At 45.0% G+C, this 70,501-nt stretch overlaps 3 protein-coding genes across 5 annotated transcripts in view; 1 reads left to right on the top strand and 2 right to left on the bottom strand.

The window, feature by feature from the left end:
* The first annotated feature begins 13,626 nt into the window (after positions 1-13,626).
* Positions 13,627-27,611, top strand: GNPNAT1 (glucosamine-phosphate N-acetyltransferase 1). Of its 3 annotated transcripts, none has more exons than XM_083621138.1 (6): positions 13,627-13,759; positions 19,631-19,827; positions 20,406-20,468; positions 21,530-21,657; positions 21,751-21,812; positions 26,418-27,611. In XM_083621138.1, the coding sequence occupies exons 2-6, from the start codon at positions 19,656-19,658 to the stop codon at positions 26,563-26,565; spliced, it is 573 nt and encodes a 190-aa protein (XP_083477264.1). In that variant the 5' UTR covers positions 13,627-13,759; positions 19,631-19,655; the 3' UTR covers positions 26,566-27,611. The 3 variants fall into 3 exon arrangements, with proteins under 3 accessions (XP_083477264.1, XP_083477265.1, XP_083477266.1); XM_083621139.1 differs by having other exon boundaries at positions 13,709-14,019; XM_083621140.1 differs by lacking the exon at positions 13,627-13,759 and adding an exon at positions 14,038-14,059.
* Positions 27,612-28,365: 754 nt separating this feature from the next.
* On the bottom strand, positions 28,366-49,015 carry STYX (serine/threonine/tyrosine interacting protein). The gene is made up of 11 exons (XM_083620767.1): positions 48,608-49,015; positions 43,340-43,372; positions 40,711-40,764; positions 37,951-38,048; positions 35,901-35,961; positions 33,582-33,618; positions 32,682-32,721; positions 32,541-32,591; positions 30,841-30,913; positions 29,981-30,065; positions 28,366-28,887 (listed from the first exon to the last, which is right to left on the bottom strand). Exons 1-11 carry the CDS (start codon positions 48,662-48,664, stop codon positions 28,817-28,819), a joined length of 660 nt encoding a protein of 219 aa, XP_083476893.1. The 5' UTR covers positions 48,665-49,015; the 3' UTR covers positions 28,366-28,816.
* A 6,442-nt stretch (positions 49,016-55,457) lies between these two features.
* PSMC6 (proteasome 26S subunit, ATPase 6) overlaps positions 55,458-70,501 on the bottom strand; it is an 18,506-nt gene continuing 3,462 nt past the window's right edge. The window contains exons 2-14 of the mRNA XM_083618485.1: positions 69,363-69,442; positions 69,062-69,101; positions 68,693-68,745; positions 68,158-68,225; positions 66,297-66,411; positions 64,515-64,602; positions 63,237-63,298; positions 63,014-63,137; positions 61,156-61,217; positions 58,916-59,036; positions 58,741-58,821; positions 56,631-56,702; positions 55,458-55,954 (exon numbers count right to left, since the gene is read on the bottom strand). Coding sequence (XP_083474611.1) covers positions 55,836-55,954; positions 56,631-56,702; positions 58,741-58,821; positions 58,916-59,036; positions 61,156-61,217; positions 63,014-63,137; positions 63,237-63,298; positions 64,515-64,602; positions 66,297-66,411; positions 68,158-68,225; positions 68,693-68,745; positions 69,062-69,101; positions 69,363-69,442 — 1,085 coding nt within the window. The 3' untranslated portion in view covers positions 55,458-55,835. The remainder of the gene's footprint in view (positions 55,955-56,630; positions 56,703-58,740; positions 58,822-58,915; positions 59,037-61,155; positions 61,218-63,013; positions 63,138-63,236; positions 63,299-64,514; positions 64,603-66,296; positions 66,412-68,157; positions 68,226-68,692; positions 68,746-69,061; positions 69,102-69,362; positions 69,443-70,501) is intronic.

Raw genomic sequence — 70,501 nt, 5'->3', positions numbered from 1 at the left:
TGTGAAATTAAGTGCTACAGCTTTGAATTTTATTGTGCTATCATCTTCCTTTTTTAAAAAAATCGCTTTTATTTGATTTTACAGATATAAAGTTATAACAATACCAAGTACAGTGGTACCTCGGGTTACATACGCTTCAGGTTACAGACTCCGTTAACCCAGAAATGGTGCTTCAGGTTAAGAACTTTGCTTCAGGATGAGAACAGAAATCGTGCTCTGGCGGCACAGTGGCAGCAGGAGGCCCCATTAGCTAAAGTGGTGCTTCAGGTTAAGAACAGTTTCAGGTTAAGTACAGACCTCCGGAACGAATTAAGTACTTAACCCGAGGTACCACTGTACATATCTATATATAGAGATTTATCTGAATTTTGAGACTTCCCACAATTCCCTCCATGGGTCCTATTGTAAACATTTTCAGCTGCATATTATTTTATAATCTATATTTTGTATCTGTCCATATTGTCCATATTATTTCTTATGTTACAAGTGTTATTAAAACCCTGCTAATGTTTTCATCTGCTTACAGTGGTCTCCTAAATAAATTATAATTTCCCCCATTCTTTCTTGAAGTTTTTGTTGTCTTGGTTCCTGAGCTTTCCGGTCAATTTTGCCATTTTGGCTTAATCCAATATCTTGGTTTGCCATTACAGGTAGGTAGCCGTGCTGGTCTGCTGTAGTCGAAACAAAATTAAAAAATTCCTTCCAGTAGCACCTTAGAGGCCAACTAAGTTTGTTATTGGTATGTGTGCATGCACACGAAAGCTCATACCGATAACAAATTTAGTTGGTCCCTAAGGTGCTACTGAAAGGAATTTTTTAACTTTATCTTGGTTTGCCATTCCTCTCTGGTAGGGACTTCTTCTTCTTCTTTCCAAATAATAATAATAATAATAATAATAATAATAATAATAATAATAATTTATTATTTATACCCCGCCCATCTGGCTGGGCTTCCCCAGCCACTCTGGGCAGCTTCCAACATAATATTAAAATACAGTAATGCATCAAACATTAAAAGCTTCCCTAAACAGGGCTGCCTTCAGATGACTTCTAAAAGTCTGGTAGTTATTTTTCTCTTTGACATCTGGTGGGAGGGCGTTCCACAGGGCGGGCACCACTACTGAGAAGGCTCTCTGCCTGCTTCCCTGTAACTTGGCTTCTCGCAGTGAGGGAACCTCCAGAAGGCCCTCGGTACTGGACCTCATCCGTGCTGCTGTTGTCGCATACATAAAAAGTCTTTTCTGCTCCTTTGGGATGTTGGTACCTACAATTCCTAATAAAAAAGTTTCTGGGTTGTTCTTGTTTTTACAAAAATTATTTTCAACATTTTTTCCATTTCGTTGTATATCATCTCCCAGAAAGCTTTTATTACCTTGCACGGCCACCACATATGATAAAAGGTACCTTCTTTCTTTTTACATTTCCAGCAGGTATTTGTACTTGTTTTGTTGATGAGAGCACATGTTTTATATTCATTTTATATGTGCTATCATCTTCCTTCGTGAGCCATGTATACTGCTATTCTGAATAATTCTCCCTCTCTGCAGGCAGATGCGATGCATGCAAAGGGGAGAATCTAATGCATGCTTCCCCAACCTGGTGCCCTCCAGATCTTTTGGACTACAACTCCCAGCAGCCTCGGCATCATGCGGCTGTGCTGCCCGGGGCTTATGGGAGTTGCAGGCCAAGACTTCCGGAGAGCCCAAGGTTGGGGAAGGCTGAGTTCACCACAGTGCCTTGGGTCCAGACTGAGCCTCGCTCTGAAGTCTAAGGAATATATTTCTTTATCTCCTGGGAGGATACTGTTGCCATAACTCATCACGGAATGCGTATTACTGCACAATAATAAATAACAGGAAACATCCCACAACAACCCAAGTTAAACCGCTGCTGGTTCCATGGCAATGGTGGATTTGTGGAACTAACAACTAAATAACAAATAAGCATTAGGAGCTGAGTGGCAGGCAGTCGTATGTCCTTCTGCTCCCCCTTCTGCTGATTTTCTGTCAGGCATAGAATCACAGATTCATAGAATTGTAGAGGTGGGAGGGATCTTCAAGGGTCAACTTGTTGTTGTTGTTGTTGCTGCTTAGTTGTTTAGTCGTGTCCGACTCTTCGTGAACCCTTGGACCAGAGCACGCCAGGCACTCCTGTCTTCCACTGCCTCCCGCAGTTTGGTCAGACTCATGTTCGTAGCTTCCAGAACACTGTCCCACCATCTCGTCCTCTGTCGTCCCCTTCTCCTTGCGCCCTCCATCTTTCCCAACATTAGGGTCTTTTCCAGGGAGTCTTCTCTTCTCATGAGGTGGCCAAAGTATTGGAGTCTCAGCTTCAGGATCTGTCCTTCCAGTGAGCACTCAGGGCTGATTTCCTTCAGAATGGATACTTTTGATCTTCTTGCAGTCCATGGGACTCTCAAGAATCTCCTCCAGCACCACAATTCAAAAGCATCAATTCTTCGGCGATCAGCCTTCTTGATGGTCCAGCTCTCACTTCCATACATCACTACTGGGAAAACCATAGCTTTTACTGTACGGACCTTTGTTGGCAAGGTGATGTCTCTGCTTTTTAAGCTGCTGTCTAGGTTTGTCATTGCTTTTCTCCCAAGAAGCAGGCGTCTTTTAATTTTGTGGCTGCTGTCACCATCTGCAGTGATCATGGAGCCCAAGAAAGTAAAATCTCTCACTGCCTCCATTTCTTCCCCTTCTATTTGCCAGGAGGTGATGGGCCCAGTGGCCATGATCTTCGTTTTTTTGATGTTGAGCTTCAGACCATATTTTGTGCTCTCCTCTTTCACCCTCATTAAAAGGTTCTATAATTCCTCCTCACTTTCTGAAGGATCACCTAGTTCAACCTAATAATAACAATAGCAATAATAGTTTGTTTGTTTGTTTGTTTGTTTGTTTGTTTGTTTATAATCTGCCCATCTGGCTGGGTTTCCCCAGCCACTCTGGGTGGCTCTCAACAGAATATTAAAAACACAATAAAACACCAAACATAAAAAACCTCCCTAAACAGGGCTGCCTTCAGATGTTTTCTAAAAGTCAGATAGTTGTTTATTTCCTTGACATCTCATGCAGGAATCACAGCTAAAGAGATCCTTGACAGGCCATCCAATCTCTGCTTTAAAACCTCCAAGAACGGAGAGCCCACTACCTTCTGAAAGAGACTGTCTTCATGCTAATAAAGGAAGGAAGGAATAGGAGCCCCAAGGAATAGTCAGCTTCCCATCACTTCTCAAATGGAGTATGCATAACAGTATTATAACTCTGTTGGACAAGATGGACTGTTTCAAGAAGTGGCAGAGAGACATTTCTAGATTTGTCTGGCAGGGCAAGAAGCCCAGAATAAAAGTTAAAATATTAACTGATGCAAAGGAAAGAGGCGGATTTGCCCTGCCAGACCTTAAACTTTACTATGAATCAGCAGTATTCTGCTGGTTGAAAGACTGGCTGCTTCTTGAGAACATGGACATTTTGGACCTAGAAGGTTTTAACAATGTTTTTGGGTGGCATGCATATTTGTGGTACGACAAGGTTAAAGCACATAAAGCATTTAAAAACCATATTGTCAGGAAAGCATTGTTCAATGTCTGGATAAGATACAAAGACTTACTGGAAAATAAAACCCCAAGGTGGTTGTCACCAATGGAAGCGAAGGCTCAGAAAAAGCTCAATATGGAGGCCAAATGGCTGAAATATTGGGAAATATTGGAACAAGAAGGAGATAAATTGAAATTGCAGAGTTTTGAGAAATTAAAAGATAAAGTGCGAGACTGGCTTCATTATTATCAAATAAGAGAGGCCTATAATTTGGACAAAAAAATTGGCTTCCAGGTGGAAAAATCAAAATTGGAAACAGAATTGTTAGATCCCAAAACTAAGATACTTTCAAGAATGTATAACTTGCTGTTAAAATGGAATACGCAGGATGAAACGGTTAAATCTGCTATGATTAAATGGGCACAAGATATTGGTCATAACATTATGTTTGCTGACTGGGAACAGTTGTGGACCACCGGTATGAAATTTACGGCATGTAATGCCTTAAGAGAGAATATTATGAAAATGATATACAGGTGGTACATGACACCAGTCAAGCTTGCAAAAATATATCATTTGCCCGATAACAAATGTTGGAAATGTAAAGAAAATGAATGTACATTCTTTCACCTTTGGTGGACGTGCCCAAAGATTAAGGCTTTCTGGGAGATGATCTATAATGAAATGAAAAAGGTATTTAAATATACCTTTCTGAAGAAACCAGAGGCCTTTCTCCTGGGCATAGTCGGCCAATTGGTGCCAAAGAAGGATAGAACTTTCTTCATGTATGCAACAACAGCAGCAAGAATACTTATTGCAAAGTATTGGAAGACACAAGATTTACCCACCCTGGAAGAGTGGCAGATGAAGGTGATGGACTATATGGAATTGGCGGAAATGACTGCCAGAATCCGAGACCTGGGAGAAGAGTTGGTGGAAGAAGATTGGAAGAAATTTAAAGACTATCTGCAGAAACACTGTAAAATTAATGAATGTTAAAATGATGTTGGATTGAAAATAAGTGGCATTAGCAACAAAGTTAATAAGAATATGCAAAAATGAATTGATAATGGATGAAAATATAGTTATAATATGTTAACATATAGAGTTAAGATAAACGAAAGAGGGTAAGGATTTGCTGATTTGATTATTTAAATGGGAATACAAAAAGGGGAGGTGTGAGGAGGTCAAGGAAACAAGCTAATGAGTTTAAAATTACAAAAAATGGATTTGTTTTTAATTCTTTTTTATCTATCCGTTTTTTGTATTTTGTATTTTTCTTTTTCTTTTTTCTTTTTTATGTATTTTTGTATGTTTTCTTTTTTTATCTTTTTCTTTTCATATGTCTTTTTTGTATTCTGTAAACCTATGTTTTTGTAAAATCTCAACAAATATTTTATATATAAAAAAAATATAACTCTGGTGAGCGCACAACTTGCACTGCATTGCCTCTCCATATATATCCAGTTGGTGCAATGTGCCATGTAGCAATATTCTGTCCTCCAGGTGCTGTTTGGGCACATATCAGGAGGCCTTGGACTGTCCCCTCTCCAGGAAACGTTTCCTGGCTCAACTGTCACAACATTTCCCCTGCCAGATGACACACTGGAAGTAGCTTCCAGGGGTCTGGAGGGATCCCTGTGGCTGCAAAGCTATTCCCAACATGTGGATAGTCTTCTTGCCTTCCCAGTTGCACTGAAACAACAAAAAGGGATGAACCGAAAAGCAAACAAACTAATCCCCCTATCCCTCTAGTAAAAAACTTTTCAGACAAACTGCCCTGATGAAATTCATTGAAAAACACACCTCTTTATCCTTAGCAAAGAACAATACAGTCATACCTCGGGTTACAGATGCTTCAGGTTGTGTTTTTTCAGTTTACAGGCCTGCCAAAACCTGGAAGTACTGGAATGGGTTACTTCCGGGGTTTCGGGGGGTCGCACATGCGCAGAAGTGCTAAATTACTCTTTGCTCATGCGCAGAAGTGCCAAATTGCAACCCGCGCATGCGCAGACGTGCCACTGCAGGTTGCGAACGCTGCGGATTGCGAACATGCATCCCGCACGGATCATGTTCGCAACCCGAGCGTCCACTGTACAGAGGTTTCTTCCTATATACATAAAACGTAAGGGTGTCGTCAAGCTGCTGTTTGCATGGTTGCCAGCAAGCAGCCATGCCAACTCCAGGGGGATGACAGAAAAGCAGGCAAGCAGGTGAGCGAACGCACAAGGCAAGTGGCAGTTGGTCGCAGAATTGTACATTTGGAAGGGATCCCAAGGGTGCCATCATCATCATCATCATCTAAATGAGCTGGACTAAAAGAGCCATTGGCTTGACCCAGCAAGCTCTTGGTATGTTCTTATGAAATGTCTGAAGGGCACCAGGTTAACAAAGTCTGCACTAATGGATCTGCTATTGAATCTATTCATTCGGGGAATTCTTCCTGGTTTAGAGGGTTGGGTGTGGTTCTTTTCTTTTCCTTGTTGCTGCTGACATTGCATTTACTTGCCACTTGTGCCAAAGCAAGTCCCGAGAGCATTTTGCATGACAATATCACTAGAGTGTAAACAGCACCACCTAGAGATGGGCTGATCTCCATGTCACCAAGCCAGTTCTGAGAAAGGAGCTGGAGGCACAGATTGTAGACGTGGATAGCGAATGACAGCATGAGCTGGGCTGTGACCCGGGGGGGTAAAGCTAAAGAGGCTCCTGACCATTAGGTCCACTCGTGGCCGACTCTGGGGTTGCGGCGCTCATCTCGCTTTATGGGCTGAGGGAGCCAGCATACAGCTTCCGGGTCATGTGACCAGCATGACTAAGCCGCTTCTGGCAAACCAGAGCAGCGCACGGAAACGCCGTTTACCTTTCCGCCGGAGCGGTACCTACTTATCTACTTGCACTGGCGTGCTTTCGAACTGCTAGGTTGGCAGGAACTGGGACCGAGCAACGGGAGCTCACCCCGACGCGGGGATTCGAACTGCCGACCTTCTGATCGGCAAGTCCTAGGCTCTGTGGTTTAACCCACAGCGCCACCCATGTCCCGTGACCCAGGGAGACCCAGGTTCAAATCCTTGTTCGCCCATGAAGCTACTCTGCAGGGCTGCTGTCAAGACGTTGTGGGATTTCCCCCAGAGGTCCTTGGAAAGACAAGTGCAAAGGCGTTCTTCTCACCGTTTGAGGGAGCTTCTCAAGGAGCTTAGTCTTGAAACGCAAAGGATGGTCAATGCAGCCTGACATCAAAGGCCATTTCCTGCAATCCGGAAGAGGCAGAAAGTTGCAAGAGACGCATTTGGGCTGATGTGGTTTGAGTTAATGTAAACTTCCTTCCCTACAGAATCTCATGGTATTTCCTGATTCCTACACAGACCCACACTCACCCCACCCCACCCTGGTGTGATTCCCACAGTTTATTTTTCCCTAAGGGAATTTTGCTTTATGGAAAATCCTGGCACGTCAAATTCCATCCTGGATTTTTGCACGATTGTTATCTTTTAAATACTTGCTGTTGCTTTATGAATCTCACCACTTCCTCTCAGAAATAGTATCTTAGGCTTTTTTCCTTCCAACGCTCCCCCCCCCAAAAATAAAAATGGTAACCTAGGATGAGGAATGAACGAGGTAGTTTTGTTGGAATCGAGCAGTTTTATTTATTTGTATTTCACCACATTTATATACTGCTTGACTGAAATAAAACATCTACGTGCTTAACAAAAAATAAAACATCAAAACATCAAAAATATCAATAAAAGATGGTTAAAACATATTTTAAAATATTAAATATATACAGGTGAAACTCGGAAAATTAGAACATCGTGGAAAAGTTAATTTATTTCAGTAATTCAACTTAAAAGATGAAACTAATATATGAGATAGACTCATGACGTGCAAAGCGAGATAGATCAAGCCTTTATTTGTTATAATTGTGATATTATGGCGTACAGCTGATGAAAACCCCAAATTAACAATCTCAAAAAATTAGAATATTAAATGAAATCAGCAAAACAAGGACTGCAAATAGAGCAATACTGGACCTCTGAGAAGTAGACGCATGCCCAAACCAAGTACTGAGTACATATGCATTTTCTGAGATTGTTAATTTGGGGTCTTCATCAGCTGTATGCCATGATCATCACAATTATAACAAATAAAGGCTTGACATATCTCATAGAATCATAGAATCCTAGAGTTGGAAGAGACCACAAGGGCCATCGAGTCCAACCCCCTGCCAAGCAGGAAACACCATCAGAGCACTCCTGACATATGGTTGTCAAGCCTCTGCTTAAAGACCTCCAAAGAAGGAGACTCCACCACACTCCTTGGCAGCAAATTCCACTGTCGAACAGCTCTTACTGTCAGGAAGTTCTTCCTAATGTTTAGGTGGAATCTTCTTTCTTGTAGTTTGGATCCATTGCTCCGTGTCCGCTTCTCTGGAGCAGCAGAAAACAACCTTTCTCCCTCCTCTATGTGACATCCTTTTATATATTTGAACATGGCTATCATATCACCCCTTAACCTCCTCTTCTCCAGGCTAAACATGCCCAGCTCCCTTAGCCGTTCCTCATAAGGCAGCGTTTCCAGGCCTTTGACCATTTTGGTTGCCCTCCTCTGGACACGTTCCCGTTTGTCAGTGTCCTTCTTGAACTGTGGTGCCCAGAACTGGACACAGTACTCCAGGTGAGGTCTGACCAGAGCAGAATACAGTGGCACTATTACTTCCCTTGATCTAGATGCTATACTCCTATTGATGCAGCCCAGAAGTGCATTGGCTTTTTTAGCTGCCGCATCACACTGTTGGCTCATGTCAAGTTTGTGGTCAACCAAGACTCCTAGATCCTTTTCACATGTAATGAAAAGCTTTGCACGTCATGAGTCTATCTCATATATTAGTTCCACCTTTTAAGTTGAATTACTGAAATAAATGAACTTTTCCACGATATTCTAATTTTCCGAGTTTCACCTATATATTTTTTAAATGAAGCAGTACAAGGAGTCATCCAACCGCCGCAGGGACTCCGCTCCAGATTTGTGTAGGGTTTACTCCAGAGCTTTTTCTTCTCCCGAAAATATCCCACAAGGTAGCAGAGGTTTCGGATCAGTGCGTTCCTTCTCCTAGATGGGCTCCCTTCTCAGGTGGACAAGCCCCATCTGCCCCTCGTTTCCTTCTACAGCATTAAAAGATAGATTTATTAGAAGTTTGGAACGGGTCTTATGTGGCACCTCTAGCTGTGCCACTTCTGCAGATCAAAGTGGCCACGTGGTGCCACGTGGGGTCAGGTGATCTGCAAGCAAACCGGTCCCAAGATGCTAGGGGTTTTATATACGAAGAGCATCATCAGGGATGATGGGAGCAGGCTTGATCCAGCAGCCTCTTTTTACATCCTGCGTTCTTCAGATTTCCCCCGAGGCTCGCAGAAGTCTTTTGCATTCAAGGAAATCAGTTGCAGGGGGGAAATATGTGACAGATGAAGTTAGACAAAGCCGCAAAGTATCCGAACTCCAGATGCCCGTCTCCAAAACAGAACACAAACAGAGCTGATGGGAGTGACATTTCCGCCAAAACCAAACTTGCGAAATTGGGTGTGTTTCGTACGTCCAAAAGACTGGTTTCCAGAACATCCAAGAGTCATTCCTCCGCTTCTGCTTCTGGTGACTATCCTGGCTGGTGCTAAAGACTCTGACTCAGAAGGGAGCATTGCGATGGGTGGGGTACCAGCGACTAGCCTGTCTCTGTTGTAAACAAAATCTGCCCTTCTTCCCTTATGGGGTATCCAAGAGCCCATATAGAGTCCTTACGTAGGTTCCCTATTGGTAGGAGAAAATAACAGAGGCCAACCAGAGAATATTGAGAAGCAAAGCAGCTAGTAAGCCTGATCTCTATTGATCTGCTGCAACAGGGTGCTCCCCTCACCTGCAGGAGAGGAGGAGGAACCCAGAATAATGGTGCACAAGGCCTTATTTAGACATTTTAAATTCCCTGCCCTGGAGCTCAAGACCACCCCTCCATACATCATACATACATCACAGAAAAGGCTGTCTACAGCAGAAATCTGAGTGCGTTGTTTATCTCGTCTGACAGGTTACCTGTTAATGCTCACTTGATTGGATACCCTGGGGAGCCTGGCCAGTCTTTTGTAATGATCTGTTCTGGAGCCCCGTTCGCATCCTGAAGCGAACGCATCCTGCGTCTTTGGGTCTGCGTGTGTGCGGGTCGCGATCCGCCGCTTCTGCGCAGGCGCGTGGCGTCATTTGAGAGTCTGCGCATGTGCAAGCAGCGAAACCCGGAAGTAACGGAATCCGTTACTTCCGGGTCCCCGTGGAGCGCAACTCGAAAACGCTCAGCCTGAAGCAACTTCAACCTGAGGTATGACTGTATAGCATATAAGGTAAAGGGACCTCTGACCATTAAGGCCAGTTGTGGCCGACTCTGGGGTTGCGGCGCTCATCTAGCTTTACTGGCCGAGGGAGCCGGCGTACAGCTTCCAGGTCATGTGGCCAGCATGACTAAGCCGCTTCTGGCGAACCAGAGCAGCGCACGGAAACGCCATTTACCTTCCCGCCGGAGTGGTACCTATTTATCTGCTTGCACTTTGACGTGCTTTTGAACTGCTAGGTTGGCAGGAGCAGGGAACGAGCAACGGGAGCTCACCCCGTCGCGGGGATTTGAACCACCAACCTTCTGATTGGCAAGCCCTTGGCTCTGTGGTTTAACCCACGGTGCCACCTGTGTCCCTGAATAGCAGGGTATAAATGCCCTAAATCAGTGGCTTTCAACCAGTGGGCTGTGGCACCTGGGGTGCCTTGAAGGATGGCCGGGGGTTATGCAGCCTTTGTCCCTCTTTCCCTCCCTACTCGGATTCCCTCCTGGGCTACAGGTTTCTGGAACGTCTTGAGAACTCCATATATGAATTCTTCCCGCTTGCCGAGGGGGAAGCGGAGGAGGGAGCTGTGGTGACGCTGGCCATGAAAGTGATTCCCTGGGTGTGTCCCTTATAGGCAAATGTGTGTCTGGGGGTTCCCCATGCCAGAAGCTGAGTCACCAAAGCACTGGAAGATGACTCACCAAAACGGAGGAATAATGAGGGTGAAAAACACCAAAATGACACGCTGGGGCTCAAGAAGGGGGAAAGTGTTTTCATTTTGAGTTTAGCGATGGCTCTTCTCCCACAAACAAGAAAGATGCCAATATTGGAGAAGGGAAATACTTTTAGCAGTTTTTAAACTGTAACAGACAGATGGGCGGGGTATAAATAAATTATTATTGTTGTTGTTGTTTAGTCGTTTAGTCGTGTCCGACTTTTCGTGACCCCCTGGACCAGAGCACGCCAGGCACTCCTGTCTTCCACTGCCTCCCGCAGTTTGGTCAGACTCATGTTTGTAGCTTCGAGAACACTGTCCCACCATCTCGTCCTCTGTCGTCCCCTTCTCCTTGTGCCCTCCATCTTTCCCAGCATCAGGGTCTTTTCCAGGGAGTCTTCTCTTCTCATGAGGTGGCCAAAGTCTTGGAGCCTCAGCTTCAGGATCTGTCCTTCCAGTGAGCACTCAGGGCTGATTTCCTTCAGAAGGGAGAGGTTGGATCTTCTTGCAGTTCATGGGACTCTCAAGAGTCTCCTCCAGCACCATAATTCAAAAGCATCAATTCTTCGGCGATCAGCCTTCTTTATGGTCCAGCTCTCACTTCCATACATCACTACTGGGAAAACCATGGCTTTAACTAGACGGACCTTTGTTTGCAAGGTGATGTCTCTGCTTTTTAAGCTGCTGTCTAGGTTCGTCATTGCTTTTCTCCCAAGAAGCAGGCGTCTTTTAATTTCGTGGCTGCTGTCACCATTTGCAGTGATCATGGAGCCCAAGAAAGTAAAATCTCTCACTGCCTCCATTTCTTCCCCTTCTATTTGCCAGGAGGTGATGGGCCCAGTGGCCATGATCTTCGTTTTTTTTTGATGTTGAGCTTCAGACCATATTTTGCACTCTCCTCTTTCACCCTCATTAAAAGGTTCTTTAATTCCTCCTCACTTTCTGCCATCAAGGTTGTGTCATCTGCATATCTGAGGTTGTTGATATTTCTTCCGGCGATCTTAATTCCGGCTTGGGATTCATCCAGCCCAGCCTTTCGCATGATGAATTCTGCATATAAGTTAAATAAGCAGGGAGACAATATACAGCCTTGCCGTACTCCTTTCCCAATTTTGAACCAATCCGTTGTTCCATATCCAGTTCTAACTGTAGCTTCTTGTCCCACATAGAGATTTCTCAGGAGACAGATGAGGTGATCAGGCACTCCCATTTCTTTAAGAACTTGCCATAGTTTGCTGTGGTCGACACAGTCAAAGGCTTTTGCATAGTCAATGAAGCAGAAGTAGATGGCTTTCTGGAACTCTCTAGCTTTCCACATACTGCTTAAGCCTGCCTTGTAGAATTTTAAGCATAATTAAGCTTTATTATTATTATTTCTTCGGGGCAGATCTACTTGATTTTGGTTCCTCTGTAAAGCATCAGACACGATCATATTCATTACTATGACTTATTATTTTTAGTAGTAGTGGTAGTAGTTGTAGTAATAATAATAATAATAATAATAATAATAATAATAATAATAATTTATTATTTATACCCCGCCCATCTGGCTGAGTTTCCCCAGCCACTCTGGGCGGCTCCCAATCGAGTGTTAAAAACAATACAGCACGAAATATTAAAAACTTCCCTAAACAGGGCTGCCTTCAGATGTCTTTTAAAGATAGGATAGCTGCTGCTAATAATAATGATGATGATGATGTATAATAATATAATATTTATTTATTCAAAAAAATGTGTATACCGCTTGATTGAAAAAAAAAAAGCTCAAAGCACTTTACAAAAAGAGCAATACAATTATTAGTAAAAACAATTAAAACATTTCAGAAAATTAAAATTTATTATCCAATTATCCAATTATGCAAGCAGTATGAGATTTCAGGGGTTCCAGGCTCTGTGTCCTTGGAATGAGACAGAGCTGAGACTGCGGTGTCTGAGGATCTACGCTATATTTACACATATGCCTCAACGTCCCAGGAGGTCTTGCTTCTCCCATAGCCTTGGATCCCAGGAGAAATCAAGCATGGCTCCTCTCCCTCTTTGGTGTCATGGACGCTTTGGCCAAGAAGATTCCTGCATTGCAGGGGGTTGGACTAGATGACCCTAGAGGTCCCTTCCAATTCTATGATTTCTATAAAACTAAAACGCACGCCAGCTTTCTAGGTATCTGGGTAGGCTCGGTTATCAAGAGGCAGGGAGTTCCAAAGCATAGGTAGCAGCGCACTAAAAGATATATAGTAAAACACAAACAATACTTGGTTTTGCTTAAAATTAATCTCACAGATATAATGGGGAAAACTGATTTTAATAAATGAATACAGAATATTTGTCACTCAAGAGAAGCGTTGAAGCTGCAAAGAGACAGAGGGAAGTCAACTAATATAGCAGGGATTCAAACTAGTTTTCCTGAACAGAAAGTGACTTTAAAGAAAGAAAGAAAAGAAGGATTACAAATGTCATTTATTTCTGAGAACCTGGCTTATGGAATATTCAAACTACTGTTTGTATCCTTTGAACAATTTTGTGCACTTGACTAATTCTTTTTCATTTTTCATTCTTTTTCTTTTCCCCCTTTATTTCCTTTTTATATTTTTACCTTTATTGTGTTTTTTTCTTTAACTTTTTAAATATTTGGATGTCATGTTTAATTCACGCTTTCTCTCTAATCCAATAAAGATAATAAAAAATAAATAAATAAATAAATAAGAGATACATAGTCACGATAATAATAACGATAACGATAACAGCGATAACGACGATAACGAGAACGACGTTTAAATATAACGCGCTTTTGAACACGCCGAAGCATGGGAAAGCAGTACGCATGCGCGCCCCGGGGCGTTCGGCATTCCGTCTTCCCCGCCCCGCTTGCCTTCCTTAAGAGGCAGAGCGCATGCGCACTGGCCAGCCTGGCATGGAGCGAGCGAGCGAGGACGGAGGCGGGGCTAGGCAAGGAGCGCCCTTTCCCGATTGGCTCCTCTTCGGGCCCCGCCCCTCCGGGCGAGCCGCCACGTCAGTCACAGCTACGCCCGCCGCCGGGATCCTGCGCATGCGCGCTGGGAGGCGCCCCATCGCCGCTTCTCCCCTCAGCCGGCGTCTCGCGAGGGGGGGAGAAGGCGGGAGAGCGCGGCGCGTGCACGCGGAGGGTAAGTGCGGGGGTGACGTGGGCGCGCGGGGGTGAGGGGGGAGTCAATCAACTCGGGGGGGGGGGAGGAGACGGGAAGAGCCCTATGGAACCTACAGGGTGACAAGAGTGCCTCTGAGCATGGGCAGAGCGCCGGCCGAGTAGCCGCTCCGTCAGGTGGAAGGGGGCTTCCGGGCGAGCCCAGTTCCTCAAGACTTCTTCCCTTTTGGGCGGCGGATAAAATATTGCCAGTTGCCTCAAGGATTGCAAGGACCCTGCCAGGTTGGCCCCCCCCCGTTGCAGGTGTGGCGGCGCCTCCCAGGTAAGCTCTTGGAGGAGGGGGGGGGTTGTAGCATGGCAGGTGCCATAGCTGTCAACCTTCCCTTTTTTTTGCGGAAAATTCCCTTATTCCAGCGACGTTTCCCGCTGCTATCCCGTAGACTGTCCCCGGCACAGGTGAGGCTGCAGATCCCTTATTTTCGAGGCTCCCCAGGACAGGTGAGGCTGCAGATCCCTTATTTTTGAGGCTCCCCAGGACAGGTGAAGCTGCAGATCCCTTATTTTCGAGGCTCCCCAGGACAGGTGAAGCTGCAGATCCCTTATTTTTGAGGCTCCCCAGGACAGGTGAGGCTGCTGACCCCTTATTTTCGAGGCTCCCCGGGACAGGTGAGGCTGCTGACCCCTTATTTTCGAGGCTCCCCAGGACAGGTGAGGCTGCTGACCCCTTATTTTCGAGGCTCCCCGGGACAGGTGAGGCTGCTGACCCCTTATTTTCGAGGCTCCCCGGGACAGGTGAGGCTGCTGACCCCTTATTTTCGAGGCTCCCCGGGACAGGTGAGGCTGCTGACCCCTTATTTTCGAGGCTCCCCAGGACAGGTGAAGCTGCAGATCCCTTACTTTCGAGGCTCCCCGGGACAGGTGAGGCTGCTGACCCCTTCTTTTTGAGGCTCCCCAGGACAGGTGAGGCTGCAGATCCCTTATTTTCAAATCTGAAAGTTGACAGCTATGGCAGGTGCCAGTCTGGGATTGCAGCCCCGGGGCGGCAGGGCTACGTAGGCACTTGCCTCTTATTTGCACGTTTTCTTTGCAAGATGCTCCTCTCAACCTTCCTTTTTGCTACACCCGAGTGATCTGTGGCAGAAATGCATATGGGGCGCATAAACTGATTCAGGTACGATCTGCTGTGGAGCTGGATTAGCTGATGTCCAGGGTGAGAAACAGCCCAAGGTCCAGGTTCCATGGCTAGAAGACTCTCCCAAAATAAATTTAAAAATTGCCCAGTAGCACCTTAAGAGACCAACTAAGTTTATTCTGAGTATATTCATTTGCATGCACACTTCCTATAGAAAGACTCTCCAAGTTTCTATATATCGATATATCTATGTGGCTAAGAATTTCGGACTCGGACATGGGAGACCAGGGTGCGAATCCTCCCTTGGCCATGAAGCTCTCCCTGGGCCATTCCCTGCCTCTCAGCCTAACCTACCTCACAGGGTTGTTGTGGGGATCGAAGAAAGCGTCTGTCTGGCCTCCCGGTTGTCAGAGCTGGCAGCTGACTTGGAGATACCTGGGGCACTCCTGTCGTTGTGAGATGTTGAGAAGCATCGCTGAGGGATCCCAGGGGCTGGGCACTGCCAGCAGGGAAAGAAGCCCCCTCCTGCTTGTGCGCTTTCCAGTGGGGCATCTGCCTTGCAGAGGGCCTTCTCGGTGGTGGCACCCTCCCTGTGGAACGCCCTCCCGCCAGATGTCAAAGAGAAAAATAACTACCAAACTTTTAGAAGACATCTGAAGCCAGCCCTGTTTAGGGAAGCTTTTAATGTTTAATAGGTTATGTATTTTAGTGTTTTGTTGGAAGCTGCCCAGAGTGGCTGGGGAAGCCCAGCCAGCTGGGTGGGGTATAAATAATAAATTATTACTATTATTCTTATTACCCGTGAGAACGAGATGCTGGACTAGGCAGATCTTTGGCCTGATAGAAGGCGGCTTTTCTTACGTTTGTCCTTATGGGTTATTCATAGAATCGTAGAGTTGGAAGGGACCCAGGGGTCATCTAGTCCAGCCCCCTGCGATGCAGGAATCCCGCCCTTAGCCGTCCTTGGGAGGACTCGAACCACCAACTTTTGGGTTAAGAGCCAGAGACCAGAATGCCATGGTGAGACTCCTTACGGGGTCCTTGCCGTGGGATCACATTCACCCGGTGCCATACCAGCTGCACTGGCTCCCTCCCGATGGAGTACAGGATCAGGTTTAAGGTGCTGGTTTTAACCTTTAAAGCCCTCTGCGGCCTAGGACCCTCGTACTGGAATGTCCCATGGAGGACCTTACGGTCTTCAAACAAAAATATCTTGGAGATCCCAGGCCACAGGGAGGTTAGGCTGGCCTCAACCAGAGCCAGGGCCTTTTCGGTCATGGCCCCAATCTGGTGGAACGCTCTGTCACAAGAGACTAGAGCCCTACGGGACTTGACATCTTTCTGCAAGGCCTGCAAGACGGAGCTGTTCCCCCAGGCCTTTGGCCAAGGCACAGTCTGACCCCCTCCTTCTGTAATCCTCATAGAACTCTTGCCCAATGGTTGCCATCAATTTGATTTTGAATTGATTTTATAATGAATTGATTTTAGAATGCATTTCAATTAATTGATTGTGATTTTATGTAAACTGTGTTACTTTTACTGTTGTTAGCCGCTCTGAGACCGGCTTCGGCTGGGGAGGGCGGGATATAAACAAAATTTTATTATTTTTATTTATTATTAGATTTATATCCCACCTTTCCTTCAAGGAGCACAAGGTGACGCACACAATTCTGTTTAACCGTCACACCCACCCTGCAAAGTAGGCTAAAGTTAAACTAAGAGACAGCAACTGGCCCAGGGTCATGCAGCGAGCTTCATGGCAGAGTAGGGATTTGAACTCTTGATCTCCCACACCAATGTTCCAGCGCTCTTTAAGCATTTTGCCCCAATGGGTTAGAAGGGAAGATGCCGGCAGCTAGTGAGAGCTGTGGAACATCTACGTCTCTGAAATAAATATCCAGTAAAATGTACTGGTAATTCTGTCAGCCAAAGAGAGTTGAGCTCAAATGACAGGATGGGTTTGCTTCTTTGGGCATGGTGTGCCGAGTCAGACGAGAAGGATTACTGTGAATTCACACCCAGTTTTCTACAAAAGTACACGGATGCAAAGTGTAGCCAGCTATTTCCTTGTTTGCTTTCTTCACATTATAGCAAACGTTTCCTTCATTTCATTCTTTACCCTTAGCGGTTGACTCAACTGCAGAACTGTATGTTCCCTGTATGTTGAACAGGGATCCGTACACCTTGCAACATAGGTGTTGCCGTCAAGGAAAGAGGTCTGGCATCGAGAGCTGCTTTAGGTCTGGATTCTGCCAATGGAATTCTCGACTCTTCCTATGAACAGCAGACACCCCCTTCCAGTGACACACCACACAGATTAACTTATTTTGTCATACTGTGTACTGCCTTAATAACTCCAGGCTGTGAATCAGTTTATAAATTGGTGTTGTTTATTTTTAAAAAGTATTTTTTTTAAAGTGCTCCTGGTTCCACCAGTGGCTTGTTATATGTTATACGAGCTGCACTGGCTCACAGTGGAGTACAGGGTCAGGTTTAAGGTGCTGGTTTTGACCTTTAAAGACCTATGCGGCCTAGAACCTCGTACCTACAGGACCGCCTCTCTTGGTATGTCCCACGGAGGACCTTAAGGTCCACAAATGACAACATTTTAGAGATCCCAAGTCGCAATGTTGTTAGATTGGTCTCAACTAGGGCCAGGGCCTTTTCAGTACTGGCCCCGACTTGGTGGAACGCTCTGTCCCAAGAGACCAGGGCCCTGTGGGACTTGACATCTTTCCGCAGGGCCTGCAAGCCAGAGCTGTTCCGCCTGGCCTTTGGTTTGGGCTCAGTCTGACCCTTATGTTTCCCTCCCCTTATGGTTTTGATCTATGGGTACTTTTAAAATGAGGCTGCATTTTAAATTGTATTTTAACTCGTATTTTAATAAACTGGTTTTTGTTTGTTTGTTTGTTTTCCCCTATTATGTTTTATTATAATTTTATTGGTGTTAGGCCGGGGAGGGCAGGGGGTGTGTGGGTGTGTATGTATGTGTGTGTGTGTGTGTGTATATATATATATATATATAATAAATTTATTATTATTATTATTAATATGGGGGAAGCTGTGATCAAGGTGCCTTTGGACTCCAGCTCCCATCCCTTTCACTGTCCATTCTGGCTGGGGCTGATGGGAGTTGGAGTCAACAACACTTGGAGGACCACAGTTTCCCTACTTCTGCTATACTGCCTGGGAAAGGGACCTTTGAATCCTCGCCTTCACACTTTGCATCCTGTAGATCCCCAACCTGCTGCCCTCCAGATATTTTGAACTGCAGGTCCCACCAGCCCCAGCCAGCGTGGTCAGCAATGATGGAAGTTTTAGTCTGGATCACCTTATAGATCACATGTTCAGGGTGGCCAAGAATTGGTGCAGTGAGTTCCACTGGCGCTCATTTTGGCTTATGAACATTAGCATGGCGAAATAATCGTTGGTGTGTACAAGACCCTTCCCTCTTGCCTGCTGATACGCAAAAGGGGAAAGATGAAATTGGCTGCCTACTTTCAGTCTTTGCAGAGATGACTAGCTTTAGGCAGACTATAAGAGAAAGCTCACTCTCTTGGCTGGAATAATGCTAATTCCTTGTAATTTTGTGGTATGCACAAATTACAGTATGAATGATAGTAGCTCTTGCTCTGTAAAATGTTTTATAAGTTTGTTCCCCTGAGAAAAGAAAGCCCTCCAAACACAAACATTGTTATCTAAAAGTTCATATTCTGTGCTTGGGGTGTTTGTTTAACCCCAGATCCTGGTGTATTTTTTAGTTCAAAGAACCTGTCTGATGAAAAAATAAATATTGCTTTAATGTTAACCTTTTGTTGCGTCAGAGACATCAAGGTAATAGCCTGCTATGCAATCATGTTCTTATTTATCTTACATTTCAGATGGGTGGCATTGATATGGAATGTATATTTTAACTTCTGAAAGTTTCGGTACAAGTGTCAAATATTTTTAGATGGTATCTTTGAATCACATGCATTATTACGATTTTATGTTTTAGCTGTGAGTTAAAGTAAGGAACATGGCTAGTTTAAAAGATATTTGGAAGAGGAGCAACAGCAGCCCCTTGTCAAATTCTTATCTCTCTTGGCACCTGAAAGGAATAGTTTAAATTATTCCTGTGTTCTAGATTCCATTTTTCTAGCATTTCTTAACCTGGGGAAAATCTGTGTATTTGCACTGGCGCTGTGGGTTAAACCACAGAGCGTGGGACTTGCCGATCAGAAGGTCGGCGGTTCGAATCCCCACGACGGGGTGAGCTCCCGTTGCTCGGTCCCTGCTCCTGCCAACCTAGCAGTTCAAAAGCACCTCAAAGTGCAAGTAGATAAATAGGTACTGCTCCGGCGGGAAGGTAAACAGCGTTTCCGTGCGCTGCTCTGGTTCGCCAGAAGCGGCTTAGTCATGCTGGCCACACAACCCAGAAGCTGTACGCCGGCTCCCTCGGCCAATAAAGCGAGATGAGCGCCGCAACCCCAGAGTCGGCCGTGACTGGACCTAATGGTCAGGGGTCCCTTTACCTTTTACTGGGACAGAAGGCAAGTCAAAATTAGGAGCAGAGCCATAGGCTGCCTGGAAAGTTTAGGACAAGACGAAGGTCAGTTTGGCATTATTTAAGGCTGGTCCAAGGACTGAAACACCCCACAGCTGTTAGCCACATTAGGTAACTGCATGGGGTTAGAAAGGCAGTAAATAAACTTATAACGAGCAAAAAACATAGAAACGCTAAACTATTTCCAAATGTGAATCATTGTTTTTTAATTCCAGTACGCCAGTTGCAGTCTCAGCTGCCATGATGCCTGCAGCAACAGTAAAGCCTGACACCACGCCATTGTATGACCCTCGCCTCCTTCAGGAACTGGACTGGAGTCAGAATACCGTGACGTTTTCCCCTGCTATTTCTCCTGTGGAACCGGGCAGTGGTTTAGTTTTGCGGCCACTTTGCATTGCCGACATCAACAAAGGTACAGCTCACTTTTCTCTGAACGCCTAAGTCCACTTGAACTCAAAGGCTACATATGCACATCGTAACCCAGGACTGCATTTGAGGACAACGGCCAGAGCAAAATATTAAGTCTTACAGTGGATAGTTTTGTAGAAAATGCATTGTAAGAAGAGCAGGACTGTAGGTCTTGGATAGGCGGGGCTTAAAATAATTCCGTGTTTATGGAAGACAATCTTACTCGGCTATGAGTCATTGCCAAAGAAAAATAATTCTGAATGTAAAAAGCACTATATCCGCTTTGCTAGGTTTTGTGTGGTTCCTCTCCTCTGCTAGCTTGTGCGTGATTTTTCATTTTTGGGGGTGTTTTTATTAACTTTATTCTATGCTGCCCTGATAGCTTTGCTGAAGGGCTGTCTAAAAATCTTGCCCATTTCACTACACTTGAAAAACTGTATTGTAGTGGCTTCTTGGATCTTGTATCCCACATCACTCCAGACACTGAATTGTGGACACTACTTGCGGAATCTCTACTTGAATATCGAGTTTTGTGCTTGCCTTGAAAAATACATTTATGCAAACCCTTTCTCTCTCTTGCAGGCTTTTTAAAAGTTTTAGGTCAACTGACAGAAACAGGAATTGTCAGCCCTGAGAAATTCATCAGTGAGTACCTTGTATTTTGCAGCTTGGATGAAGGGAACGGGGGGTTTGCTTCAGTGCAGCTGTCTCACCGACCTTGCTTGGCTTCTAAAAGAGATGTTTTGTTGGTAAAGCATGAGTTGATGGGTGTGAGGAGTGGTTTAAGTAGCAAAAAAAGCAGGGGGAACCCAGTCATTGGGCAGCCTATACATTTGACTACATCGACAGTTGCACATCACTTGCCTTTCCTGTAAGAGACCCTCACATTCTATTCACCTGCTTGTCAAGGGTTAGGCGCAATATATTCTGGCAGATCGTTTTTAGGTGCCAGGCAAAATTGTTTCTCTATAACTAGGCCTTTCTTATAACAAAGTTATAACTATAACTTTGGCTGATTGAACATTCTAGGGCCTTTTAAATGTGTTTGTGGGAGTGGGGGTTATTGTTTTGCTTTTGTTTTATTAAGTATTTTGTGTTCTCATTTTGTATTTTTATGTTGTCAACTGCCCTGGGATCTTCATATGAAGGGTGGTATACAAATTTAGTAAGTAAGTAAGTAAGTAAGTAAGTATGTATGTATGTAGTAGTAAGGTAAAGGTAAAGGGACCCCTGACCATTAGGTCTGGTTGTGGCCGACTCTGGGGTTGTGGTGCTCATCTCGCTTTATTGGCCGAGGGAGCCGGCGTACAGCTTCCAGGTCATGTGGCCAGCAGGACTAAGCCGCTTCTGGTGAACCAGAGCAGCGCACAGAAACGCCGTTTACCTTCCCACCGGAGCGGTAACTATTGATCTACTTGCACTTTGATGTGCTTTCGAACTGCTAGGTTGGCAGAAGCTGGGACCGAGCAACGGGAGCTCACCCCGTTGCGGGGATTCGAACCGCCAACCTTCTGATCGGCAAGTCCTAGGCTCTGTGGTTTAACCCACAGCGCCACCCGTGTCCCATGTATGTAGTAGTAGTAGTAATAATAATAATAATAGTAATTATAATCTGGGTACGCAAACCTGAGCAGAGCTATAGGAAACCCCCATACCAGGGGAATGTAGATCCTCTTACCAAGAATGCTCCTACCTGTATTTTCTAGAAACATTCGAACACATGAAGAGTTCTGGGGACTACTACGTTACAGTAGTGGAAGATACTATTCTAGGAGAGATTGTGGCTACTGCAACTTTAGTCATAGAACACAAGTTTACTCACTCGTGTGCAAAGGTATGTTGGGTAGTGCGGGAAATCCTGTTGCTGTGAATAAGTTCTGGCACTTTCTAGTACTCAGCGGCTAAGTGGTATTGCCTGTCTTCACAGAGGGGAAGAATAGAAGACGTTGTTGTAAGCGGAGAATGCAGAGGAAAACAACTTGGGAAATTGTAAGTGGCTGTTAATCGTCTGCAGTAGCTTACCAGCCGGGTTGTGGGGAGTGGCGCCAGCTGCCTCTCCTGCTGTGCCCCATGGAGAGCCTCAAGGTCCATAAATAGCAACACCCTAGTGGTCCCAGGCCCTTAGATTAGCTTAAACCAGAGCCAGGGCCTTTTCAACACTGGCCCCGGCCTGGTAGAACGCTCTGTCTCATGAGACCAGGGCCCTGCAGGATCTGATTTCTTTCCGCAGGGCCTGTAAGACAGAGTTGTTCCACCTGGCCTTTGGCTTGGAGCCACTTTGATTCCCTCCCCCTCTTTCTTTTTTATTTTCCTTTCTCCTCCTGCGATGAGGCTACATTTTAATATTTCAATATTTTAATGTTGTATTTTAATTTTGTTTTTAAGTTGTATTCATTCAACTTATTTTTATTATTGCTTGTTAGCTGCCCTGAGCCCAGCCTTGGCTGGGGAGGGCGGGGTATAAATAAATAAAAATATTATTATTATTATTATTACATGCCCCACAAGACCTAAGTGAGCAAGTGAGCAAGGACCGCCTCTCGCCATATGAACCAACCCAGTCCTTGCAAGCATTCTGGCCTTTCTTTGTGTGCCTCCTCTATGAGAACGGGCCTTTTCCGAGGTGCCTCCCCGCTTGTGGAATTCTCTTCCCAGGGAGGTTCATCTGGCGCCTTCATTACGTATTTTTAAGCCGGACAAAAACTTTCCTCTTCTCCCAGGGCTTTGGCGGATTAAGAAAGCTATGGCCTTTTAAACTGTAGGAGGGGTGGTGTTTGCTTGTTACTACGTTATGCATTTTTTTTGTTTTTATACTGTAAGCTGCCCCGTGACCCTTGGATGAATGGCGATACAGAAATTTAATAAAAAATAACAATAGCAATAAAAATCACCAATGGTGTCTGACGCTCTCCCCCAAACACACATTCTGCAAGGCTAAACTTCTTCTAAAGCAATAAATTGATATTTATATAACACCTTTCAAGCATCCCAAACTAGTCATATTCATTCTTTACAACCATTCTGTAATATGGGGCTGGTATTATCCCTGTATTGCAGGAGTGAGGTTGAGGGAAGTGGCTTTTTGAAGACCACTTAGCTCTATGACAAGTTCTCTTAACACTTGAATCAGCAATTTTACAGCTCATACCCTTTGCCCATGGATGGGGAATTTGTGGGTCTCCAAATGATGTTGGACCAATTCACACCAGCCGCGCCCAGTATGACGTATGGTCAGAGTTGATCTGGTGGGCCACAGCTTCATCACCCTGATTTGAGTCTCTTAAGCACTTCCAGAAGCGTTGGGCTTTCAGAAAAGAGCTGTCTTATACAGTGGTACCTCGGGTTACATACGCTTCAGGTTACATATGCTTCAGGTTACAGACTCTGCTAACCCAGAAATAGTGCTTCAGGTTAAGAACTTTGCTTCAGGATGAGAACAGAAATTGTGCTCCGGCAGACCGGCAGCAGCAGGAGGCCCCATTAGCTAAAGTGGTGCTTCAGGTTAAGAACAGTTTCAGGTTAAGTATGGACCTCTGGAACAAATTACCGTATTTTTCGCTCTATAAGACGCACCAGACCACAAGACGCACCTAGTTTTTGGAGGAGGAAAACAAGAAAAAAAAATATTCTGAATCTCAGAAGCCAGAACAGCAAGAGGGATCACTGTGCAGCGAAAGCAGCAATCCCTCTTGGTGTTCTGGCTTCTGGGATAGCTGCGCAGCCTGCATTCGCTCCATAAGACGCACACACATTTCCCCTTACTTTTTAGGAGGGAAAAAGTGAGTCTTATAGAGCAAAAAATACGGTAAGTACTTAACCCGAGGTACCACTGTACAGTTAGATCTTTGGTCTATCCAGTTCAGTATTGTCTACAGTAAATGACAACAACTATCCAGTGTTTCTTAAGAGATGCCAGGAATTTAACAGGGAACCTTCTAATTGCTGAGCAAGCAGCCTAGTAACACTAACCAGATAGCTCTCAAGAAGCTCCAAATTCACATCCATATGCGCACCCCCCCCAAACCCTGTCTCACCTGAAGCCAGTTTATTTGTAACCTACCTTATTAGGTTATTTGGCTAAAACACAGCCCTTGATCTCCTTTGGATGTAAAAGGTAACACCACCCCATCTCCGTTTGGACTCATTGCGCTTCTATTCTTTCCAACTGGCATAGTTCTTTGCTTGCCTTTTGGGCATTTAATCTATAACCAAATTGCAGGACCCTGCCAAGGTATATACTTCAAACCTCCTTCGAGCGGAATGTCTCCCTAGTTCAGTGGTTCTCAAAGGGTGTGGCAGGAGAGGGAGGCAAGGGTGGCAGGAAGATTCAAAGACAAGCAAATAAATTTTTTAGCATTTCAGTCTAGTGTAGTATGGGGGGGGATATACAACCAGAAACAGTATCCACACCTATCTTCAAGAGCATCAGCCATTCTTCTGCAGGTGAAACTCGGAAAATTAGGATATCGTGGAAAAGTTCATTTATTTCAGTAATTCAACTTAAAAGGTGAAACTAATATATGAAACTAATATATGAGATTGACTCATGACATGCAAAGCGAGATATGTCAAGCCTTTTAATTGTGATGATCATGGCATACAGCTGATGAAAACCCCAAATTAACCATCTCAGAAAATTAGAATATTAAATGAAATCAGCAAAACAAGGATTGCAAATAGAGAAATATTGGACCTCTGAGAAGTAGAAGAATGCATATATACTCAGTACTTGGTTTGGGCCCCTTTTGCATCAGTTTACTGCCTCAGTGCGGCATGGCATGGATGCTATCAGCCTGTGGCACTGCTGAGGTGTTATGGAAGACCAGGATGCTTCAATAGCAGCCTTCAGCTCTTCTGCCTTGCTCAGTCTCATGTCTCTCATCTGTCTCTTGGCAATGCCCCTATAGATTCTCTATGGGGTTCAGGTCAGGCGAGTTTGCTGGCCAATCAAGCACAGTAATCCCATGGGCATTGAACCAGGTTTTGGTACTTTTGGCAGTGTGGGCAGGTGCCAAAGTCCTGCTGGAAAATGAAGTCAGCATCCCCATAAAGCTCATCTGTGGAAGGAAGCATGAAGTGCTCCAAAATCTTCTGGTAGACGGCTGTGTTGACCCTGGACTTAATGAAGCCCAGCGGACCAACACCAGCTGATGACATGGCTCCCCAAATCTCTTTTTTGATGAGAGCAGCTTTTGCATCTCATTTGGAAACCAAGGACCCAGAGTCTGGAGGAAGAATGAGGAGGCACACAATGCCAGATGCTTGAAGTCCAGTGTGAAGTTTCCACAATCTGTGTTGATTTGGGGAGCCATGTCATCAGCTGCTGTTGGTCCACTGAGTACATATGCATGCTTCTACTTCTCATAGGTCCAATATTGCTCTATTTGCAATTCTTGTTTTGCTGATTTCATTTAATATTCTAATTTTCTGAGATTGTTAATTTGGTGTTTTCATCAGCTGTATGCCATGATCATCACAATTATAACAAATAAAGGCTTGACATATCTTGCTTTGCATGTCATGAGTCTATCTCACATATTAGTTTCACCTTTTAAGTTGAATTACTGAAATAAATGAACTTTTCCACGATATTCTAATTTTCCGAGTTTCACCTGTACATGATATCTTGTTGTGAACAGGGATTTTCAACCCTTGACAAATGTGGACAATCAAAAAAGAGAAAGGCTTCTTTGTGCTGATTTGTTTGCCTCAAATTAGACCTAATACAAATGAGATTACCTGGCAAAAGCAAGCTCGCACCTCTCATTGGGTCTGTATACATCCTCAAGGTACATATGTAAGAGGCTCATTAATATTTTGGAATGATTCCTGTTCTTATGTAGCTGCATTGTTTTATACTTTCTGGATGTCCCATGATCATATTATAAAGTAGTTGTGTTCTGGGTTATAAACCAAGCACTGCTAGGAGTTGCTTCTTTTTGTTTTCCAATGTATTTATCAATAAAAAAATTGGTTTGACAGAAGCTAATTTTTATCCTGAACATGTGGCCCGGAGAAAATGTTTGAGAACCCCTGCCCTAGTTAAGAGACTCCTTTTGGACTTTCCTTATTCAATCACAATGATGTATCTGTCTCATCTTACTGTATACTCTCCCTCTGCAATTCTTGTCTCCTTCCACTCATTTCTTGCAGGGTTAGGGTTGGGAGCTTCGTGTTTTCCCTTTGCTGAAAAGTGGCTCCTACTGTCCATTTGGGCATGGTGACAGCAGCAGCAGTGCTGATGTGTAGATTCACGGTTGCCTGGTACATGCAGTTTGACATCCTTTTGCAAGAGTATACCCATACAGTTTGTTTCAGAGTACAGTGGTACCTCTGGTTGTGGACACGATCCATTCTGGGGTGCCGTCCGCACCCCGAAAAGTCTACAGCTAGAGTGTCGCTTCTGCGCAACCACGGGGCGCGATAGAGCGCTTCTGCACATGTGCAAAGCGCGCAGAACGCTTCTGCATGCGCACAGCAAAACCCAGAAGTATCCACTTCCAGGTTTGCCGCGTTCGCAAGCCGAAAAGACGCAACGTGAACCTAACGCAACACAAGGTATGACTGTATTAACTCCTCCTCTTCTTCTTCTAGATTGATGTCAACTCTCACATTGCTAAGTAAGAGACTGAATTGCTACAAAATCACTCTCGAGTGTCAGCCAAAAAATGTTGCTTTCTATGAAAAATTTGGATATTCAGTATCTGAAGAAAACTACATGTATCAAAGATTCTTCAATTAAAGAACTTCCAGCTGTAATCTCATGTAATGGACCATTGGTGGAGGACTGTCTCTTTTCTCTTTGTGGAAAGCAAATGGCTGCAAATGAAATTAACACCTCCAGAGATGGGACAATAAATACAGTACAGCAGACTTTGATTTAGGTTTCCTTGCTGACAGGAAACGTTTTAGAAGCCATTTCCTACTGTTAATGCTTTTTGCTAGCTGGGATGTGAAAGATTATTGCCAGGTGGGGGGTGGTTTTTAATCAAAGGCTATATTTTTACCTGATTCCTTTCTTGCCTTGTATTTTTCTAAGTCTTGTGCTGTTTTGTGTTGCCAATTCATTGGTGGTTAATGAGACAGGACTGACTTGCGAGGTTTTTAGTTATGTGGGTAGGAGAAATGCAAGGTCTGTACCAGGCTGTTACTGGTCTTGACGTTAGTACGCCTCAGATCTTCATGGGCCCCAGAAGAGCCCTGAAATAACTGATTTGTCGAGCAGCGGCCTGAGCGGTTCTATTAGTCCCCTAGCAGTCACAATTGGTAAAAATTATTGCTTACACAAAGAACCTGCATTTCTAAAATATTGTATTCTTATCTCTTGTAGCTGTGAAAAGGCTGTGGGGCCAGGGGCCCCTCTTTTCCAGCATGGGCTATATCACATGTATGCTTTGCAAAAGCAATCTTCTGCCATGCTAACCCACTCGGCAGATGTTCCAGATCCCAAATCCACCTCTCAGAAGCTCCCCCATGCCTTGGGGCTTTAGATGATGCCATGTAGCACTTCTTGCCATGAGCCGCCAATAACGGGACAACTTTCCTCCCACCATTTCAACTTGAAGGGGGCAGTCTTGGGCATTACAAGCAAATGAAGGGCACTGCAGTAAATTTTTGTAGTCGAGTACATAGCTTTATAAAATATTACTGAGGGCTACCGTAAGCGGATTTCATGCATTTTGTGGTACTCTAAAAACTTTATTGGGGGTGACTAAAGTTTATTTATTCAGTTTTTTTAAAAAGCACTGTTAAGACATAAATAAATGGAGGCTGTTAAAATCTTTTGAATTATGGTCTTCCTTCTTCATTAGTCTAGATGTGCTCTAGTTGGCCTGCTGTTTTACTTGGGTAATTTGAGAAGTGTTAGTGGAGTTCATCCACGTGGGACAATTGAATACTGTTGGATGGAGAACATGTTTGAAGTTAAGTGGACCATAACCTGTGGAGGGGGACGAATCCACAACTTAAAAGTTCTAAATGAGATTGCTGATTCCATTGGCCTTTAAACTATAGCCAGGAAAAGGCGTGAGAGCCTCCCAGACCCTGGTAAGCAAGGCGGAAAGCTTAAACGCGCTCTGCCTTTCATAGGGAGCAAGGCCTGCCTGGTGCACCAGCTCCAGAACTGTAGGGGTGGTCTTGCAGGGGCGGTTTTAGGGTTGTTTTGGCTGTACATAATTTTGGCTGTACGTCCTTAAGCCTCACGTAAATTACGAATCGTCTGTATAGGTTTGAAGAACAGAAAACCAAAAATACTGGCAATATGGCTAGAAGGCTAAGTTCCGCAGTAAGGCTGTACACCCGCATTTGCCTGTTAGGAGTCAATTCTTGCGGATTTTCATAAAGCTGGGGGAAATTTATCTTCTTGGAGGCCTTTCAGGGGAAAGCCAGAAAGGATCAAGAAAAGAGCAGCCATTTAATCTGGAAGAGACCTTGAGTTTGCTCTTACGACTTCTTGATGGCCAAAACAGTGATCTCCAATAGCTACTAAAACTTGTTTCCTTCTGCCTCAAGCCTTGGGAAATGAAACAAATACGACCCACAGTGAATTTTAGGAAGTTGTTTCTTTTCATTCTTTTCCTTTTTTTACTAAAGACTCTTGTTATAAATTACACAAATAACTTTATAAACAAATCATTCCCCCCACGTTTTGTTTAAGTAATAACTTTATCAATACAAATAAAGAAATTTCAAGTATGAAAAGTGCATTATTGCAATAATACCTCTTTGCAAGTCCAAAGTCTTGGTTTAGGGTAAAACTATAAAGTGTAAAAAAAGGAGCAAAACAATCAGTGCCATCTAGTCAGTCAAGGAATCCAATACCCTTAACCGTGTTGCCTGGTGTGCTACTGGAGGGGCAGGTTTGCATAAGGAAGTTGGACTCATCTCCCATTTTATATATATAAAAAATAGATCTGGTTGTTCATCTTGCTGACGTTAGCAGCTGCCATGAATAGAAATTTCCAGCCAGCAAGTCCAGAGTGCTGCCCTTGGTGTCAACCGTTCTGAGCTGCGGCTTGCATATTGCTGATTTCCTCATCCTCTTCATGGGTTCGTTTCAGACTTCCTGCAAAACAGGTGGAGAAGGTGGAGAAGGTGGCTAAGAGGACAGAAACAAGCTTTCCAAAATGGTTTGAGTGGAACCAGACCTGTTCCACAAAACATTTTCATTTTGCTGCACAATGCCAATTAGAAGCCAATTTTCCTATCCTTGTTTTGCCCATTTTAAGCATCCAAAAAGAGTTAACAGCCAGTCTCCCTGTGCTTTTCTTCCTACTTCTGAAATATTTCAAGATAACAAGAAGTTCAAATACAGTGGAACCTCGGGTTACATACGCTTCAGGTTACAGACTCCACTAACCCAGAAATACTGCTTCAGGTTAAGAACTTTGCTTCAGGATGAGAACAGAAATCGTGCTCCGGCGGTGCGGCAGCAGCAGGAGGCCCCATTCGCTAAAGTGGTGATTCAGGTTAAGAACAGTTTCAGGTTAAGAACGGACCTCCGGAACGAATTAAATACTTAACCCGAGGTACCACTGTAGATTTAATCAAATATGAACCAAGTTGGTTTCTATCAGTAATCCATCAGCTTTGAGTAGCTTCTCGTGGTAGTTTTCATACTCTGGATGTAGGTGTGGGGAACCTTTTCGATTCCACAGGCCAGAACCTCATCATAAATGGACTAGGGGGGCACATTTGACAGGTGGGCGCAGCTGCATGCTTGTCAATCACAGGACATCAAGAAGTTGGTAATTTGACCTTAAAAGTTGCTGCTAAAACAATGTGTGTGTCCCCCCCCCCTCATTTTAGCAGGGCGTTTTGATGCATACACCTTCCTAATTAGGGAGGGGTTTGTATTGGGGGCAAGTGAAGGGGAGAAATGCATGTACAGGAAGAAGGGTAGACGATGTCCATACTGCCAGTACTACCTATTTTATTCTGGGTAGAGGTAGCAGTTAGCAAGGGATTGCATGCAAATCTGACTCAGGAAGGAGTCTGCTTGGTATTCCCTGCTGAAAAGGAAGGTTTCCCCCTTTGTTTTACGAGGGGATTACAATGCAAATCTTTGAGAAGGCAGGCTTGGCAGTGACTGCTCTGGAAATGTGCCCCTTGGGCTGAAGATGTTTCCCCGCCCCTGCTACACAGAAATATATGCTCACCCGTACTGACAGACAGTGATTGCTCCAGCTGCCGAGGAGACATCATCTGGATAGTTAACTTTGCTAGATAGATGGCTTCATATTCCTAAAAAATAAAATAAAAAATGAAGCAGCAGCAGAATGACTGGATTGGCACAAATGGGCAAGAATTCACCTGACATTGGGATCCTGGGATAAAAAGAACGGGAGGGCAGCTAAAGGAACATATTTGTTTACAACCATGAAGGCTGGAATATTGCAGGAAACTGAGGTGAGGAAAGAGAAAAAGTGGTTCTGGATAAAAGTAGTTGCTTCTGTTTGGCTGACCTGAGCAATTCCAGAAAGCCACAGCCACTGTTCAGGGCAGGCACCAGTGAGCTAGTCAAGAGTCAGCATGGACCAGGACTACACCTGGTCTACCCGTTCTGGTCTACCAGAGCAGAGCAGAAATGGGGAATCTGAGAGAATTTTGGACACTGTGGCTCAAAGAGATTTTATGCCACCAGCCTCAAGCTCAGCCATGTAAGGCACAGACACCCCTGCTGTTGAGACCTACTGCTCTACACTGGCCACGTGGTTATCAACATAAAACTGATAAGTTGTTCATTAAATATCATTAATTTTAGGTATCTTATGCTTCTGTTTTACATATTCTACATTTGTTAGAATTGCTCACATCCTCAGTACAGCATCAAAGCAAACAAAATGATAGAAAAGGCCAAATACCGGTAATGTACCAATTAACACCCCAAACAGCCAGGCAAGATATAATGAAGTTTTTCATTTAAGCCAATGCATATCAGATACTTGGGGAGGCCGGGCCAGACCATCAGTACGAATATCATATTTCTACATCATCAACAGGTAGGAAAACAACTTACCTGAAGTTGATGAACAAATCCAGCATTGGGATTAATACAAAACCTTCTTTCTTGCACGTATGTAAATGCATCCCTACAAGAAAGAGATTCTCCATTTTCATCTTTAATACCAGTTTGCATTTGGTTTCTGACTCATTCTTTTGGTATTTACTTTCAGTTTAGCTATGCCTGTATTCTGCCTTCAAAAAGTTTAGAATGACATACAAGGGCTCCCATTCAGGAATTAGTCATGCCCAGACCTGCGTAACTCCATAAAGGCTTACAGCCAACAACAACTGGGTCCAGTTAGTTACTTAAACAGATTTTCCTTATAGAAGATGCCGAGAACTGACCCTGCTGTTACATGTGAAATTTATGTTATAAGCATTAAACACTGAACAGAGGGCCAACTCAATGGGAACATCTGTTGTGCGAGGCCTGCCGAAGTGAAGAGGCCAAATGAAACTCAAACCTCACCCCACTCATCATCTTCATCCTCACAACAGTCCCATGTTGAGTGCCACTCCTATTTCACAGATGGGGAATTGAAGCTGAGAATACAATGATCCCCAGGCAGAAGTAGGACTTAAATCCAGGGACCCTGGGCTAAATGTTCCATTCATTGGACCAAGACAGAGTTATTGTGCATAAGCTCACTTGCTTGGGACCCATCACACAAAACCCTCATCTATCTCAGGCTTCAAGTTCTCTATTAAAACATGAAACAGATGACCCACATAGCCAATCTTTATCCCCAAGAGTCCATTACCCCTAAGAAATTCTCACTGCATCTCCATCCTCTGTAATATGGCCATCACTGGGGCTCCCTCTTCACTGGGATCAGAATTCTCTACAGATGTTTCAATCCCAGAATTCCCTTGCCCTGCAGCATATCCAAGACCTGTTTTCTCTCTGCCTGTCATTCCAAAGTCAGATGTACTGCAAGGACTGCGCTCTATGTCAGCTGAGGTGGCGATGGAGGAGTAACAAGGCAGGAGCATACTGGAGGCAATCAGTACTGGAGGAAAGTTCTGTGCAGAGGGAACATGCACACCTTTCACTAAAAGATCTTGGTCTTTTTGCTGGGAGAGATCACAGCACCAGTAGCAAGTGTTACAACCACCACCATCACAAAGGCTGAGAAAGGGGAGAGAGAAGGGGCAACTTGGCCTGGCACTGAAAGAACACAGCAGGCACATAGGCCTGTACAGTGGTACCTCGGGTTACAGATGCTTCAGGTTACAGACTCCGCTAACCCAGAAATAGTACCTCGGGTTAAGAACTTTGCTTCAGGATGAGAATAGAAATTGTGCGGCAGCAGCAGGAGGCCCCATTAGCTAAAGTGGTGCTTCAAGTTAAGAACAGACCTCCGGAATGAATTAAGTATGTAACCAGAGGTACCACTATATTGCCAACTTCAGTCTGCAATATTTTAGGGCAGTTTTTCTTTTGAAAAATTTGCACAATATTGAAACACTTAGGTGATCAAGTTGTACAACTGTTTTTAATCCCTTCTTGTTGTAAAGCAGGGTCTCACTCAGCTAGTCACTAGACATGGAGAGCTGCATTAACAACAAACTACAACTAGATGGCCCTCGTGGTCCCTTACAATTCTACAGTAAAATCACTCAAGATTCCCATTTTGGCCATGTCATGACTCAGCGGCTGAAGACCAATATTCTCTCCAAGAGACGGAAAGCAGTTTAAAATCACTTCTGTACCTGTACTTCACTCCAAATGTTTCCATAATATATGCAATAACTAAGGCAGCACTGAAAAACAGAAAACAAAGCAACAAAAACAAGTTAAGATATGTCAGCCATGCCTTGGGATATTTTTAAAAAATAAGCGAGCCTTGTTACCTTCTAGAAATCCCCGCGTTCCCATGGACAAGAACTTTTCCTGAGAATGAAAAGAATTGCTTTACACAAAGCAGCCGGAGCTTTTACAGGCATTTTGTATTATTTGTACCACATAGTTTATATCCCACCATTCAGTCCTCAACAAGATCCAAACACGTAACGTCCAGTGGGCTCTTCTTATATTAAAATTAATTTAAATCATTAGCATAGCCAAACACAGTCAGTAGCAAAATCAGCATAAACATCTTAAAACACATATAAGCAAGAAGCAGAGTTCAAGCCTCAGGAACTTTATTTCCTTCTGCATTACCTGCTATGTGGTATGTACCCCAATGAGTGTCCAAGGAACCTGGCCAGTAAGGCTTAACTAGATGGCACCAACTATCACTACACATCTTACAGCATTCACAAGAGGGACTGTATCCCAGTCCATTACCAAGTACATCCACCCCATCTGTATTTAGGTAAAGGTAAAGGGACCCCTGACCATTAGGTCCACTCGTGGCTGACTCTGGGGTTGCGGCGCTCATCTCGCTCTACTGGCCGAGGGAGCCGGCGTACAGCTTCCGGGTCATGTGGCCAGCAGGACTAAGCCGCTTCTGGCGAACCAGAGCAGTGGACGGAAACGCTGTTTATCTTCCCACCAGAGCGGTACCTATTTATCAACTTTGATGTGCTTTCAAACTGCTAGGTTGGCAGGAGCAGGGACCGAACAACGGGAACTTACCCTGTCGCGGGGATTCGAACCGCCGACCTTCTGATCAGCAAGTCCTAGGCTCTGTGGTTTAACCCACAGGGCCACCCACGTCCCTTCATCTGCATTTACATGTAGCTAAAATGCAACACATTTGCATCAAGCATCTGGTAAATTAGGTGGGCAAGCAAAGTGAGCATACGTACCTCCGGTTTGTAAACTCCCATCAATAAATGCCTTAGTCTAAAGAAAAACATAACAGACACAGATTCCGTTCCAATTACTGCCATCTCGAAGAGTTCTTAACACAAATGCAGCCTATTTGTGTGTTCCAGACTATCATGCACTTGAGGAAATTGTAAATAACTTGGGCCCCAAAAGATTTATAATATGAAGACTTAAAACATTTAGCAACCATTGATCATATTCATCTTTATATTGTATTCTCGCCAACAGAATGCCAATACAAAAACTACGCATTATCAAAAATGCTTAAATGCACCTGCTTTTAAAAAGCACCCTAAAAACACCTGCTGCTTTCAAGTTGTTTTACACTGATAGCAGCAGATGCAATGGTTTAAAACTACTTCCTCAGAATCCAGTGTACAGCAACTCAAAGGCCCTGAAAGGTGCAACTAGATTCCCACACATGGTGATTGTAGCCCTAGTTATATTTATATTTTGCTATGGACATCAACATTCTCACAGGAACACTTCCAAGCGGAAAGATGTGTTTTGTAACTCATGGGTGTACACAATCAAGGTATATCCTGCCAGGCCAGAAATATAGTGTGAAGATTTAAACTGCTCATAAAATGTTGACAGCACTTGGGTTACAGGCTACCAATGATGTTTATGTACCCCAAAACCTAAACAATGACTTTAGCTACTGCATTTCTTTTAAATTCTGATTACTGTTTATCATTTTTATTGTGGATAGTATTACAGGCAACTCCCCGTTTGTGCAGGGATTGTGTTCCAGTCATGGCACACCCAGCCCCCAACCCCGTTCTGCCCGCTTCCAGGGCCAAAAACAGCACTCAGGTTGGCAGTCATGCACAAACGAACATGTGCAAAATTATCACTGCCCATATTTCTGCTGTTAGCCTCCCTGGGCACTTTTAGTGGATAAGCAGAATAAAAACATGTAAAATGAACAACTTTTTCAGTGCTCAGTTTTATGGCAAGAATTAACACCCAAGATTCATTAAAAAGTTTTTTAAGTGACATGGCAATTTAACAGGGCAGAACGGAAGTGGGGGGGCGGATTCATAGAATCATAGAGTTGGAAGAGACCACAAGGGCCATCGAGTCCAACCCCCTGCCAAGCAGGAAACACCATCAGAGCACTCCTGACATATGGTTGTCAAGCCTCTGCTTAAAGACCTCCAAAGAAGGAGACTCCACCACACTCCTTGGCAGCAAATTCCTCTTGGCCCTCCTCATGGCACCCCCATCGTTCAGCCCGGACACTGCGATCCAGCGCCGAGGGCCTTCTGGCGGTTCCCTCATTGTGAGAAGTAAGGTTACAGGGAACCAGACAGAGGGCCTTCTCGGTGGTGGCGCCCACCCTGTGGAACACCCTCCCTTCAGATGTGAAGGAAATAAGTAGCTATAATATCTTTAAAAGACATCTGAAGGCAGCCGTGTTCAGGGAAGTTTTTAATATTTAACGCTGTATTGTTTTTAATACTTGATTGGGAGCCGCCCAGAGTGGCTGGGGAGACTCAGCCAGATGGGCGGGGTATAAATAATAAATTGTTGTTGTTGTTGTTGTTGTTAAGATGTTGTGGGGGGAGACAGCAGAACGTAGAGTTCATTATTTTTATTAAGGTTTTTAGTGCTCCTTGTCTTGAAGCCGCAGCAAGGGGGCCTAGAAATATGGCTCTCCCCAGCTGCTTCTTGAAACTCCCTAGCCAGCTCTGCCTGGCAGAAGTATTTAGACATCCACATAGCCATTTCAAGAGGCCCCCTCCATTACCAACAGTTCACAAGAAGTCAATGGAGTGCACTTTCAGCAGATGCCCGCCATGGACAATGGCCATCCAAGGGGCAGGAGAGAACAAAGTGCACAAAGTAAAAAGACAGATGCTGAGAAAGCAACTCAGATATCTTGCACAGAGTGAATAGCAAGCAGACACAGCCATTTTTGAGCTGAGAATTGCATTCTGTGACCTGTCCCCCTTAATATCTGATATGACAGTTACCATGGGTACAATTCACTGGGAAGTTTCTCCGGCATGCTAAAATGAAAGGGAATCCTGCAAAAGCACTTTTATGCAGGAGAACTTCCCAGAGGACTGTACCCATGGCAACCAGCAATACTACCAGTCAGGGGCTTATCCACAAGACCATTAAATTAGGTGGACATCGCAGGAAGAATTATTTATCAATTTAGCTGAACTGCTTCAGAGATGGATTGTTTCTTCCTTTTTCACACGCACATTGGGCTGCATTTGCTCACATGATTTCTGAAAGATATTAGGATGAAAGAGTTTAACTCACAAGTCATGCGAAACACTTACCGTCGGGAAAAATCTGATTATATTTTCAATGGGATGATCTGCAATATCCAAGACTAAATACCTACAATTAAAGTAAGTGTGTTAAGTACACAATCAGAATCGCTCATCTTCTAGAACATTAACACCCAGCCTGAAAAATGTTTCTTTTATCATTTGAAGCGGCTATAAATATAAATATAATATATATTATATAATATAAATATAAAAGTTAAAAGGTCCAACATATTGTTCTGCAACGGAATGTATGATAGCCAAATGACCCCTTCTCTGTTGTTGCAAAATTCCCTCATGAAACCTATGAGGCAAGACTTCAGGAGAATTTCAGGAGAAAAACTACTAGCAGAGTAAGGTTCTCTCCTCCTTTCTCTTCGCTGCTGAAAACAGCTCTAAAGACTGATCTGCATTTCAGAGCAAGCAGGGCTGGGAAAGACTATCTGAAAGCATGGGAGAGCCACTGCCAGGCAAATCAGAAAATACAGAGCTAGATTATCATTAAGACAGCTTTCTGTGGGTTGTATCCAACTATCATTCTTGCTCCTGTCAGTGGAAAAAGGGGGCAAGAATTTCTCAATGATTTCTCGCCCCCTCTGTAGCATAGCTGTCAAGTGTCCCTTATTTGAAGGGACAGTCCCTTATTCCAGCGCCATGTCCCGCTGCTGTCCCTTACTGATGGATGCCCCTTAAATGTCCCTTAAATGATGTCCCTTCAATTTCAAAGGAAGCAGCTCCTCTCCCTCCCTCCCTGCCGGCCAGGGAGGAGGGAGGCTCCAACTGTGTTGCTTGGCTGTGTTGCTCACCCAATAAGAAGTCTAAGAACGACTGGGGGGTGGAGCTTGCATGCCTTGTGTGTGGCTAGTTAATGCAAGCTGAGGGGGTTTTTGAATGCTGGACGCCATTTTGTGGCACGTGCTGCTGCAAACTTTGCAGTGCAAAGCCAGGCCGGGGAGCCATCTTAAGTTGAGGCTGCATAGGCCTTGTGGTGCATGTGATTCAGATTCTATTCAGTTGAACCTCTGGTTACAAAGTTGGTTGGACAGTGTTCTCGAAGCTACCAGCATGAGTTTGACCAGACTGCAGGAGGACAGGAAGACTGGAGTGCCTGGAACAGGTGAGGCTGCAGGTCCCTTATTTTGGCTGCTGGTCCCTTATTTTCAAATCTGTAAGTTGACAGCTATGCTCTGTAGCACCCTGCTCCTAAACCTGCTCCAGAAGGCTGGGGGACTCTCCAGATCAGTTCTGGTGGCGCATGGAGGGCTGCGGAGGGGAAAGGGAATAGCTGAAAATTGCTTCCTTCTTCATTTCACTGAGGAAAGTCGTACTGCCAGCTGAGCAACCCTTGTTGGGCTATCGCCACATGCAGCTGTGGTGTAACATGTACAGTGGTACCTCAGGTTACATACGCTTCAGGTTACAGACTCTGCTAACCCAGAAATAGTGCTTCCGGTTAAGAACTTTGCTTCAGGATGAGAACAGAAATCGTGTTCCGGCGGCGCAGCGGCAGCAGGAGGCCCCATTAGCTAAAGTGATGCTTCAGGTTAAGAACAGTTTCAGGTTAAGAACAGACCTCCGGAACGAATTAAGTACTTAACCCGAGGTACCACTGTAGTTTGGTCCTTAGGCTTCCTGTCTTTGAACACCAGTTTCTGTCAAGGAATCACTTTCAGCCATCTTTGAAAAGAATACAGTGCAACTGTGGGATGGACTATGTCAGGGATGAGGAACCTCAGGTGTGGGGGCCGAATGTGCACCCCAACCTCTCTACCTGGCCCTTGGAATGCCCCAGCCACACCCCTCACTGGCACTACCCAAAGCATTTTGCCTTGTCCTTACAGCAATCTCATTCCTCGCAGGAAGTCATAAAGAAGTTCTTGCACCTGTCTTTCTGACATTCACGCTATGCAATATACCTGCCAACTATTGTGATCCACCGAAACTTTTAAGCATTACCTGCAATCTTGCTTTGCAGTGTAAAGACTGAAAACTACACTAGCACAACAAGTACACATTGAACATGACGTATTTTCACAACATTGATTTATAGGTTACTTACCTAAATAACTGCTGGAAGTTTGGTTTAATAAAGTTTGCTTCAATATTTTGTCGTATGCATATTACATGGGTAATTCCATGTTTCTGAAGTATAGGTAGCTGCAAAATGAATGTTTGAAAAAGTGAAAGCTCCTTTAAACTAGCATACAAACAAGAGTAATAATATTGCATTGTGACTAGCTGATAGCTTTATTAAGACAATATATTTAGATATTTAAAATGTTCATTAAGACCATGATAGCTTAAAAACAAACACACACAACAAATTCATTTTTGTGGCCAGTGTAAAACAAGCCAGAAGCCTGCAAAGTTACTGTGTGGCTTTGTTTTAAAAAGGTGACTTTGTTTAAAGCTGACAAAAACTCAGAAGGAATTTCCTTTCCACATTCATTTGAACCTTTCAAAATAGGCTGGACAAGCTTCTGGTCGTTTTGGGTTGGCACAAAGGTGCAGCTCATCGATAAACAGTGTAATTCTATTCAAAGACAATTAACGTTGTGTCAGAAAGTGTACATTTTGTAGTTTGTTTATTTAAAATACCTTTCTCTGTCATTCCTCAAGCAGAGTCCAAAGAGCAAACAGTAGAAAATTAAAATGTTATGGAGGAAAATTCACACATGACAATCAAGGAAAAGGAATTTATATTGGTTTATATGTATCAATAATTGTGCATTAATGTAACATTTTTATATGTAACTGTATTTTTGTAAAATTTGTTGTTGTTCAAGTTATTGTGGTTGTTATTGAATTTATATACCACCCTATACCTGCAGGTCTAAGGGCAGTTTACAAAATAAAATCAGAATATAAAACCACAAAATACAGAATCAAAATGAAAGCAACAACCCAATACCCCCCCAAACCACCCATTAGTGGCATAGTGGTCTATTGCAGCTTTAGGGTTTTTCTTATACTGCTTAAGTTTTTTATATTATAAGTGGCACAAAAATGGACAGGAAGAGGGTGATCAGGAAGAGTGGGGGATATTGAAACCAGTTCCTTCTCATGGCCAGATCACTTCCTGCTGAGATTAAGCTTTCAGCACTTTTTCTCCTCTGCAGAGGCGGGGGGCCTATTAAGATAGTCCGCCCTCGGAGGCTGATGGATCCAAAGGATTTCCAGATAGCTGATATGATTGGCGCTCCTGTCAAAGCCCTGGCTGGCCTCTGGAACACCCAAAGGGCTTGGGCCATTGACATGATCACCCTGAGTGCCTTTTCCCTCTTCATTATGCCCATTTGGCTCCCCAGAGTACTCCAGAGCTTAGGCTAAGGAAACAAATTGGGGCACTGCTCAAACACGAGTGGAGGAAAATTCCAGTAAATTGCAATTGAACAATGGGCCCACCCAGCAGCAGTGAAGGCAGCTAAGAAAGTATGCTTTGCTGTCTCCATTGCATCCTAACTGAGCCAACCCAGCAGAGCATTTCTGGGTGGTGCAGGGCCTTTTACAGTCTGGCCCAAAGGAGGTAACAGAACTGACGGCAGCTTACTGTGACTTGTTTGCAAAGCATTTTGAGGATCATAAAATCATTTGCATCCACACCGGGACCGCGACTCCACATATAGCAGATGAACCTTGAGAGGTATCAGAGCACCGTCTAGTTCTGTTATGTTAGATGAGTTTTAGTTCGTAAGGACCGATGATGTGGACAAGGTGCTTAGATTGGTCAGGGCAACCGTTTGCGCTCTACACATGCAGAGCTGACACGCAGGGAAGAAACCTCCTTGCATGTCAGTTCTGCTGGTTCTTTGGGACCTCTTTGGGCTTTGGGGTGGGTCTCCTCTTTTTTTTTTTTTCAAAAATGTTTATTAAAATTTTCCAAAAATCCAGAAAAAAAGGAAGAAAAGAAAGAACAAAAAAGATTTAAAAAAAGAAAGAGAAAAAAAACCATTCACCGTTTACAACCTTATTTTCAATAACATATTTCCATGACTTCCCCACACCTCCCTCTCTTGTATTCCATTTCCAATTATTAGTTCAACAAGTTCTTATCCCCAATTTTTAACCTTATTATATTTAATTCATTGTTATATTTAGCTCATTTTATATAACCAATTTTAACTTATAAACATCCATCTTTGTACCTCAGTACCCATTCTTAGAATCTTTTTCTAAGGTTGACCCCAATACCCTTCCACGAATTCCCCATTTTAATACCCCTAACAAAATAAAATAAAAAAGATCAAAATATAATTATACACCCTTTGGATTCCCAATCCCCACCCCCCTTTTCCCGGTTTTGATCCCCCACCAATGTCTATCAGTCTATCTGCAGTCAGCCTGGAGATCTCACGTCCGAGGCTCGTAGTTCTCTCTCAATTCCTCTCTGCCGGTTTTTTTGATAGTCCTTTATATCAAACACCAAAACTCAGAGAAGCTCTGTCTCAGTAATGTCCATTTTTCTTCCAGCCAGATCTCCATATTTAAAAGTGGAGCTCAAATCTTGTTTCTCAATCCTTTTAAGTCCAAATATCCCCAAAGCTCCAACTTCCATCTTGATCAGATTTATAATCCAAGAGTCTTCAGATCTCCTGGGGAGATCGGGGTGGGTCTCCTCTTTGAACCACTAGGACTCTCCAGTGTGCTCCCCATGATATACAATTTTGGGTGTGCATGCAGGGGCCTGGAACCACCGTCTAATTTGGGAGTCCCCTGTACTACTAGTACAAGGTCTGTTCAAGATTAGTTCCTGTACCTATTTTTCCTAGAAAAAAGCACCAGTGACCAGCATTAAAATACTCTAGAAAGACACACCTACCTTGCTTTTCATAGCTGAAGAATACGGGCCCAGGAACAACCCAGGTAAAATTTCCTTTAAAAAAAGGAGAGAGAAAGAGAGGAATGAAAATTCAATCTACCTCAGTAATCTGGTAGAAGCTACACAAGACCAACACTAGCAGTAGAGTTTAATTACACTAGTATTGTTGTTGTTTAGTCGTTTAGTCGTGTCCGACTCTTCGTGACCCCATGGACCAGAGCACGCCAGGGACTCCTGTCTTCACACTAGTATTAACTGGATGCATATATGGGATCTGGAAAGAGCTCTATGGTTTTACCTGAGAAATGGGTACTTTTTCCAGTATTGCTGGCACTGGGGCTACGAGGGAATCTTGCACAACAGAAACATAGGAGGTAAGAAAATCCCCAGCCACCCACTAAGCTTGCAAAGGACAATGACAGAGAGAAAACCACACTTCTTGGTATTGACTAACAGAATTCAGGCACAGTATAATAAACGGTTTATGAGAAAGGCATTTATTCTTTGCTGATAAATGACTTGGTATATTCTGCCTGAGAAACAGAGCAGGGGGAGAGAGAAACATGAACAAGTTTGAGGTGACAGAGAGGTGGAGAGAAAAATCTAAGCAGCAGGGAGCTGCCTGCCGCCAAGGTAATAATATCCCAGAATAAGATTCCAGGAACTGTCTTGCCTCACTGAAGCTGCAACTCAAGCTTCCCTCCCCCACCAGCTCCTTCTAGACTAGAATGTTTCTCTTGCCTGTAACCCTCAAAGGCTTCTCAAAGGCTTCAAAGGTTTGAATGTAACAGGACTGAGATAAATGTGCCTCACTGACAGTATAGTTGCTCTATGCTAAATGAAGAAAAAAGGATGTGCGAGCTTACACACAGGTTAACGTACCACCCCACTTTTTCATTGCATAGCTTCCTCCTCATCTGATACTACTTTACCGTCACTCTAAACTAGATAACCTACAACCAAGATTCTCCAATACCCACTATGTAGCTTGCTTACTTGAGCCATTTGGATTGTTTTACTTAACTATTTCTCAAGGTTCCTGCAATACAAGAGGTGTACTCTCTTTTCTGGGAGAGCTTCTGGCTGCTTAACATGAAAATCCAACAAGCAAACCATAATTCACTGCATCTCAATGCTAGAAAGAGCTTTTCCTGCCAAATTTTTGCATGCCATGCAAACCACTCCTTGTGAACAAAGCCTACATCTACAAGAAATCATGAGGTCTTCCCCTGTCAGTGTTCTCTATCCAGAAAAAAGACTTAGAATTTAGGAAGTTTCCTATGCAAACTGCAAGTTTAGGAGGGAGTTGCAATAGCCTATTAACATTTTAATTTTACTTTGCCGAGGCATCTGCCAATTTAGACAAATTCACTTTATTTCTCCCTTCACTGAATATGACCAGTACTTAGCAACCTACAGAATTGTTGTGTTACTCTTAAATTTAGGAACAAATTCAGTGAGTGTTACAGCATGAGCAGCTTTCCCTACTGTCCACAGACCAGGAGAAAAACAGCAACTTCCAAACAAAGAAATAGTGGCCCCTGCAGGCTCCTGGAGCATGTGGAGAGGGGAATGAGTGACAGATATGTGCAGAGAGCAGCCAACTGGCCAGGAGCAAAGATAGCAGAGACAACCATTTTTGGAAGGAAGGTTAGGGCTGGGAATTGCCCACAAGGCCCAAAAAGACAGCGAGGAAAGGGAAGGTCACAGATCTGGGCACCTTGAGTAGATCTCTGTCAACTGGACATTAATGCAAAACAATGCCTAGATGAATGAGAGAAACTGGGTGTGAGTCTAGGGCAAAAAAAGGAAGGTAACAAATTTCTCGGTAGCCCAAAACTGCACTTGGAATTACAACTATCCCTGTGTGTTAGTCCTGTCATTCCAAATCTTCTCTTGGGTGTTTCCAGAGCAATCGTCCCCAGTGTACCTCTGCAGCACACCTGAGTGTCTCAGGGCATATGGTTTCGCTAAACCCTAGCAGCTGCAGATGGTGACAGCAGCCACGAAATTAAGAGACGCCTGCTTCTTGGGAGGAAAGCAATGACCAACCTAGACAGCATCTTAAAAAGTAGAGACATCACCTTGCCAACAAAGGTCCGTATAGTAAAAGCTATGGTTTTCCCAGTAGTGATGTATGGAAGTGAGAGCTGGACCATAAAGAAGGCTGATCGTCGAAGAATTGATGCTTTTGAATTCTGGTGCTGGAGGAGACTCTTGAGAGTCCCGTGGACTGCAAGAAGATCAAACCTCTCCATTCGGAAGGAAATCAGCCCTGAGTGCTCACTGGAAGGACAGATCGTGAAGCTGAGGCTCCAAGACTTTGGCCACCTCAGGAGAAGAGAAGACTCCCTGGAAAAGACCCTGATGTTGGGAAAGATGGAAGGCACAAGGAGAAGGGGATGACAGAGGACGAGATGGTGGGACAGTGTTCTCGAAGCTACCAGCATGAGTTTGACCAAACTGCGGGAGGCAGTGGAAGACAGAAGTGCCTGGCGTGCTCTGGTCCATGGGGTCACGAAGAGTCGGACACGACTAAACGACTAAACAACAACAACAGCAGCAGCAGCACCACCACCAAGTATCTAATGAACCATTAGCTAGCTTTGATTAAAAGAAACAGCCATACCTGCATCTCTCTTCTCATTGGATATGTCCAGTCCTAGAGAGAGAGAAAAAAATGCAGTGTTCACTTAACAATAATTTTCAGTATTGCCCTTAAGAGAACCAACTGTTTTTCAAGGAAAATCTGGTAGACGCAATGTTTTTAAGTCTTTGAACTGGGTGGAAAAGATACACACATATATAACATGATCTAAGTTACATCTTATTCAACATGTTAAATTGTGTATATTTCTCATTATCATAATTACAGTTTGAATAGTGAATGATGAATTATAGCTTCAATCACATAAAAACTAGCAGAAACTTCACAGACTGTCAACAAAAAGGAGTCTTGCAAATTACAACTTTTATATAGGCAAAGCAAAAGAATACACATTTATTCAGTTAGTAAGTAGTTAAATTCCAGATCCTGAATAGACATGTTTTTCAGACATCAAACAGACTTTTACTTCATCATCAAAAAGGCCTTCTGAGATTCAACAGAACATTTAAGTGTGCTTGGAATCAAAAGACTACCCAGAGTGGAAGTTTTGTAATGTCAAGGGTGCTAGCTACCACAAAAAGCATATCTAAGAGTTGTTAGAAATGACAAGAGCAGCAGCAAGAATTTTTATCAAGTGCTGATTTTTGTCTGTTGGAATCAACATTCTTGACTCTCCTCCTAAAGGACGTGCTCTACAGGGAGCTCTCTGCCTGTTGGCAGACCAACTCTGCATTACAAAGATGTCTGCAAACATGACATGAAGACTGGCAACATTAACTCCACAGTCCGCAGCAGAGCACAGAGAGACACAGCAAAACCAGACACCTTCATCTGCCCCAGCTGCAACATGTCTGTCCCGTATAGGTCTCTGCAGCCACATCAGGAGCTGCAGTCTTCCAAGAGCTTGACTTCACCCCCAAATGGACACTCTTCCACTGTCTAGAGACAGACAGCTGCCAACAATTCCAGCAAGGCTCTGGCATAACATTGACAGCTCCTTTTGGAGTGGCAGAGAAGCAGGAAACATGCAGAATGAACTGCTAGACTTATTTAACTCCTCTGCATTAGTTTTTACCTATTTGCATTTTGAAAGGTATACTTTCATGCCAAATAAAAGCTGGTTTGATCCTAGATATTTGGCAACCTGCTTTTATAGAATAAAAGTGTTGAATGAACAACAGTTAAGTGCAAATGGTCAGCTGTTGGTTTCATATTAAAATATGAACATATCTTGCTAAAAACTGATTTAGAAGCACATGCATTAAATATTACTCATACTGTTGCTACAAAATCACTATTTCTGATCTGTTCCTACCAATGAGCTTTCACAGAATTCTGGCATTTGCTATGATTGTGTATTTTAAAGGGGAATTACAGTTAAATGCAGATCATGCAAATTCCAATTACCGCTCTTCGTTTACGTATTTATTAAGTACTTAAACAGGCTATGGTGTCTTAGAGAATTTAATGTGGACAATCACAACAGGTTTGCAATCTAACAATTGGATAAGCTGCACTATTCAATTTGAACAAATACTAATTTTAATCTGTCACTCCAAAATGATATTTTTAGGTTTTAATAAAGTTCTGCTTATCTCATGCCTTTGAAATGGAGTTGGTTCCATTTTGAAAAAGCTAAACTTCATAAAACCTGCCCAGATATATGCCTCACACATCTGCAAGTCAGCATCTGACCATGGTTCAGATGTGATGTGGTCAAAATGAATGACTCTGTATCCCAACAATATGATAGTAATGATGCATTATAAGCCCTGTAAATTGGAAGGAATGGAGGAGTTATAATTTTACCTCCTCTATTTATGAGCTCCAGGGTATATTGTTGTGTCTGGACCTTCAAATAGCAACAGTGGCTGAGAACATTTTTCTCCAGCACCTCCAGATGAGAAGACTGCTGGGCTTTTCCCCCCAGACTAAGATGTACCAACTGCTATTCATGATTTAAAACTTCAAGACTTGGTTACTGCAACATGCTCAGCATGGACCTGATCTTCCTTTATTCAGGACTGTAGCTGATGCAGAACTAAAAAGGATGGATAGCCAATAAAATCAGTAATCCTGCATCTATTTTAAAGCTTTCCACAATTTAATGCGCTGGTTTTAAAACAGGGTTTAAAAGGTTGGGCTATAGTTTAATCAGTCTTAGAAACTCAATATTAGCTAGGCACCAAATAGCTCCTTAAACCAGGGTTATAGTCACCAAAACGGAATGTCAAGTTGCCATTTTTGGGCTCGAAAATTCTATTTTTCAATACGATTTCTTGGTTCCTGAAATTTGTTCTGATCATGTAGGTAAAATATCAAGGATAGAATTCTACAGGGTGTGGCATTAGTGTGTGAAAACAGTCAAGATCCCATGATCCCCAGGCATGCATCTCCGGATAGTGGAGATGTCAGGCACCATCCTGACGCCCAGGCAGCTTCACTTGGTCGCAAGTGGCCAATAGTCAGGCGCAAAATGCGCCTGGTGCCTGGCAAATTTGGAACACTGGTTTTAATTTCTCTTTTTCTTTTGTCCCCTCACAAGATATGTCGGCTGAGGAGAAACTCCTGCATGGAACTGCCCCTCCATGAAGCAGGCTGGCCAGCAAGGGCATGAAGGACAGCATTTTCTGTGTGCCCCCCCACCACTGTACTTTTTAAAAGTACCACTACTTTAATACATCACACAGCTGACTGAGTTGGGGCAATGGGGAAAACCTTACATTCCTTACAATGCACAATTATTGCTAAACAGGGATGGTAAAACAAACAGCAGTTAAGATCATTCTGGATTCTGAAAGGAAATGGGAGAGTCTAAAAATAGAAATGAAGTACAGCATGATTGTTTGCGCATGCAGTGTTTGAAACAGTAGGAAGCACCAAGTGGGGCTGTACATGAGATAAAGTTTAAGACCACCACTTAGGATTTATTATATCTTAATTTTATTGTCTGCTGTTTTAGCGCAGGTGGGCATTTTACTGCCCTGCAACTTGCTTTTGGTGTAATATATAAGGTGATGAAAAAAGAGAATTAATAAATCTATGAGCCGACAAACACAAGTAGGAATGAGCAAAGGTACACACCACTGGGTAAGGTTTCTCAATAAACCTTTGTCAGGTAGAAGCAGCTAAATAGGAGAGAATGAGACGGATGCTGCAGTGACAAAACCCTGGAATTCTCTAGGGTGAAGGACTGAATAACATGGACCTTCAAAAACCTGCTGGGTGGGACTATGGGCACATCTAGTCCAGGATTCTACTCTCAGAGGACGACTAGATGCCTCTGGGAGGCCTGCCAGCAGGATATGAATGCAACATGAACACAGCAACTGCCTCTAGTAATGCACAGCCATCATAGAATAATAGAATTGTTGAGTTGTAAGGGATCCCAAGGGTAGTTCAACCCCCTGCAATACAGGAATGACAACCAAACATTCCTTGAGAGACGGCCATCCAACCCCTATTTAAAAACTTCAAATGATATAGAGTTCACCACTTTCTGAGGGAGCCCTTTCCACTGCTGAACAGCTCTTGCCATCAGAAAGTGCTTCTTAATGTATAGTTGGTATTTCCTTCCTTGTAATTTGAATCCATTGGTTCGAGTCCCCCACCCCCACGCAGCAGAAAACAAGCCTGCTCCATCTTCCGTGACAGCCCTTCAGATATTTGAAGATGGCTCTCATATCTCCTCTCAGTCTCCTCTTTTCCAGACTAAACATCCCCATCTCCTTCAAGCATTTCTCGTAAGGCTTGGTTTCCAGACCCTTGCTCATCTTGGTTGCCCTCCTCTGCACACATTCCAGCTTGACAATATCCTCATTAAACTATGGTGCCCAGAACTGGACACAGCACTCCAGGTGGGTTCTGACCAAGGCAGAATTGGGTGGTACAATTTCTTTCCTTGATCTGGACACTACTTCTGTTGGTGCGGGCTAGAATTGCATGTGTTTTTTTGCTGTTGCATTGTACTGATTCATGAAAAGTAGCCATTGATAATCATACCCTCCATGGATTTGTCTAAATCAGTTTTAAAGCAAACCATCATTGGTGGCCATCACTGCATCTTATTATAGTGACCTCTGCAACTGAATATGCACTGTGTGAAGTACTTCTTTTTACCTGTCCTTAATACTGGACATTTAGCTTTGCAGAATGATCCTTGTTTTTGGCACCGAGTATAAAAACTTTTCTCTATCCAATTTCACTATACCATGCGTAATTTTTTGACCCTCTTATGCACCTTTTCTCTAAATTAAAAAGCCTTAAATGTCACAACTTTTCCGCATAGGAGAGTTGCTGCAGCCACTTGATCATTTGGGTTGCCCTTTTCCAGTCTTTCGAGTGCCACAATAGCCTTTCTGAGGTGAGGCAAACAGACCTGTACACAAACCACAGATTTGCGTAAGGGCTTTTTGTTATGGGCAACCTTATTTCCCAAGGATCCCTAACATGGACACCTCCTTTTACACATACCGGGTTTACCTTTTCATCTAACCATCCTCCATGACCCCAATACCTCTGTCCTGGTCACTTCAAGCCCTGACCCACAACCAGCATTATAGGGTGGAAGAAAGAGAACATCACTCTTTAAGCGGTGTCGTTGTATTCTCCCGTTTTTGGTAGTAAACGGATGCTGAGTCAAATGCGCCCAGGTAGTGTGAAGAGTCACACACACACCCATTCAGGGCAGAATGGAAAAAGGAGATGAGTTGTGGGACTTCCCAAAAGAAGCTGCAGGCTACAAAATGTTAACCACTCCCCCCTCCAAACACACACACACACACACACACACACCAGCACTGCCACAATGGTGTGGCATAAAAATTATGCCAGACAGATCTAATAGGGTAAAGAGAGAACATATAAAACACACACAGATATGGACATACACACACATTCACACGTATGAACACGGGATGAACTACTACGGGACACGCCCCAACCCAGAAAGGTGTCTCCCCCAATTCACCCCCCCCCAAAACGGGAGGAGGGTGGGGGGGCGAACCCTTGAAGACCCACAAGGGTCCAAACACCCAAGGGTGGGAGGAGGCCATTATCAAGGTCGGTTCCTGAAGCCCCCCCCCACCCGTCATTGCGAGCGAGCCCCCCTTCCCACGACGCGTGTGCGCGTGTGTGTCTTGTGTGTAAGTAGCAGAGGACAGACCGCACAGCCCGCCTAGTGACCGTTTCCAGCCATTGAGATGCTGAGGCGTCGGGAGCGGGGAGGGAAAGGCGGGCAGGGGGAGGGGAGGGGGGAGAAGACCCTCGCCGCCGCCCCCCCCAGCTCACCTCAGAGTCCTCTTTGGGCTGCGGCAGCGCGGGGAAGACCGGCTTGGCGAGCTCCATGGCCGGGGGGGGGTCTCTGGTCTCCCCCTCGTGCCTCTCCCTCCCTCCCTCCCTCCGGCGCTCTCCTTCCCCTCAGGCGGTCAGTGGGGCAGGAGCAGGACGTCGTCGTCGTCGTCGTGGGCGGCGGGCCTCGGCGCGCGGGAGGCGGCCAGGGCGGCGGCGGGGAAGCGAGAAGGCGGAGAAGGCGAGGTAGGAGAGAGAAGCAGCGGCGGCGGGAGCGGCGGCGGCTCGCGCCCAGCCGCCATGCCGCTGGCTGGGCTTGGTCGGCGGCCCCTCCTCCTCCTCGGTCGGTCGGTCTGAGGGAAGGCCGGCCGCTCCGCTGCTTCTCCCCTCCCCTCCTTCTTGCCCCCGCCCCCGCGCGCTCCGCCCGTGCGCGCGACCGCCGCCGCCGCCCCCTCCTCTTCCTCCTCAGGCACCAACTGTCGCTGGCTGAGGCGAGCCGGCCGGGAAAAGGGGAGGGGGCGTGGCGCCAGAGACGTGCCGTAAAAGGAGTGGGCGGGGCGCGCACAGAGACCCGAGCGGGGAAGAGGAGGTGGGCGTGGCCCTAGGAAGGGGTGTACATAAAAGGAATGGGCGTGGCAAAAAGAGAAAGAGAGAGAGAGAGAGAGAGAGAGAGCGCGCGCGCTCGGAGCAGGACGTAGAAGGAGTGGGCGTGGCACAGAGAGAGCCGCGCAGGGAGGGAGAGGGGGCGTGGCCCTAGGAACGGGCCGTGGATGGGATGGGCGTGGCAGGAATCCCGAGGGAAGGAAGAGGAGGAGGCGTGGCCGGGCAACAGGCTGAGCGCCCCGCTAGTCCTCCGGTTGTGCGCATGCGCGAAAGTGTGCCCGGAGCTTCGAAAGCGTCTGTGTTGCCTCAGGCAGTATGGCGTGGCTCTGGGAGCTGCGGGTTCGAATCCCCGCTTCGGCCGTGAAACTGCCTCTGGCTAACCTTGGGCGCAATAGTCACCGCAGCCCCTTCTCCTCACCTGCATTGCAGGGGGGGGGTTGTGGGGATAAAACGGGGAGCAGCAGGAGTTTAATAGAAATGTAATAAATGCACCATCTGCTTCCTCCTTGAATTTTCCTCATGCTTTAAAAAAAAAACATTTTGATCAACATCAGTATTAATGGATCAAATCTATGCTTCCAGGTGTCATAAGAAAGCTGCAGAGATAGCGCAGGATAGTGCGCACCCTGGAAATGATCTTTTTCAGCTTCTGCCTTCCGGAAGAAGGTCCAGGGTAATAAAGAATAGGACTAGCTGCCTGAGAAACAGTTTCTATCCAAATGCGATTTTGGTTTTAAACGCAGTGTAAGGTAGTCTCTATGGGAGTATATTGTATTTAATTACAGGGTATCAGAGTTTTTAGGGGGCTAACTAGGCTGGGATAGCAGGCTTGCTGGTTTTTGAAGGCCTGATGTAGATTTTTTCAATTTCGTTGTTCTGTATGGGACAATGACAATAAAGAGTATTGTATCATAATACTGAACCAGGCAGAGGGCCTTCTCGGTGGTGGCACCTGTCCTGTGGAACGCCCTTCCATCAGATGTCAAGGAAATAAACAACTGACTTTTAGAAGACATCTGAAGGCAGCCCTGTTTAGGGAAGCTTTTAATATTTGTTGAATTATTGTATTTTAATATTTCGTTGGAAGCCACGCAGAGTGGCTGGGGAAGCCTAGCCAGATGGGCAGGGTATAAATAATAAATTTAATAATAATAATAATATTGCAGATTTATAAATTGCCTCACAGCCCAAAAAGAGGTGGGGCACTTTCCCCAGGGAGGCTTGCCTGACACCTTCATTGTGTATCTCTAGGCAGCATAGGAAAATGTTTCTCTTCCCCATGGCGTGGGCTGATTAATACTCTATATCCTTTTAAATGTGTTTGTGGAAGGGAGGCTATTGGTTTGTTTCGGTCTCTGTTTTGTTAAGTATTTTGTGTTCTTGTTTTTGTATTTTTATGCTGTGAACCGCCCTGTGATTTTCAGGTAGAGGGCAGTACACAAATTTAATAGATAATAATAATAATGTTCAGCAAGATAAAATGCAAACACTTACGGGCTGGTAAACTTAAAGCAATCCTATCTACACTTGTACAGTAATGTTCCATAACAAAACAATTGGTCACAAGAAAAGTCATCTTGAAGAAAATGTCTCCAGTAACTGCCTAAATGCCAGGTGCTTATCTAATTTCAGATGGCAACAGATTTTGGACGGATGCAATTGCAACACAGCTGCACTTGTGGCCATCGCAAGGGCACATCACATCGCTTTGTGGCAGCAAATACCGTAGTACTCAAGAAGGGAACATTCATGGAGGGCCCATACAGAAAATGACCTACTTTGCCCATTAAGCTCTCACACCATGCTGTTTTACTTATTTATATTTTACTTCTGCCCTGATAATTATATATTGGGGTATGCTATACAAATAATAATAATAATAATAATAATAATAATAATAATAATAATAAAATTTGTATTTATATCCCACCCTCCCCAGCCGAAGCCGGGCTCAGGGCGGCTAACAACAATAAAATAAGACAACATTTTAAACTCATTTCATTAAAAAATTACTTCAAATCAAATTGATGGCAACCATTGGGTTGAGTTCTGTGAAGATTGCCAAAGGAGGGAGTCAGGCTGTGCCCTGGCCAAAGGCCTGGTGGAACAGCTCTGTCTTGCAGGCCCTGCGGAAAGATGTCAAGTCCCGCAGGGCCCTAATCTCTTGTGGCAGAGCGTTCCACCAGACCGGAGCCACAGCCGAAAAAGCCCTGGCTCTGGCTGAGGCCAGCCTAACCTCCCTGTGGCCTGGAACCTCCAAGATGTTTTTGTTTGAATATCGTAAGTTCCTCTGTGGGACATACCAGGAGAGGCGGTCCCAGCTGGTATAGCACCGGGTGAATGTAATCTTGCAGCAAGGACCCCGTAAGGAGTCTCGCCGCGGCATTTTGCACCCGCTGGAGTTTTTGGGTCAGTCTCAAGGGCAGCCCCACGTAGAGCGAGTTACAATAATCCAGTCTGGAGGTGACCGTCGTGTGGATCACAGTAGCTAGGTCAGGGCGAGAGATGTAAGGAGCCAACTGCTTAGCTTGGCGGAGAAATCTGGTAAGGGGACGGGGGGCACGCAGATCTGAAGCCGAAACAGCGCAGCTGTGTCCCAGATTCAACCCCCAGGCTTTCCAGGTAGGAGCTACACGTGGGATAAGTAACTTCCTGGGAAAGGTGTTTCCCGTCAGAGCATACATTCCTGAGTGTGACAAACCAATGATCTTCTCACTAAGTGTAAGGAAGCGTCATGTGTTCATAAATGTAAGTGAACATGGGTTATGGCCCACAACGAATCTATTGCCACCGGCAATCCAGTCCTCAAGTGAGGCAGATTTGGCATCATGCATTGCAGCGACTTGGACTACTTGTGCAATTATGTTATTTTCATTAATACAGTGTTTTTCTGATAATGCGTGGTTTGCTATGCCTAATAAAGGATTGACTTGCTGTTATTTTCATTATTAGGGACGCGGGTGGCGCTGTGGGTAAAACCTCAGGGCCTAGGACTTGCTGATCAGAAGGTCGGCGGTTCGAATCCCCGCGGCGGGGTGCGCTCCCGTCGTTCGGTCCCAGCGCCTGCCAACCTAGCAGTTCGAAAGCACCCCCGGGTGCAAGTAGATAAATAGGGACCGCTTACTAGCGAGAAGGTAAACGGCGTTCCATGTCCTGTGCTGGCTCGCCAGATGCAGCTTGTCACGCTGGCCACGTGACCCGGAAGTGTCTGCGGACAGCGCTGGCTCCCGGCCTATAGAGTGAGATGAGCGCACAACCCTAGAGTCTGTCAAGACTGGCCCGTACGGGCAGGGGTACCTTTACCTTTACCTTTTTATTTTCATTATTAAAGGAAATCTGGCATATACCTCTAATGCAGCCACAGTGTGAAAGCAGGAACTTTTTAGGTAAAGCAATATTCAGTTGTTTTTTTCTAGATTTACTCCTCTGTCCTATTAACAAGTTGCTGCAATTTTTATCCTGCTGAATATTAACCACTTGTGTAAGGGAAGGGCATTAGATCAGTGTTACAGCTCCTGTTTTGCACGCAGAAGGTCCCCAGGTTCAATCCCTGACAGCTCCAAGTAGAGTGAGGAACGTCCCTTGCTTAAAACCCTGGAGAGCTGCTGCCAGTCAGTGTTGACAGTACTGGGCTTGATGGACCAGTGGTCTGTCTCAGGAAAAGGCAGCTTCCTGTCTTTCATTGGGATAACTTTTATTAGCATAGGAAGCTGCAAGTCTTGGGTTTTAGTTACTTCTTACTGACAAACTAAAAATACGCTTGGATCCTGCTTTGCTCCGTACGCAACTGAAAACTGTTTTCATTTCTGCTAAGGAAGACTTCGGTGTAACCCAAATCCTCGTTCGGGCGGCCAGCAAATGTCAAGTCAGTAAAAGTTTGCCAGATTTCCTTCTCTTTGGGGCAAGGCCAAGGTGCCTTCTAGGGCTGTAGGATTAGCTATTTATGGGGACCTGCCAATGTTGTAATGTTATGTTGTAAACCGCCCTCTGATCCTTGGATGAAGGGCGGTGTCGAAATTTAATATAAATAAATAAACGTTGAGCATATGCCCTAATCCTTCCTAGTGCATGCTCAACGTTTTGGCACGAGAATGTAAAAGTTCCTCAAGCATGAATTGCACAAATGCTGCGACTGAGCATACGCAGGGAGCTTTTCCTTCACTGTAGGTACCAGGTGCATAGGACTGGTTAGACAATAAATAAATAAATAAATAAATAAATAAATAAATAAATGGGGAAGCTATCAGAACATCTGGGCTAGCTAGTTATGGCTCCTCTGTTTTTATTATTTCATTTTATACCTTTTTATGTTGCGAACAGGTCTCCGGAACGGATCCCGTTCACAACCAGAGGTACCACTGTACACTGATATTAGTTCGCCTGTCTTCCCAAGTGATGTGTAAGCCACCCAGAGACCTGTGGGCATAGGGTAATATACAGTGGAACCTCAGTTCTCAAACACCTTGGGAGCCAAAGGTTCCGGCTCCCGAACGAAAACTGGAAGTAATTGTTCCGGTTTTCGAATGTTCTATGGAAGCCAGACACCCAGCACAGCTTCTGACTGGCTGCAGGAGCCTTGGTGGCCGAACTGTTTCAGGAATCGAACAGACTCCTGGAATAGATTAAGCTCGGGAACCAAGGTTCCACTGTACAAATATAATAAATAAAAATAATCCATGCTGGCCACCGCTACTTCTTGTAGGAGCGAATTTCTTTAACTATGTGTGAACACAGGCTCTACCTTTTCTCTCCTGGCTCTTTCCAACATTGGCCCCATCAAATCCTAGTATGGTACCAAAGGGAGACCCAACAGCCCCTAACTATTCACTTTCCCCCATATGTATCTGTTGCCCTTGTTACAACGGCTTCTGCTCGTTCCAGAGATCAAACCCAGTACCCGATTTCAGCATTCCAATCCCAAGAAAGACACTCCATATATTACGCTCACCCGTTTCTATCATCCATGCGTTTCCGTGCACAATTCAGGGCAGTAAATATAGGTCACTTCATGGCCCACAGGCTGGATCCCAGCCAAGCAGCTCCGCCAAGCAGAGTTTGCCTGCCTTAACAAACACACAACCCTTCGTTTTTGCTGTGTTTTAACAACTTGCTTTGTCTCAGTTGCTTCTGTGGTAACATACACAGAAAATATGTCTCAGAATTCATCAGCGCTGCCCTTTCAGTCTCTACTCAAGCATTGGAAGCTGATTATATTTACATTAAACTATACTTTCTTACCGTATTTTGTGCACTCTTTCCTACCTCTTTTTCAGTTTCTCCATCACTTTATTTTCTATAACTGAAATTCTTTTAATTTTTTTTTAAAAAAACATTGGAAAAGGCTTTTAGATGAACAATTGTGCAGCTATGAAATTATGCGATTTTTAAAAGACATCTGAAGGCAGCCCTGTTCAGGGGAGTTTTTAGCATTTGATGTTGTATTGTGTTGTTACTGTTTTTTGTTGTGAGCTGTAGCAACGCAGTCAGAATAATATATTTATAATTAATTTGTTGTTGTTGTTTAGTCGTTTAGTTGTGTCCGACTCTTCTTGCAGTCCATGGGACTCTCAAGGGTCTCCTCCAGCACCATAATTCAAAAGCATCCATTCTTCGGCGATCAGCCTTCTTTATGGTCCAGCTCTCACTTCCATACATCACTACTGGGGAAACCACAGCTTTAACTATATGAACCTTTGTTGGCAAGGTGATGTCTCTGCTTTTTAAGATGCTGTCTAGGTTTGTCATCGCTTTTCTCCCAAGCAGCAGGGATCTTTTAATTTCGTGACTGCTGAGAGTCCCATGGACTAAAACAAGATCAAACCTATCCATTCTGAAGGAAATCAGCCTTGAGTGCTCACTGGAAGGACAGATCGTGAAGCTGAGGCTCGAAGACTTTGGCCACCTCAAGAGAAGAGAAGACTCCCTGGAAAAGACCCTGATGCTGGGAAAGATGGAGGGCACAAGGAGAAGGGGACGACGGAGGACGAGATGGTTGGACAGTGTTCTCGAAGCTACCAGCATGAGTTTGACCAAACTGCGGGAGGCAGTGGAAGACAGGAGTGCCTGGCGTGCTCTGGTCCATGGGATCATGAAGAGTCGGACACGACTAAACGACTCAACAACAAGAAACACTGGTATAAAGAAAATGAAGGTGTTTTTCAGATTTTGAACACGTGTTGGTAAGCTGTATCATGAGGGGCCAAAGACCACTCTGCTCTAAACTGTGGAAAAAACAGACGAAGGAGGCTGGATTTAAACAAGTTTTATTTAATTCTTCAATGGGAAGGGGTGGGGGAGTTAAATGATATAAAATAAGAAATGCACTGCCTTACAATCTGCCGAACCAAACCAGCTGTATGTTTCCGTAAGGTTCTCGTACGAGGACACATGCTGCTCTGCGCTTAAGAACGGGACTGTGACAAAGGCCATGTTGGATTCAGAGTGCCGCCATGAGCTTCCCAGCAGCAGGAGCACCACTGATACAAACAGCCGGCGAGCTGGCTGGCGCAATGCAGACACTTGTAATAAAAACACAATCAAGGGATACTTTTGCTTCTCATTTCACCTATCACAAGCCCCATATTTCCCATGCAGTCTCAGCCAGCCATTAACCACGTGGTCATGCTTAGATGGGCTTGTAGTCCAACTTAGACTCCAGCTTCTTGGAGTCGGCAACTTTCCTAACAGCCTTCATGAAGTCCTCCTGCACCACAAAGTCGTGATCGGCACGAATGGCAAACATCCCTGCAAAGACACAAGAGTTTGGGAATCAAGCTGTCAGAGAGGAGGAAAGGGGCGCAATCTGGTTCGTGTAGGCAACTGTGTGTGCTTCAGTTTTAATTGCAACGTTACGATCGCAATCCAGACCCTACAAGCATGTTAAGGCTCCCCTTCATGAGCTATAGCAGATGCATATTGCCCCTTCATGAGCTATAGCCATGCATATGCTCCTCCTTCCATAACTGTGACACATCATGAATTATTTGAGCTTTATAATAAGTCTCCGGGACACGGGTGGCACTGTGGGTTAAACCACAGAGCCTAGGACTTGCCGATCAAAAGGTTGGCGGTTCGAATCCCCACGACGGGGTGAGCTCCTGTTGCTCGGTCCCTGCTCCTGCCAACCTAGCAGTTCAAAAGCATGTCATAGTGCAAGTAGATAAATAGGTATCGCTCTGGCAGGAAGGTAAACGGCCTTTCCGTGCGCTGCTCTGGTTCGCCAGAAGCGGCTTAGTCATGCTGGCCACATGACCTGAAAGCTGTACGCCGGCTCCCTCGGCCAGTAAAGCGAGATGAGCGCCGTAACCCCAGAGTCGGACACGACTGGACCTAATGGTCAGGGGTCCCTTTACCTTTACTAATAAGTCTCCAAGGGATCAGGAAAATGGAAAGTGATGTCACAAAGATCTCATTTCCTTACCTGCTTCAGTGCATACGTTTCTCAGATCAGCACCATTAAAACCATCAGAAAGCTTCACAATTGCTTCGTAATCTATAAACGAAGAATTCCTGGGTTAATGGGAATTTTGTACTAAGAGCAAAAACCTGTTGCAAAAATCAGAACTCTCTGCTTCTGACTGACGCAGCAGTCCTGATGTGTGAACAAGCCAGCCAGGATGGCTGTGCCCTGCCTCCACATTCAGAGGCAGCAAAGCTTCTGAATTCCAGTTGCTGGAAAACACAGCAGGCGAGTGTTGCTCTTGCGCTCGGATCCTGCTCGCGGGTTTCCCTTAGGCACCTGGTGGCCCCTGTGAGAACAGGAGGCTGGACTAGATGGGCCACTAGCGTGACCCAGAAGGCTCATCTTACTCCCACCTGTTCATCATTTTATTTGCATGCCGTCTTTCCATAGTTAAAACCCTGCTCAAAGGTGGCTCACAACATGAACAAAAGTAACACAATTCAAAACGCAACAGAAGTAGTCATAAACTATAAATAAAAGATTAAAAAGCACACAATCAAATTGAACTATACAGTGGACGCTTGGGTTGCGAATGTGATCCGTGCGGGATGCACGTTCGCAACCCACGCCTGCGCATGCGTGGGTTGCGATTCAGCGCTTCTGCGCATGTGCAACTGCTGAAACCCGGAAGTAACCCGTTCTGGTACTTCCGGGTTTCGGTAGTCCGCAACCTGAAAAAACGCAACCTGAAGGTATAACATTAATCAAAATAAAGACACAAAAAATCAATACAGTGGAACCTCAGTTCCCGGACGGCTTAGCTGACGAACAAATCGGCTCCCGAACGCCGCAAACCTAGAAGTAAGTGTTCCCGTTTGTGAACATTTTTCGGAAGCCAAATGTCCATTTCGGCTGTCGGCATTGTTTCCAGGGCCAATCAGCCAATCAGAAGTCGTGCCTTGGTTTTCAAACGTTTTGGAAGTCAAATGGACTTCCAGAATGGATTGAATTCGAGAACAAAGGTACCACTGTATAAAAAACAGCAATAACATTCCCCTCAACTCCCGTCCCCCCCAAAGAACCAAGCAATACGACACCCAAAGAGTCTGTTCAGCAGCCTCCGTTTTTGTAGCTGGAGTTCACAAGAGAGATCAGGAGCAGGTCAGACAACCTGATACAACATACTATTCATGATGCCACCATAACAAAATATCTCCTCGGCTGTGCCAGCTTCACTATTCCATCAGCACTAAAAATAAGTGTGGGTCAGTATGGTGCAATGCACGAGTGGGAAACGGACACGGCTGGTGGGCCAGGTTGTTATCTCCTCCACCCCGAGGGCCAAGTTCGTCACACCCTTGTGGCTGGCCAGCTGTCAACTGCCTGATGTCCACAATGGGAGAGCTGGGGGAAGTCCCAGAACCGATCTGGGCAGTACTGGGGGAGGGGGCAGTTCCAACATCCTTCTGTGAACAGGACAACCCAAATAATTTTGTGGCAACTTAAAGAGCAACAAATTTATGATGGCACAAATTTTCATGGACCGTACTTATTAAGGTGTGCTTATCAGGGATGGCTCCGACCTGGTGGAATGCTCTGTCCCATGAGACCAGGGCCCTGCAGGATTTAACTTCCTTCTGCAGGGCAAGACAGAGGTATTTTGCCTGGCTTTCAATTTGAACTTAGCTTGATCTTTTATTCCCCTTCCTTCTCTCCTTTTTATGAAGATTACCCGCTCTGGGATCTCACAGCTAATTCTCTCCTGGTCTCCTCGCTGGCCCAAATAGGACTAACTTAGCCAGCTAGCTAATGCTTATTGGATGGATTTCCCCCCTAAATTGATTTCTGAATTTATTGTTAATCACGTTTTATACTGTATTTTATGCTGTTTTTTGTAGCATCAATTAAGTGTTTTAAATTTGTTGTTAGCAGCCCTGAGCCCGATTTTCTGAACCGGGAAGAGTGGGGTATAAATAAAAAAATATTTATTATTATTATAATAAAATTTTGCTGCAGAAAACCAAGCTGGCTATTTCCCTGGAAATTTACAATCTGTTACAGGAAACAGACTTGAATATGCAAAGTCCAGCCGCCTCCCAGATGCATGCACGAGGTCCTGGGGACTTACCTATTTCCCCATGTTTCGTTATAGGTCCGGCATGGATCTTCAGTATGTCTAACCTGGCCTGTTCATTTGGCAAGTCAATATCTAGAAGGGGAGAGAAGCTATGTTAATTTCGAAAGGTACGCAAGCGAAGGGGAGGCACAGACCAATGACAGCCCTACAGAAACTCAATACTCACGGATTTTCCTGTCCAGTCTTCCAGGACGCAACAGTGCTGGATCCAGAGTATCTGGTCTGTTTGTAGCCATTATCATTTTAACTCTGTGCAGAGTATCAAATCCGTCCATCTGGTTCAGCAACTGGAACGTGTGGCGAGGAAACAAAAGCTTTGGTTAATTGGCGAAGACCTTGCCCCACTGAGCGGGCTGAGAAGAGCAGTGTGGGGCAGCATCTATGCAGCAGGTCCCAGGTTCAGTCTTGTCTTGGCATCTCCAGCTTCAGGCTGGGAATAATCCCTGCCTGGAATCCTTCAGAGCTGCTGCCAGTCTGAACTACTGAGCTGAACAGACAAATAGTATGGTAGTCCTGGTCTGCCCCGCGGAGGACCTTAAGGTCCACAAATGACAACATTTTGGAGGTCCGAAGTCGCAAGGTGGTTAGATTGGTCTCAACTAGGGCCAGGGCCTTTTCAGTACTGGCCCCAACTTGGTGGAACGCTCTCCCACAAGAGACCAGGGCCCTGTGGGACTTGACATCTTTCCGCAGGGCCTGCAAGACAGAGCTGTTCCACCTGGCCTTTGGTTTGGGCTCAGTCTGACCCTTATGTTTCCCTCCCCTTATGGTTTTGATCTATGGGCTACTTTTAAAATGAGGCTGCATTTTAACCTGTATTTTAAATTGTTTTTTTCTTTTTCTTTTTTTCTTATTATGTTTTTACTGAAATTTTATTGGTGTTAGCCACCCTGAGCCCAGCTCTGGCTGGGGAGGGCGAGGTATAAATAAAATTTATTATTATTATTATTATTATTATTATTATTATTATTATTATTATTAGACTCAGTATAAGGCAGCTTCCTATCAGAGCTGTTGCGTTCTGCAACTCTTCTTTTTTGTGTATAATTTTTATTAAGTTTTCCATTTTACAATTCAAAATATTCATCCAACTACCTTAAAATGTCAATGACTTCCCTTCTCCTCTTTCCACGGTTCAATCTGCATATCATAAATCCCTGCATTATTTCCATAAACTAAACCATTCGGCATTTCATTAATACATCCATCAAAACTTGTTTACACTGTTGGAATTTATCTTAATGCTGCCAACGTTTTCATGTGTACACAGTCCCCCCCCCAATATATCCAATAAACATTTTCTGTTCTGCAGCAGCAGCAACAACGACAACAACAATTTATCACGTATCTACGGGAACACCTGTCCTGGTATGCCCTGCGGAGGACCTTAAGGTCCACAAATGACAACACCTTGGAGGTCCGAAGTCGCAAGGTGATTAGATTGGTCGCAACTAGGGCCAGGACCTTTTCAGTACTGGCCCCAACTTGGAACGCTTTGTCACAAGAGACTAGGGTCCTGTGGGACTTGACATCTTTCCGCAGGGCCTGCAAGACAGAGCTGTTCCACCTGGCCTTTGGTTTGGACTCAGTCTGACCCTTATGTTTTCCCTCCCCTTATGGTTTTGATCTATGGGCTACTTTTAAAATGAGGCTGCATTTTAAATTGTATTTTAACCTGTATTTTAAATTGGGTTTTTTTCCTTATTATGTTTTTACTGTAATTTTACTGGTGTTAGCTGCCCTGAGCCCGGCTTTGGCCGGGGAGGGCAGGGTATAAAATAATAATAATAATAATAATACTAATAATAATAATACTAATTATTATTATTATTATTATTATTATTATTATTATTATTATTATTATTCGCCAGCCACTCTGGGCGGCTCCCAACAGAATATTAAAAACACGATAAAACATCAAACATAAAAAACTTCCCTAAACAAGGCTGCCTTCAGTTGTCTTCTAACTAGAATTAATTATTATAAACCCATGTAAACCAGCAATGGAGACGTGACCTTAGGATCCAGGGGAACAGTGGCTATATCGTTTACTCAGAAAGAACACATGTGAAGGTTCTAGTCTTGGACATGGTTCTAGTCCAAGGTTCTAGTCTAGACATGGAAATGGGACTGCAATTCAGACACAGAATGGTTGCTTTATGCCAGGAGCTGTTCACTACGTGCAGCTTTTGGTGTTGTCTACTTCCAAGGAAAAGACCTCCTCACATAAAATGATTTCAGGAGGCACCAGTGGTGAACAGCTGCAAACAATTTCAACATCACCGTTCAGCTATTTCATCTTAGCAACTGATCCTTAAGTCTCACATTTTTTGCTGCCTGCCTAGGATTACAAAGATGTTTGTGCACACGTGAAAGACGACCGGCTCCAGTTCAGAGAAGTGTTACCTCCATTAGAGTTCTCTGAATTTCTCTGTCAGCTGACGTGCCCTCCGAGAAACGACGGCCACCTAAGGAGAAAATCAGCGGGAAAGAAGTCAGACCCTTTCCCTGGTCACCACGCAGGGTGGCTCATCAAACCCTGAAAGGAGCGAGGGGAGTTAAAAAGTCAAGTTGCAAGCTGAGGTGCAAGGTTTCTGTATAGAATCTAGGCAAAAGAAAAGAACAGAAAGGGGGTCTGGAAGGTTCCCTTCAAGAGATCACTCAAAAGCAACTTCTGGGTAACAGAAGGTCTTGGGGAGGCATTACCTTTTTCAGGTACTTACCTGAGTAAATTAGTTTTACTTTCAGGTGGTCACCCTCAGCCCCTGTCCCACTGACATACTGCATTAAGCTCCAAGTAAACAGCTTCAGGGGGAGGCGGGTGGCGCTGTGGGTTAAACCACAGAGCCTAGGACTTGCCGATCGGAAGGTCGGTGGTTCGAATCCCCGCAACGGGGTGAGTTCCCGTTGCTCAGTCCCTGCTCCTGCCAACCTAGCAGTTTGAAAGCACGCCAAAGTGCAAGTAGATAAATAGGTACCGCTCCAGCGGGAAGGTAAACGGCGTTTCCGTGCGCTGCTCTGGTTCGCCAGAAGCGGCTTAGTCATGCTGGCCACATGACCCGGCTCCCTTAGCCAATAAAGCTAGATGAGCGCCGCAACCCCAGAGTCAGCCCGACTGGACTTAATGGTCAGGGGTCCCTTTACCTTTAAACAGCTCCAGCCTTTGAAAGTGGATGTCATAATACAGTACAGTTGCTAGTTGTCAGGTGCCAGAAGACTCCGCAAGGTTTTTTTTTGGGGGGGGGGTCTTTTCAGCCCATGTTTCCGTCACGGGTAAACTTTTGGGGCCACATTCCAGTGGTGTGGCCAGAGCCAAAAGTGGGTTTGTCTTTGTACAATAGCCTACATCCAAGCCATGCAGAATCGAGGCAAGGGGCAGTGCAAGGACAAGCAAAAAGCCCTTGAGGATGAAGGCAAATCAGGACTTGCGAGGAGTGTACCATCTGGGGAGAGTCCTCAGGACCAGAGAGAGGACTGGCCCCTGGGGTTAAGGTCCTCCACGTCTGCTCTTGTGTGTTTGGTGTATAGCAGGGGTGCCCAAACTTTTTTTTTGCAAAGAGGACCAGATTTGATGAAGCGAACATGCATGAGGGCCGACTAAAGTTGATGAGCTTTTTTTTAAGGACATGAACTGCCAACAGGGGCCAGATTAAATCGATCGGCGGGCCAAATTCGGCCCCCGAAACGGACTTTGGACATGCCTGGTGTAAAGGCTTTTGGCACAGCCGCCCTTCCTGCATCTCCCTAGTTTTGACTCTTGTTCACCTGTAGGAAAGCTGTATCAGCTACATTAAGGTAAAGGTACCCCTGACCATTAGGTCCAGTCATGACCAACTCTGGGGTTGCGGCGCTCATCTCGCTTTATTGGCCGAGGGAGCCAGCGTACAGCTTCCGGGTCACGTGGCCAGCAGGACTAAGCCACTTCTGGCGAACCAGAGCAGCGCACGGAAATGTCGTTTACCTTCCCGCCGGAGTGGTACCTATTTATCTACTTGCACTTTGTGCTTTCGAACTGCTAGGTTGGCAGGAGCAGGGACCGAGCAATGGGAGCTCACCCCGTCGCGGGGATTCGAACTGCCGACCTTCTGATCGGCAAGTCCTAGCCTCTGTGGTTTAACCCACAGCGCCACCCGAGTCCCATCAGCTACATTACGTGTCGGCAAAGTGCAGTACAGGTAAGCAGAGCAGTTCTTTGGGCAGCTGATCGGGGGGGGCGCGGGGGGTGAAAGCTTGATGGGCTTCTTGTTGAGCTGCTCAGCCTTACCGATAGCGTCAATTTCATCCATGAAAATGATGCAGGGCTGATGATCCCTGGCGTAGTTGAACATCTCTCGGATCAACCGGGCGCTTTCGCCAATGTATTTGTCCACAATGGAACTAGACACCACCTGCGGAAAGTTGATACAGGTAGCATGAGCGGCGGCTGCTGCAGATCAAACAGGTCTGCTTTAAGATTCTGGAAAGGCATCTTAAAGAAATTGTTTTACCTTTAAGAAATTGCAGTCAAGCTGGCTGGCAACAGCTCTGGCCAAGAGAGTTTTCCCCGTACCTGCGTGGACGATACACGTTGCATCAAGAAATAGTGAAAACAAGTGGCAAAAGGTACACATTTAAACAAACGTACAAAGCAACATCGTGTTACAGGTGCAGTGCAGGCCTTTGACCAGAGACCCATGCTCAAAATTTCCATTCATGCCCTCCGGGTGAGCCTGCCCCTTAATCAAGTCTGCCAGTTAAGCCTTATCAGTCCTGCATTATAGGGTTTAAGACTTTCTATCTTGTTCAACTGGCCTTCCGGGATCGATGCTTATTGGTTGGACTGTGACTACCTTTAATTATGTTTTTCTGCCTCTGCTATTCCTGTGAGAAGAATGGGTGTGTTGTTTTGGTTTTAAAACTTGTATTCTTGGGTTGGCTTTTATGGCTGGCTAGGAAGTGGAAGAAAATGTGGCCTATACAGTCATACCTCGGGTTACAGCCGCTTCAGGTTGCGTTTTTTTGGGTTATAGATTATGGAATGGGTTACTTCCGGGTTTTGGCAGTTGTGCATGCACAGAAGTGCTAAATCGTGCTTTGCGCATGCGCAGAAGCACTAAATCGCAATCTGCGCATGCACAAACGGCATGCGCAAGGGGTTGGACTAGGTTAGTTTTCCCCAAACTAGGGTCTCCAGCTGTTTTCAAACTACAATTCCCATCATCCCTGCCGAGTGGTCTTGCTAGCTAGGGATGATGGGAGTTGTAGTCCAAAAACAGCTGGAGACCCAGGTTTGGGAAACACTGGACTAGATGATCCTCGTGGGTCCCAACTCTAAGATTCTATGAAGATTGGTTTGAAGAGATAAGGGGGGAAACTCATGTTTGCTATTATGAGCCCATGGGACAATAGAGGCACAACTGCTATGAGCTCTTTTGGTTTTTTACAGTCAAGCTACATATAAGTTCTATGAAACAATGTGATTAAAAATGTATAGAATAATGGCATTCAAAGAGCATTTCAAAAGGGATTAAGAGAGACGAAATGACTGCATTATTTGTACAGGGCTGGAATATCTCCGACAACGCTGGTGTTTCAAATGTAACACCTCCATTTCAGTACTCTATCTTCTGGCTCCTAAAAATGTGACCCCCCCCCCACTTCACACCCACCCACCCCACTGCTACTTGAAGGACTATTGTCACAGAGCAGTTGATGCGGAATGAAATCTCCCAAGAGTCATACTGTTTGTTCAGCAGTCAAGAGGCAAGCAGAGCAAGGACACCAACCTGGTGGGCCATACAGCAAGCAGCCTTTGGGAGGTATAATCCCCACACGTTGGAACAATTCTGGATTTGTCAGTGGTAACTCTATAACCTGCGAAGAGAACAAAATGTGCCTTGGATTCAAAACAGAAGGTATACAAAGGCCTGGTTCACGTTAATGTTGAACTATGGTTTTATCAAATCATAGTTTATTGAACCATGGTTTGTTTGATCACTGAAACATAACTTCACCATGGTTGTTTGCCCATCTACAAATCAAAATCTGAAACCATGTTGTTGTGGTTTTGCTGGTTTACAAACCTTGGCTCGTTTTCACTATGTCTGAACCCGCCACCCTTCCCTAACCATGATTTGTCTGGCCATCTCAAAGGCAGGTAGGACAACCGTGGGACAATTTTGTGTCAACTCAGAGTTTTGTTAAGGAAACCATGGTTGAAATTTAGTGGTATTCAACTATGTTTGTTCAGTATATTCCCACTGAAATTAATGGGCCTAGCTTAGTTACCGTATTTTTCGCCCCATAGGGCGCACCGGCCCATAAGGCGCACCTAGTTTTTTGGGGAGGAAATAAAGAAAAAAGCCCCCAGAACAGGCTGCTCTCTGCAAGCCGTGGGAGCCCTCCCGTGGCTTGTGCAGAGCTACCCGAAGCCCCGGCGCGACTGCTCAGCGCGCCGGGGCTTCGGGATAAGAGGCAGTGCTGCGCAAACCAGCGGAGCCCTCCCGCGGCTTGTGCAGAGCTACCCGAAGCCCCGGCGCGACTGCTCAGCACGCCGGGGCGTCGGGATAAGAGGCAGCTCTGCGCAAGCCGGGGCAGCTCTCCCACGGCTTGCGCAGAGCTACCCGAAGCCCCGGCGCGCTGAGCAGTCGCGCCGGAGTGTTGGGATAAGAGGCAGCTCTGCGCAAGCCGGAGGAGTTCTCCCGCGGCTTGCGCAGAGCTACCCGAAGCCCCGGCGCGACTGCTCAGCGCGCCGGGGCTTCGGGATAAGAGGCAGCGCTGCGCAAGCCACGGGAGGGCTCCCCCGGCCTGCGCAGAGCTGCCTCTTATCCCAACGCCCCGGCACGCTGAGCAGTCGCACCGGGGCTTCGGGGTGCAGGCAGCTCTGCGCAAGCCGTGGGAGCCCGGGGGGAACTCCCACGGGCTCCCACGGCTTGCGGATAGCTTCCTGAAGCCTGGAAAGGGAGAGGGGTCGGTGCGCACCGACCCCTCTCGCTCTCCAGGCTTCAGCGAAAGCCTGCATTCGCCCCATAGGACGCACACACATTTCCCCTTCATTTTTGGAGGGGAAAAAGTGCGTCCTATAGGGCGAAAAATACGGTATGTCCATTGATTACAACAGGTCTACTCTTAAACTAGGTGAACACAACTCCAAAACAAGTCAATTGTCTGTGCTACTTTTTGTTGTATGCAAGACTTTTGTGCAATGGTGTGTAAGCCAACTTGAATATCCTACATAAACCTGAGCTGCTTTAGGCTCATCAGACAATGTTCTGTGTTGATAAATTGATAGTGGCAGGGGCGTCCACAGCTGGCCAGCAGAAACTAATGCTAAACTACCAAGGCCAGCAATGATTTGTTCAATGCTGCCCAACTTAGATATAGCACCAATCTAGGGTTAGAGGATATCAGAAAAGGGAAGAGGAACTGGCTTGACCACAGGGAAGAAGTGTGCATGCTTGTTCTGAAACCCAACGCTACAACCAAATTGTACCAAAGACTTCAATGTCTTCCCTGCCAGCAAGGTAAACGTATCCATCATTCAGACCAATAAAGAATCGGGCAATTACCTCTCTTAGTTCCCTGATTTGTTCGGATAATCCTCCAATCTCGGAATAAGATACATCTCCAGGATCTTCATGAGACATGTTGTAAACAAGGGGATCAACTTCTCTTGGCAAATATCTAAATTGGAGAAGCAATACAACTGATGTCACCCGCTGATTTTTAAAGCCCCTCTAAAGCAACTTCCCACCTTTCCACCACCCACAGTTTGTAAGCCATGTATAAAAATGAAGATACCCGAGCAAGCTGACAGCCTTGGGGGTAGGGAAGGCTTGCTCTACATGTTAGGGATATTTAAGAAATAGGCTGGGTAAAATTCAGTCAGGGACGATGCAGCTACCTTCTGTCGTGGGAAATCCTGCTAAAAGCAGGAGGAGGGACTAGATAACCCATCTAACTATGAGTATGGGTAGGCAAACTAAGGCCCGGGGGCCGGATGCGGCCCAATCACCTTCTAAATCCGGCCCATGGACGGTCCGGGAATCAGCATATTTTTACATGAGTAGAAGATGTCCTTTATTTAAAATGCATCTCTGGGTTATTTGTGGGGCCTGCCTGGTGTTTTTACATGAGTAGAATGTGTCCTTTTATTTAAAATGCATCTCTGGATTATTTGTGGGGCAGAGGAATTTGTTCATTATTTTTTCCCCAAAATATAGTCCAGCCCACCACATGGTCTGAGGGACGGTGGACTGGCCCACGGCTAAAAAAGGTTGCTGACCCCTGCTCTATGATCCTAGAAAACTAATAAGTTTTTATTTAACATTAGTTAACATATACAGTCATACCTCAGGATGAATACGCTTCAGCTTAAATATTTTCAGGTTGCGCTCCACGGCGACCCGGAAGTTTCGCCGCTTGCGCAAACGCTCAAAATGACATCACGCGCATGCGCAGAAGCAGCAGAGCGCGACCCGCGCACACACGTCTTACGTTCGCTTCAGGATGCGAACAGGGCTCCAAAACGGATCCCGTTCACATCCAGAGGTACCACTGTATATCAGCTGATTCAGTAACCACTCTTTTTAATGGGGTGGGGTGGGGTTGTCTATTCATGTCATCTTTGCAAATAAAAAAAAAAAACACCACCAAATTTTACAGCTATTTTTAATACCTTCTGTGATGCTAATGAAGATTAGCACTTAGTTTAAACCTATGGAGTTTCCCTCTATGTCTGGTATTACTAGTTGCAATGTGCATCCAATAATCATGAGTTTTCTGGCATCTCTACACAACCACACACGGCTAAGGCCTGCATTAGGAATACTGTGCTTCCAAAATTTAAATAGCGTTATTGAAAGCTTAACGTTACCCTGTTCACCAAATATGCTTTATATCCCGCTTTTATTCCCGGATTGGCACACCAAGTGCTACGACGCACTGAGTTTTTGTAGAAAACTGGTTCTGCTTTCCATTCTGATGGTCACCGTACCAAATCAAGGTGCCGAAGGAAGCAGGTGGAAGCAAATGCTTCAATACCCTTGGAAATTTAATCAAGTAAGAAAATACTCCATCTTAGCCCTTGGTTTGGAATGCCCAGTTCTGTTTCTGCACCAAGAGCAAGTGAGACTTTGAAACACAGGTTGTTGTTTTTTAAACAAACACCCTTGAAAAAAGGGTTTTTATAGTCCCTAAATCAACCTTTCTCAACCTGTGGGTCCCCAGATGTTGAACTACAACTCCCATCACCCCTGGCTAGCAAGGCCAGAGCTCAGGGATGATGGGAGTTGTAGTCCAACAACATCTGGGGACCCACAGGTTGAGAACTGCTGCAAATGCTTCTGTGGCCAATACTCTGCAGTAGCTCCACTCCAGGCTTCCTCCATCCCACTCTCCCCTCCCGCCCACTTGATGAGAAGACCTTACCTCATAATGGTTAGGGTGGTCATATCCAGTGCAACTCTTGTCCCAGGTTTCAGCTTACTTTTATCGAGCTGAATGCAAAAGGAGAGGAGGCAATTGTTAAGATTTGGAAAGCTAAGTGTAGAAGAAGTCGTTTCTTACGGTGCTGTCAGAAACTGACAGTTCCGACCACACTAGTAATCGGGCACTGTCAGCTCCAGAGTCGAATCCAAACCAAATGAGGTGACTCGCCAGCTTTCTAATATGAATTGACCCCATTTTACAGATTTTACTCTCCGAAGTTGCTTGACATCTAAGCCAATTAAAGTTTCAAATTATCAAGGGGTGCTATTCAGGACTGGGATAGTAACCCATCACGACAGTCTCTCTCCCAGCCCACACTCTCACAAACAATTTACGGCACTCACCAAAAGGAAGAACGAACTGAGTGTCAAAAAGACATATTTGCCCATGCATGTGCTACAGCCCTAAAGTCTGTGGACGTCTGAGTTATGATCTAAGAGACCAAGACCCATATTCTCAACCGCAGGACGCTCACCTGACGACGGCAGCCGACAACATATCTTGGTCCATTTGTTGCTTTGACAATGACTGGAAGCAGCAAAAGAAAGAACATGGCAGCATTTTAATTTTTCTGCAATTGTGGCTGCAAAAGGACATGTTGCTAAAACATTTTCACATCGCTGTATGCGCCAGCGTTGACGCTATTCATACTTGGCTTTTCATTTTGCCTTGTTAAATTATTTTGTCAGCGTCCTCTTTTGCCTGCTGCCTTGGGAAGGCAGCATGCCTTGAAATGTGGCATAAATGTAACTTACTAAATTAACAAAACGAACATTAAATACACCAGTAAATTAATAAAACAATCATTAAATATACTAATAAATATCCCTCTTAATGAACTCACATTTCTCTTCTGTTAACTGTTTAAGAACCTCACCAACGATCTGTTTAAAAAAAAGAAAAAATATTAGACCTACTGACCAATATCAAGAACCCTACCTATCTGGGTCCCACAAAGGGACACGAAGTTCATTCACCACAGTACCCTCAGACGTTTCGAGTCCAGAACCGCATATGGAAATCTAATAAACTGTTTAGGGCCCCAGAAAAATACCCATTTAACCCAAGAAAAACTGGAGATGCTAAGGCACCCCACCCAAATGGCTCGTTTACTGACACATTCCTATCAATATATGAACACTCACCTGTCCAACACTCTGCAAAGCCTTGAGGTCATTTTCAGATTTTTCATACTGCTTGGTGAGCTCCTTCAGCTGTTCCCTTACTACAGACAAAAAAACATTGAAAAAGCTTGTTATGCATGTTCTAAATTAGTGCTCTATTTTCCCCCTCGGACAAAATGATCACATAGAAGCTGAAAAATGTTGTTTTCAGATGTGCACAAGGCAGATTAGAAAGTGAACTTCTTTATACATTGATTTCTCCGCCCCTCGATCAAATAAACGTGGCATAATGACCCTCACAGATGCTTTGCTAACCAACGTGTGCTGTGATCCTGTGCACACTTATGTGAAAGCAAGTTCTACTGGAAAAGAAAGCAAGGCAGGAGTAGGGAACCTGTGGCCCCCAGCTGGGCCAATGGTCAGGGATGCTGGAAGTTTGGGTCCAGCAACATGTGGAGGACCACAGGTTCTCGCCCTACCCCTGCCTTTCAAAAGGAACCAACTGGAACAAATGGAGCTTTGGCAGCAAATGTCTTCCTCTGCTTTCCTTTGGACCACATCAGTGAGGCCGACAGGGGGGTCTTGTTGCCTGGGCAGCCCAGGACCTCCATACACACTGCCCAGGCTAATGTCCCAAGGAGGTCACTTTGGTGCTACAAATGCACTAAAAACATTGCAGGACGCAGCAGTTACTAGTTACCGGTCTCTGCAGCCACAACAGGTGCTGTGATTCTCCAGTGGTTTGACTTCACCTCTAGAGGCACACTCCATTGTCTCTTGAGACAGACAGATGCCAGTAGCAAGTGTCACTCCCGATCACCTTTTCAAGCTAAGTGAGAGCACATAAGGGGCCTCTCAAGACCACCTGCTTTTTTGCTGAAAGGGGGAGCTGGAAAATAGGGATCTCTCAGAGCACCTCCTCCACCAGGCAGATCTACCCAAGGTGAAGGCATTCCAAGGGGATCACAGGAAAGTAGGAATTGGCCATCTATCCTGAGCCAGACTGCTGCTTCATCTTGCTCAATATTGTCAACAGAGAGTAGCGGTAGCTCTCCGGAGCTTCAGAGTCCTATCTGGAGATGCTAGGCATCTAACTCAGGTGGTTGTGAACTCTCCTCCTTTGGAGGTTTTTAAGCAGAAGTTGGATGGCCATCTGCCAT

The sequence above is a fragment of the Podarcis filfolensis genome (genome assembly GCF_964270895.1).
Source record: "Podarcis filfolensis genome assembly, chromosome: 1".
In the NCBI taxonomy this organism is placed as follows: domain Eukaryota; kingdom Metazoa; phylum Chordata; class Lepidosauria; order Squamata; family Lacertidae; genus Podarcis; species Podarcis filfolensis.
Note: the sequence above shows the minus strand (reverse complement) of the source record. Positions and strands in the feature narration are given on the sequence as shown.

Excerpts from the sequence above, each read along its gene's own strand:
- STYX (XM_083620767.1), bottom strand. The coding sequence starts at position 48,664 with ATGGAGCTCGCCAAGCCGGTCTTCCCCGCGCTGCCGCAGCCCAAAGAG. Across the intron at positions 40,765-43,339 it reads CAATGAGAAGAGAGATGCAG|GAAATTTTACCTGGGTTGTT; the intron begins GTATGGCTGTTT and ends CTTTTTTTAAAG. Across the intron at positions 33,619-35,900 it reads TAATCAGATTTTTCCCGACG|ACTAAGGCATTTATTGATGG; the intron begins GTAAGTGTTTCG and ends GTTTTTCTTTAG.
- GNPNAT1 (XM_083621138.1), top strand. The coding sequence starts at position 19,656 with ATGATGCCTGCAGCAACAGTAAAGCCTGACACCACGCCATTGTATGAC. Across the intron at positions 19,828-20,405 it reads CATTGCCGACATCAACAAAG|GCTTTTTAAAAGTTTTAGGT; the intron begins GTACAGCTCACT and ends TCTCTCTTGCAG. Across the intron at positions 21,658-21,750 it reads TTACTCACTCGTGTGCAAAG|AGGGGAAGAATAGAAGACGT; the intron begins GTATGTTGGGTA and ends CTGTCTTCACAG.